The following is a 71,065-nucleotide window of genomic DNA, read 5'->3' as shown; positions in this document are numbered from 1 at the left end:
AAAGAAGAAGAAACTCCACAAATATGTGATCAAAATTTTTTTAGCTTTACCCACAAGTTTATTATTTTCTTTCTTCATTCTTTTTGTATATCAGATCGTTTTTTCCCTGAGATCATTTTATTTCTTCCAGAAGTAGAAGCTTTAAAGAAGCTCCTTTTAGGAAGGTTTGTTGGTAAAAAACTCAATTTTTGATAGTCCAAAAGACTTAGTTTTGATTGAATAAATATGTCAAAATATTCTTTGGAAATGAACACTTGAAATTACTTCTTAAAATTAAATGTTGGGGTGATGAAAATGTTCTGAAATCAGATTTTGGTGATGGTTGCACAACTCTAAATTTTCTAGAAACCACTGAACTGAACATGTAAACCAGTGAACTTTACAGTATGCAATTACAAAAGGTTTTTATTTTGCACTCATTCTTAATGGCTAATTATCCTGGGTTTACAGTTCTAGCTTGACAGCTATTTTCTTTCATCATGTTAAAGGTATTATTCCACTGACTCTTGGCTTCCATTGTTGTGTTGGGGCTGAAAAGTCAGTTTTCAGTCTAATCGCCATTCCTTTGTGGTAGTCTGCCTTTTCTCTTTAAGATCTTCTCTTTTGACTTCAGCGCTTTGAAATTTCTTTGTAATGTACCTGAGCATTGAGTTCTTTGTACATATGCTGCTTGAGGGTAGTTGTGCTTCCTGAATCTGAGGATTTGTGTCTTTCATCAATTCTGGAAAATTCTGAATCTTTTCCCCCAAGTATTGCGTCATCCGCATGTTCTTAACTCTCTCCTGGAATTTCCATTAGACACTTCTTAGGCATTCCCGTTGGCCTTTCACATCTTCTCAATTCTCATTCCCATTTTCCACGTCCACATTTTTCTACATTCTCATTTTCTAGTCTGTATCCAACAGTTCCAATATCTGTGTCTTTGAGGTTTGAATCTGCTGCTTTTTTGTTCTGCTCATTCCATGCTCCTGGTGCCCTTTTCCTAACGGGTTTTGTGATTTTTCTAAAGCCATTTTGATTGTGAACCCATGATCAGTGGTCTTCATCCCCGGGAACTCTTGGAGGCCTGGGTTGACAGTGCTTCCTCCCAGAGAGCATTGGTGTTTGCTTCAGTCTGCCTTCTGCATGAAGCTTTGCTTTAGACAAAACTCTTGCCAAGATGTTTTCTGGACCACAAAGATGAGACAGAATCAGGCCCCAAACCCACATTAGTTCTGGCCTGTTATTATGAATTCCCGGGGAATATTTTTTCTCTCTCTAACCAAGGTCAAGGCCAAGAGGGTCAGATTCTCCATCATTTCCTTAATTAACCTTCCTGTGGAGGATGTGGCAGTATGGGAGGAGGTCCCTGATCTGACCCCTTGGCTGTCCCATCCTTTATGAACAAACCGATCCAGCCAGAGGACAGCTGAGAGGACATTGCAAACCTCGTGGGCAGGGGTCATTGCTGAAATTGGGAAGGGAGCAGAGAGGCCAAGTAGCGTAGTCTGAGGAGAACTGCAGATGTCAACTTTACCTGACGTAACAACAAATAAGAACTCACATCAGCGCCGTTCAGTATTTATTCAATTTTGATTTATGCTTACTGGATGAATTTCTTGCCAATGAGCTTATTAAAAGCTCATTTACGTGCATCTAAAGAGGCCATATTTATCATTTGGGAATGCATTTCCTAAAGGCAAACAGCAAGGGCACACATATGTATGCTGCTCTTAACACTTGAATTTGGGCATCTTTTGGTCAAAAATAAGTCATTTAAAGAAATATAGAACCTTGATTATCTTAGTTCAACTTTGGAAGAAAAGCTGAGGTTGCCTTAGTGAGTTTCTAAGAAGCCACGGAAAACTTTGATAAACTCTATCTACAATAAGATACGCTCTTCTCTTTTCTAATAAAACTGAGCTGAGATGCTTTTTAAAGGTTGAGCTTTTCCTGTCCCTACTCTCTCCCTATCTGACCGAGGTTGGTCTGAGCCCACAACTTCCATGGAGACACCTTCTCCTCCAGTCCTGCCTCTGGCAGGCTCCAGGCTCCACTCTCATTCTTGGCCCTGACCCTTCAGGACCAAGTGGGTTGCAGAAAGGGGGTGCGCCCACCTTCGCTGGTCCCAGTGTGCTTCACAATCTCTGCTTGGTGTCTGTAAGTGTGCCCACAGACCTGTACAGGTCCCTGCTCAGTCACCCTTCTGAGTACAGCATCCACTCCTGCCCCTGCCAGGAGGTGACCCCAGGTAGCCTGTGTTCCCCCTCAATGAGCAGAAGGCTCTCATCCTTGGGGTCCCCACACATGGCACACTGGCGTGTCCATCTCTTCCAAGAGCTCTTCTCCGTGAGGTATCTTGACCAACTGTTGCATCTGGATCCCTTGGGAGGCACGTTGCCAGTAAGTTTTCCAGTGATTCAATTTTTAACTAAATTACAGTGAAGTGAAGACATTCATCATGGCCACATCCTCCTCCCTTGGCTGCATTTCTGGGTGAGTATAGGAGCGGGTCATAGCTGGTGCTGGGAGATTGCTGCATGGTCCGTGGTGCCCCCATCCATCCACAGCGGGAAGGGAGCGAGCCGCCGCTAATGTGCCCTTACAGCTGTGGCAGGTACAAATTATTGTAGTGCCTAGTACATCCTTGGGGAGTGCATTTTGAACACAGACATTATCTGTCTTGTGTTTGGTAGCAGAAAATTGCCTGTGAACCACGTCTCAAGGTACTTATTTCTCAAGGACCAACAGGTAGATAGCGTTTGCAAATTGCCAATTTCTTTAACGTGACTGAGGAAGTTCCCACCTCTCTGGCACTCTTGACGTCATCTTTTGTGCAGTGCGACTATGCTGGCAAGGACTGCTGCAGAGCACTGTCTACTGGGGATGCCCACTGGCTTTTTGACAAGTGCACCTTGCAAGCAGATAATCAACGCACCATCTTTACAGCAGGCAGCCAAGCCATAGGAATGTGGATTCCTGCTTCACACCCAGTCCTTTCCCGTCCCCATGGTCAGGAGAGGGGCTGGCTCTCCCTGGCCAGTCTGTGCAGTGACGGTGGGGCATGGGGAAGAAATCCGTGACGTCCTTCTTCGTGCCTACACCTGGGTCAAGCGGCCCTGGAATGCCAGAGCACTGCTTTGCCAGATGAGGTCCCAGCAGGAGATGGTGGGGGAGGCATGGGCACCCTGCTGCCCACACATCTGCCAGGCCCGTGTGCTGACCCGCCGAGCCAGGTTAAAGGCAAGGTCTCAATTTCCAGCAGTGCAGTTATGACTGGTGAGTCAACATTCTTCATGTCATCGGGCAGTAAAACACGCGTTGATTGATGGCATTACCTTTCCAGGAAATCTGTGCCTGTGCAACTGCTTTGTCTGGTTTCAGGCAAGCTCCACACGCCAAGGATGACCCTGCGGCCCCAGACGAGCTCCAGGCAAGGCAGGTTCTCCGAGGGCAAGTGACTCAGTCTGCCTAACCCAGGCCGGAGACGAAATGACGCCTAATAGCTGAGCAAGCCCTTGGGCAAGGCATGAAACCTCTCTGAGCCTCAGTTTCGTCGTCTGTAAAATGGGTATATTCATACTTTCTGCAGGGCCGTTACCAGGGATCAAAGATAAAAGCAGTCTCTGTCAAACAGTAGATGCTCAGCAAGTATTTACTTCTTATTGCCGTCATTACTATTATTGTTAATACAACCAGTTTGATGTGTCATGTGCATCCGGACCCAGCTGCCTCCCGTGCCCTAGGCTCCTGGTGTCTTATTGCTAAACCTCCACCTTGTATTGAAGTCCTCACTTTGGAGACAGTCTCTTCTTTCCCCTGGGGGTTCCTACCTTGGTTTCCCTCTCTGCCGCAGCACTGTAGTTGCACCTCCTCTCTGGGCCTCCTTCTGCAGGGCCCGCCCACCCCTGCATCTCGCATCCCACCTCAGGGTGGTCTCAGAGGGGCCTGGGTAACAGGACGAGGGGCTGTGTGCCTGGCACCCCGCTTCTTCTTCATCCTCACAGCATTCAGGCTTCCACCCGGCCCCACCCCAGATGCTGACCTTTCATGCCCCAGAGCCCTAAGTGCGCCTCCTGGCCAGGTGAAGTCCCCTGCTTAGGCGTCCAGGCGTCCCACCAGTGACTTTGTGCTGAAGGTGGCTGCCCCCAAGAGCAGCCATGGGGCTGCAGGAAGGAAAGGGGGCTCCTGATCCCCCAGGAAGAATGCAGAGATCATCACCCCTTGAAACTCAGAGGCACGCAGAGCCCGGACAGGCACAGCGGTGACGCCACACAGCCGCGAGCTGACACGAGGGGGCCATCCGGCCCGCTACCTCCCAAAGCACCCTGTCTCCGTGGGAGAAGGGGATCAGGCACCCGCAGATTCAGGGACTAATTGACCCCGAAGTCAAAACAGGTTCTGTCGGACTGTCCACCTGTTCTCCGCCCCCACCGCCTTAATCCACAGAACGCTGGCTTCTCAACGCAAAGCGGAATAGTCCCAAACAACAAAGGTGCCTTGGGCTCTTTGAAACAACCCTTCTCGTTTTCAGTGTCAACCAGCGATGATTTATGTTTCAGCCCAGACCTCCAAGACCTCCATCTGTGTGGGTCTGTATGTGTGGTTCTCTTGGTCTTACAGCTGGGACCTCCAGGGAGGCTGGGCCCCACCCCACCTCTGAGCCAGCTGGCCCAATCCGGGCAGATGGCGGATCCCAGGGCCGTGGCTCAGAGGCCCATCTTCCGGTCTGGCTGTCAGTCGCACCCTGCCTTGGGACTCAGGTACCAATGTTTGGATTCTGGCCTTGCTCCATATTATCAGACTCCCTTCCTTCTATCCCCATTTTAGCAACTGAAACAGAGTCTCTTCCTCTGGCGGAACTTTGTGCTGCGTTTCCTGCCCAAAATACCCTGACTCAGAGTATTTACATTTCTGTAGGGGAGACCCAGGGGATTTCTGAGACCAAAATGGTGACTATCATCTAAGATGGAAACGTGCATAGTGAAACCCTGAATGAGATGTGAAAGGCAAGGAGAGCTTCCTGGAAGGGGCATCTGGCCGAGGACTCGTGAAGGTGTCCTCGCGAGTGTGTGCAAAGCAGGCAGGAGGGGACAAATGCTGGGGAGAGAGAAAGGATGTTTCCACCTGCCTGTCGTTGATCTCTAGGTCATTTAACTTGTTTCTATGTTATCTGGTGAAAAACGGAGGAAAATCGTAAAATCAGAATTAAGGGACATGTCAACAGAGGCCCCACCATGGAAAGAAACCCACCTGTGGCATTTTGGTGGATTTCCTCCCACTCTTTTCCTCTTCTGTTTTATTCTCTGCCTAATGGCCATCCCTATGGGCTGCAGGGACCCAAAACAGCTTCTCTTTTTTTGCAGGGAAATAATTTTATTTGGAAAAAATCGTAAATGTCTGCTATTGTTGAAAAATTAAAAAATATAAACTGCGATGACGCCATCAGAAAAAGTAATTGGAGGAGTGTTTGTCCACAAAGGGTATATGTACAAAGATATGGGTATCGGGGACCTGACAGCAGGGTAGCACCGAGCACACAGCTGCTGAGTGGTCCCCAGAGGCGTAAGGAGAGGGGTCACCATAAAGTCAATGGGACTTCAAGCCGGCCACTTGCACAGGCACCCCCCCCCCCCCCCCCAGGCCCCGGGAGAGGCCCTCTCCATGTGGTCACGGTATCAAATCGTTGGGAACACGTGTAGAAGTAACACATTTGAACCACCACCCGTAAACACATTTCTCTTCCCATTCTGATTTCAGGTTCCCCTTTGGCACGTTTCCCCACGCTGGGGGTTTGGAGGGGCACAGGTGTTTTCGATTCATAATTTTGTCTTCTTTTTCTTAAAGAGGACCACTGAAACTGTGTCAGCTCCAGGCTCCACAACTCCAGGATCCGCCTTTACGGAGAAGGAGATAGAGTTGCCTGGAGTTGCGTGGCTCTGCAAGGCACCCCGTGGTGAGGGTGGGAGAGCAGGGTAACATTCTCCTCCTCTTGTCTGCTGCCGAATCCCACAGAAGCCAGAGTGCCCAGGAGCCCGTGGGTGCATCTACCAGGTCACCATCCCGAGCAGAGTGCAGGTGGAGGAGGGTGGAGCGTGGATCTGAGTGAGGGAGTGGAAGATCTCGACATCCCAAATACCAACACCTAAAGATATTCACTGGTGACATCTGGGCATATTTATACTTGCAGTCCTTTAAAGGGACCTCTGCTTGAGGCGGAGAAGACCAAGACATGGAGAAGCCAATAAAGAGGAGCCAGAACAGTGAGGAAATACATCCCTGAGGTCTGAGTCAGGGAGATGACTAGCTGAGCTGGACAATGACCTGGTTGCTCAGAACAGAAATGCAAGTTCAATAAATTAAGGCACACAGAGAGAGGCACCTGGTTAAAACCTGAGATGGGAAAGGAAACGCCTCATCCCTCAGACATGGTCGAGGGTACTCAGGTGGGCCAGCCCTCGAAACACAGGTCAGAGGCCCGAGGGACCGGCTGTGCACCGTGGGGAAGCCTGCGTTCAGAGCAGCTTTGAAAGGGCCAACACTGGGCTAGTGGAGTGAGGCGGTTTGGTTTGTAAGCATCTGATACCGTAAAGAGCGGGGAATTGTCTCAAAAAAATACAGGCCTCAGAAAAACAACGTGTTTGCTTTGGTGATGTTTTAAGTATTTCATCTCAACTTACTCCAGTCATTCTGGGAAATATGTCCTGTATTGTTATTCCATCTGTGTGGGGCTTCGTTCCCACCTGCTGTCTGCGCCCTCGCTAGCTAGGGTCCAGGACAGAGGCTCACAAGAGTGTCTTCCCATCTGAGAGGCAGGACACAGCGCCCTGAGGAGCAAGGCTGAGCCGCGGCTGGGAGTCTGAGTTGGATTTAAGCTTCGGTGGAACTTAATCTCAAGGAGGACCGTGTCGTTTGGAAAAGTTCCCGGGTGATGCTGATATCTACCCGTCTCCCTTCCTCCATTCTGCGAAGACAGGTGATTAAGACGCATTCCCTTACCCTCGAGAGGTTATTAAGACTTTGTACATTTTACACAAATAACATGAAGGATGAGTACAGCCTACGCTCACAGAGCTACAGAAAATGGCTCTGGATCCGTCGGGGGGAGAGATGAATTCCGAATGGGAGGGAGAGAGAAGGCATCATGGGGAGCAAGGTGTGTGTATCTGTCAGGGCCGAGATGGCAGAAAGAAACCACGCAGTAACGGGAACAGTGAAGGGTGAATGTAAAGACTTGTTAACCATAACAGAGGACCGGAGTAAGGAAGAAGTAAAGAGACCTCTAAAGAAGATGGGTGTGGCACACATAAGGAGCAGCCATGACCCCCAGGCTGAGACCCAGACTTCCCTGAAGAGGGCACGGCCAGGGCTCCGGGGTGGCAGAGATGTTGCTATGGTGATGCACCATCAGGGCTTACCAGAACTCTGTCCTCTAGGGTACCGGGGAAAGCGGTTCACGGGGAAATGTCCCCTCAGAGGTTACTCAGGTTTAGTACAAAAAACCACCCAGGTTTCTGCTACAAAACCACCCAAGGGTGCTTGGGGAAGCTGCTGACAGCTGCTGGCTGTCAGGCACTGGGGGATTAGCACACACAAACCAGGAGGCAAAATACTTCTTCCTGCCACGGTCCGCTGGGCTCTCCCCTGACACAGCCGAGCATCACGCCAACTGGCAAAGTAAACAGACCTAAAGGACTCATGTCCATTTTCATAGAACAAGCAAGAAGGTTATATTTGTAGCTGAGAGGCGATAAATGGATAAACATCACAGAAGGATTTCATTGAATGTCAAGATTGGACGGGACTTTAAAAGTCCTATTGAATCCCAAATCCTCACGTCCCCATCGAGTGGGTGCCAAGCTTATGAGGCATCCACGGCAGGGCAGCTTACAACCACAGTAAGCTCACTGCTACGGCAGTCTCTCCTCATCTGTGGTTTCAGCTACCCACAGTCAGCTGCGGTCTGAAAATATTAAATGGGAAGTTCCAGAAATAAACAATGCACACGTTTCAAATTGCTGCCGTTCTGAGTAGTGTGACGCAATCTCCAGCAATCCTGCTCCATCCCACCCGGAAGGTGAGTCAGCCCTTAGTCCAGGGGATCCACGCTGTAGGTGCCACCTCCCATTAGTCACCTAGCAGCCGCCTCGGTGAGCAGATCAAATGGACTGTCGCGATATCGCAGTGCTTGTGTTTTAGTCACCCTTACTTTACTTCATAATGGCCCCAGAGTGCAAGAGTAGTGATGCTGGCCATTTGGATATGCCAAAGAGAGGCCTAAAGTGCTTCCTTTAAGTGAAGAAGTGAAAGTTCTCGACTCAGTAAGGAAAGAGACAAAATCACATGCTGAGGTTGCTAAGATCTACGATAACTTTTATTACAGTATGTGGTTATAATCGTTCTATTTTGTTATTAGTTATTGTTGTTGGTCTCTTACTGTGCCTAATTTATAAGTTAAACTTTATCATAGTTATGTATGTATAGGAAAGAATGTAGTCTACATAGGGTTCAGTACTAGCTGTGGTTTCAGGCATCCACTGGGGGGCTTGGAGTGCATCCTCCGTGGATAAGGGGTGACCGCCTATCTGAGATGGTTAGACAGTCCCTCTGCACACTGAGCCAATTTCCATCACCAGCTCTGGTTCTGCAGATACCTATCCCGAGTCTGCCACCTGCCAGCTCTTCAAATACGTGAACCCTGTCCTTTTGCTTTGCCTTTTCCCCAACTCTTCTCTCTCTTGTAAACTATAGATCCCATAAGCTCTCTGACAATTCAGAATCATTTCACTCTATCAAGCATGGATTCCAGTGCACTTTCATATGTCCAGGTCTCTTTTTAAGACCCCAAACCTGTTCTGGTGTGCTCTGATAGTGCAAAATGGAGCAGTACCATGTCATCCAGAACTGACCCTGTCTTGGCCACAGGGATTGATCTAAGGAGTGACTCTTGATCTGTGTCAGAAGTGGGACTTTCCAAACTGGTGCTAGGAAAGAGAAGTGTCTCTTTACGCCTGATGATGAAGCTAAGAAGACGGGAGCTCCAAAAGCTGCCTTCCACCCTGATTCCAGCCTGGGAGAATGCATCCAAGACGAGAGAGAAGCAGAGACTGGAAACCAAGAGAAGGCATCCGATGCCGTTGGAGTCCCTGGTTCCTGCCATCCTCGAGGCCAGCTCCAGCCCCTCTTTTGCCTTGGTTTGGTTACATGAACCAATAAATCCTTCTTTTTTGCTTTAACTACTTCAAGTTGGGTCTCCAGCCATCACCAAAGAATACCAACTGCAGCCTTCCTAACTTTAAAGAAAAAAAGAGACAAGAGTACCATCGGCTCGCTTCTGTGATATGAGGCTCCTGTAGAAGCAAATATAACTTTAGAAACTCTGGGAATTTGTTCTTCATGACTTTTAGGGAAAATGTATTTAGAAAACAAGATCTTGCTCCACCTCATTTCTTCCTGAACAATTCAGTCCTAAAGCGACTAGGTGGGGCCTGCGGTGGGACCCACGGAGCCTCAGAATGGGGTAAGGAGGGCATTCTCACAGAGGGACAGTGGGGATGGTGTCAGGGCTCAGGTGGGGTGAGAAGGACATCCACACAAGGAGAAGAGGGGACGACAGGCCCCCAAAGAAGCCCACATCCCCAAAACCTGTGAATGTTACCTCTGTAGCAAATGGGACTTTGCAATGTGATTAAATTAAGGATCTTGAGATGGGGAGAGGATCCTGGATTATCTGTGTGGGCCCAATATAATTCCGAGGTCCTTATAAGACGGAGGCAGGAGATCAGTCAGGAGAGCGAAATTGACGATGGAAGCAGAGGTTGGAGTGATGCGAGGAAGGAACATGAGCCAAGGCATGTGGGCGTCCTCAGGAAGCTGGAAAAGGCAAGAACACGTCTCCAGAAGGAAAGCAGCCCCCCCGGCACATTGATTCTAGACTTATGATATCCAGAATTGTAAGAAAGTACGTTTGTGTTTTTTTAAGCCATCAAGTTTATGGTGATTTGTTATAGTGGCAATAGGAAATGAATACAAAGGGAATGATCAAATAAATAACTATAATGAGGATTATGGAGACCAGGACAGTCACTGCGGAGAAGGGAGTTACAAATATGGAAAGAGAGAACACTTGAATGAAACCTGTCCATTGGATCAGTGGGTTGGAATTAGAGGTGTTGGTTTATATATGTATATTAATGTGCATGTGTGTGTGTGTATGTGTGTGTATATGCAAACATATAGATGTCTTGGCTCTGACCACTGAGAGAGCCTGGGTGTTGCAATATCACTTTAGCCGTAAGCACATTTTGCACCCAAATCTTGGCTTCTAAATACCAGTATCCACTAAGGCTCCTTGGAAGGCTGATTCCAGCCCAGGCTAGAGAAAGTGCAAGACGAGCCTGGACTATCTTCTTGTGCCAGGAAACAAGGAAGCGTTCAAAGAATGATGGGGATACATTACAAGGACACAGAAGCCAGCTCCCACTGGCCATATCAGGGACAATTTGAGCTGCAAAATAAATAGTAAGAGTAATGCACTAGAACTCGCTAAATAAGACAGGAAACCACAAGTTCATACAGCTATAAATAAGTAAGCGAGTAAACAAAGTTTGAGGGAGAATGAGCTATTCGCATAGATTCAAGGTATCTCCCCTCAAAATTACGTAGGAGAAAAGAGTGACTATAGTGGAGAAGACAGACAGCTCTTAATCAAGGGATCAACGGGAACACTGTCAGTAATGGGACAGATGGATATGGTTTACCACCTGATGAGTTGCAATGAGAACACAACCTCACTTTTGTGAGATTCCTACCCAAAACGCATAACCTGAATGTAATTGTAAGGAACCATCAGACAAACCCAAATGGAAGGACAGTCTACAAAATATCCAACCTGTTATTTTCAAACATGTCAAGGTTATGAAAGTCAAGGAAAGACTGAGAAATCCTGCCAGACTGAAGGAAACGAAAGAGACAGAACAACTCAATGCAACACATGGTCCCGGGGATCCTTTCTCTATAAAAGACATTATTTGGATAATTGGAAAAACTTGAATGGGGTCTGTGGATTTGGGGGTAGGAACAGAACCACGTTAACTGTCTGACTTTGGTGGCTGCCTTGGGATAAGAAGGAGAATATTCTCGTTTGTGAAAAATGCACACTTAAGTACAGTCACGTGTGTAAGTTTATAATCATTTAACGATAAAAAGGAAGGAAGAGAGAGTCTCCCTCACTAATTTGACCTCAAATGGTGTTTTAAGTTCCTTAGAGGTATTTTCAGACATAAGTGGAAATGAAAATATATAACTCTATTAGTATATATAAAATCTGTGATCTTAAAACCCATAGCAGCTGAAATAATTTTATTAGATGAACTCAGACATTTCTTCTTTGTCTTCAGGTTTAGATCTTTTTGAGCTGAATCATTTTCAGGCTTCGAAGCTAAAATCTATACATTGAAGTTTGAAGAGTGAAATGACAAAACTTTAGAATGTTGCCAAAGTTTCAGAAAAACGAGACATAGGTTTGACCTGACGTGCTTGGTACTTCATCAGGCCCTCCAGGCTTTGATATATTCTGCGGTAGAAGTTTCCTGGAACCACTCAGAGATCAGAAAACATTCTTTTCTGTGTCAAACTTCACAATGAAGTGAAAGTAGAGAAAGCAATGCTTCACTCAGAACTTTCAAGTTTTTTTTTCTTTTCTTAACATGTGAAAGCTAAGAATGAAAAATTTCAGAAATAGAGAACAGCAAGTAATATAAAGTATACCCATGTGCTCACCAATAAGATCTAACAAATGTGAATATTTTGCTTAAAGAAATAAAAACATTATAGAGACTATGTAGACACTCCCATGCAAACAACTGCAGCCCATTTCTCTCTCTCCCTCCGCAGAGGTAACCACTGTCCTGAAGTTGGTGAATATTCTTTCTTCCATCTTTGTAAGCTTTCTCTATAGTTGCATAAACCATACATACTTTTTCTTGAGGACTTTAAAATTTTACATAAATGGTGTCTTTTTATATGGACGTTCTGCAACTTGCTTTTTTTACTGAGGTAAAATTTAATGAAAAGCACATATCTTAAGTATAGTTTGGTAAGAATTGATAAATTATACACCCATGTAACCACCAGCACAATCAAGATATGGAACATGGTGACGACTCCAGAAAATTCCCTTCAGTCAATCCTCACCACTCTAGACAACAAATATTTGATTTCCACCATGACACAGCAATATAATTTTTCTGACACTTTGGTAATTGCCGTGGTGCCTTTGTTGAACATCAATTGGCTGTATAGGTGTGAATCTACCTTTGGACTCTCTATTTTGTTCCCTTTCTCTATTTGTCTATCATGCCAATACCACACTAGATAGATTACATAGCTTTACAAGTTATGAAATCACAAACAGTGAGTCCTACATGCTTCCATTTCAAGACAGTTTTATCTATTTTTAGGTCTTTTGAATTTCCATAAAAATTTAAAAATCAACTTGCCAATTTCTACAAAAACATCTTCTGGGCTTTTTTATTAGGACTACTTGAATCTATAGATCAATTTGGGAAGAATTGATATATTAACAATCCATAAATACGGTACACCTCTCCATTTATTTTGGTCTTCTTTAATTTCTCTCAGGGCTGTTTTTATTGTGTTCAGTGTAGAGGTCTCACATGGCTTTTGTTAAATTTACTCCTATGTATTTGATGTTTTTGTTGCTATTGTAAAGAAATTTTAAAATTTTATTTTCTAATTATTTGCGGCTGATATAAAGAAATATAATTGACTTTTGTAAACTGACTTTATATTCTTCAGCCTTTCTAAATTCACCTGTTAGTTCTTAAAGTTGTTTTGTAGATCTATTAAGATTTTCTATGTAAATGGTCATGTCAACTGCTAATTAAAGTGGTTTTACATATTTCTTTCCAAGCCATATACCTTTCTTTCTTTCTTTTTTTTTCCATATTAGCACTAGCTAGGACCACCAGTACGATGTTGAAAGGAACTGGTAAAAATAGATATCTTTGCCTTGTTCCCAATTTTAGAAGTAAAGCATTCAATTTTTCACCATTAAGCATAACGTTAGCTCTAAGTATTTACACAGGTCCTATATCAAACAAAGGAGTTAAATCGAAATCATTCTATTTTTAGATTGCTGAAAGTTGTTATCACAAATTAATTTTGAATTTTTTTAAATGCTTTGTTAATTTAGTGAATTATATTGATTTTCCAATGTTAAACTAGCCTTGCATCTCAAAGATAAACCTCATTTCGTCATGATGCATATTCTTGTATTTGATGTGCTTTTTTAAAGGATTTTTATGTCCACCTTCATGAGGCATGTTGGTCTGTAATATTCTTTTCTGCCAATGTTGGGTTACTTCTAGTTTGGGGTTCTTTAAATAGTCCTGTAAAAAACATTCTTGCATATTTTTTGGGTGCAATATTACACCTTTAAGTTGGGTATATACCTTACAACGGAATTGCTGGGTCCTAGGTATGCGTGTAGACAGTTCAAATGCCACACTTGCATGACGAGGCACAAGTGGCAGGAGCTCCACGCTAGTCATGCACAGTGGGACCAGTTTTGGTCTGCAATGCACTGGAAATTCAAAGAGAAAAAAGAACACTGGTCCTTCACCATACATAGTCTGAGTAGCACTGCTGTGTCAGGATTCTGGGGGTTCCACCTCCTTGCTAACATTCAGTAATTTTTTATTTTATCCTTTCCGGTAGGTGTTCAGTTGTACAGCATTGTGATTTTAATTCGCATTTTTCCAATGACTAAGAAAGCTGCACACTTTTCATGTTTCTCCATCATCTGGAGCTCCCTTTGTGTGAAGTCTCTAGTCGAGTCTTTTGCTCATTTTCAAGGTTCACGTTTTAAGTTTTCCTAGAATATTTAACCTGGGCCCTTTCCTAACAGCCCCTGCCCCCTCCATTTCTACGAGGCCGAAAGTGAGTGAAATATAGGGGGGCAAAAACCTGATTCAAAAATGAGAGTCATCCGAGTTTATTCATTCAGTTAGTGTTATGAGTACCTACCGTGTGACAATGGGAATACGGTACTGAACACAATAGCAGCGTAACTGCCCTCAAGAAATTTATATTGTAGTGGGGAGAAGACAGACACTAACCCGATACCTATGGATGGTGAAAGTGCCCTGAAGAAAACAGGACAAGAGAGTAACCTGGATAGGAGGATGCTTCGGCTGGACTGTTAGGGAACATTTTTCTAAAGAAATTGTATTGAAGCCTGCATCAGAATGAGGAGACGGCCATTTAACAATCACTGAGAAGAGCATTGCAGGAGGAGAAAATGGCAGGTGCCAAGGTCCTGAGGTAGAAATAAGTTAGTCTGGGTATTAATGAGAGAGTATTCTCTTATCTGGGTCAAAATTGATATACTAGATGCCATAGATGCCTCGTGCAGTGGACACAGGTGGTGCCGCTCCCAGACCCCCTGAGCCCCTTTCTATTCCTAGGTGTCCCTCCGTCAACTTTAATGTGGGTTTACTGCCCAGGCTTGTGGCCAGAACAGATCTCGGAAAGACTGATCTTTGGATACTCGAGCTGCTCTGCTCACACGGGTTAGGAACAGGAAGTACCTGGACAGTCGCATTCCCCACCCATAACCCAGCAGCCCTGATCCAGCGGATGATGGATGCAGGAGTAAGAAAGCCAGCTCCCTTGCTTGTAGTTGGGGCAAACTCAGGGTGGAATTTGGGCTTCAGAGAGCCACGAGGGGTCAGGCCGCAGTGAGGACTCAGCCAGAAATTGTACCTTTGGTTGATTTCGTCCCTCACCGGTTTCTTCTGGGAGCTCTTCCTTAATAAATCGATTGCCCCTGAATTCCCATTCAAGGGTCTGCTTTTAGGAACTCAACTTCAGATACCCCGATATATGTGTGACAGTGGCTTTTCCTTTTTAAGAGCATGTCTTTCTGTGCTACCAGATAACAGCGTGTGCTGTGAAGTGGGGCAAAGCTGGGTTGCGATCCACTTGTACTCCCTGGCAGTCACCTTTGGGCTGGTTACCCACTCCCGTTGGGCCTCAGTTTCCTCAGTTACAAACCAGGACAAAAAGAGTGCCAGTGTTCATGGTTCCTGGGAAGATTAAATGCAGGAATGTAGGCAAAACACTTCGCAGAGAGATGGGCCAAGAGAAAGTGCTCAGATTTGTTGTTATTATGAAACCTTTCCAAACTTCGGCAAAGAGTTCAGAAGATGTTGCAAGCCTTGGGTTAGACAGCTGTTGCATTCCTTAAAAAATGCTCTGTGGCCTTGGAATTTGGCTGGGCCCACAGTGGCTGGAGGAAGAGAGCCAGCCGTTCTGGGACCTGCGAGATGCCTTTAACACGCACCTTCTCATATAATCCTGAGGGGCACCCAGCAAGAATAGAAGGTTCTATTATCATTAATGTAAAGATAGGAGACTTAGATGCAAAAAGGCTAAGATGCCCAAGGAGACGTGGGGTATAAGTTGGGGCTCCGAATCAGATCTGTCTGGACAGAGCCCAGGCTGGGGAACCCCATCTCCTTGAGGGCAGGGCTCCATTTTACTTCTAGGTCCTTCCCCCACAGAAGGGGATTGGCATCTGTTATTCAGGAGGATGTCCAGTCCTGAGATGACTCAGGCCAGGACAGGCCACTAGCAGATGCAGCTTCTTCTGGGGTCACGACTCCAAGCATCCACAAAGCCCTGTGTGATGTTCTTGAGGTCGGATGGAAGGCCTGATCTTGGGGAAAGTCAGTCTTCAGGCTAACGTGGGGTTGAGAGTCTCTGGGGCCGCATTTGCAGTGGCTAGAAACCAGGCTGTCTCCATCCTAACGGTATCACTACGAGCCCAGACGCTGCCTGCCACAGAGCTGGAGCTCCAGGATCCCAGCACGTTTAAAGCGATGTGGGGTTTCAGACAGGAGACTGATGGCCACTCTGCAGGCACATCAGATCCCGGAGGGGAGAGCCTCCTGTGGAGCCTAAAATCCCAGCGCGGATTATAGACGTGGATGCAGCGGGGAGCTTGGCTGAAAACACCGTCCGGTGCCCTCACACTAAATGCTCAGGGCTAGCAAAACGCACAGAACTGAGTTCTGGCTCAGCTGGGCCAACTCAGGACAGCGGCCCATCCCTGCCTTCTCACAGTTCCCTACTGGGAGTAACCAAACTCATTCCTACCCAGCTAACCGCTATGGATGACCCCTCCCTTACCAACGCAATCCTTCCAAAAGCCGAGGCAGACTTCCAAACGTTCCAAGAGACATTTTAGGTCCCGGGGCGCCGGAATCTTGTTTCCTTACAAAGCATTGCTTACTTACCCTCTCCTCTCCCCCAGGACCAGGCTCTGGGACAGGGGTGGGGGTGGGGAGTCCCAGGCCGAGAGCAGACACCGGGGGCTGGGGCATCTTCCTGGGGCGCACGCAGCCCGGAGCGCCCAGCTCCTCCCGCTGGGTGGGCCCCCCGGGCGGGGTCAGGGGTGGGCGCGCAGCTCCTCCGCCCGCCACCGGCTGCTGCGATGCAGCCCGGCCCCATCTGCCCTGCCTTTCCCAGACCCGGGCGGGCCCCACGGCGTCTGAACCCAAGTGGGTTCTTTTTTTTTTTTTTTACAACTACTTTGCATTTTCCTTCCGCCGCTTTAGCAACTGCATCCTGTCGCAGGTTGCTCGTCAACGCGTGCTTTCTTTGAAAGAGAGCACGCTTAATTCAGAGCGGATCCAAACCCATCTTGGGTTTCGGTCTTGCCCCCAAACCTGCCCAAGGACAAATGCATCCTCTAAAAGAGCAGATTGTCAAATTCATAGAAAGAGAAAGTCCAGCCTGTGCGTCAGTGTCACAGAGACCTGCGCCGGGCCGACCGGCCTGCGGAGACATTTCCCTCAAGCTCAGACACAGGGTCACCCACAAGAAGGCAACAGGACCAAAAAAAGTGTTGAAGGGGTATTCTTACAGCCTCCCCTAAACCCTGGGTGTGTGCAGAGGGAGCTGTCTGCAGTTTACTTTTGCAGCCGCGTCTGCTCTGGGAGCTTGGAGATGGAGCTTCGGGTGGCCAGGTGACACGAAGAATCGTGCCAGTTTTAAGGACAGCGACGGGGTGCTTCAGGGACAGGGTTGGCAAGGCTGACGGCAGCCAGTGGACTCCTGTGGGTCCCCCACCCCCAGCCTTGTGAGAGCAGGTGTGCTCCCACTGGGCAGTGATTTCCACGGTGTGCTGGTGTTCCATGAAGCTTTGATCTGAATAAAATATTTCTTTTGTTAAGGGCTTGCTCCACACCGAGGCCTGCTGGCCACTGGAGAGTTTGACCTCCCAGCCATCCAGACTCAGCATTTGGCTGTCTGCTGTTATTTTTAGTAGACGTATAAAAAGAATCTCCAAAAGTTTTAGCTGGGAGAAAGTGGGAAGAGCCGATGCCCCCACACATGGGACTGGAGCTGGCCTGGCAGAACCGCAGAGGAGCAGAGAGCAAAACAAAAGCCCAAACACAGCACTTGACTCTGGGGAAAAGCTCCTAAGCACGGTTTAAAAGCAAGATTTAGGTCGTTGGTTTATGGCTGATTTTTCTAAATAGGGCATTAGAGGTGAATATCGCATGGAACACATTTTTAGGTTAAATTCCTCCATGGACAGAACTTCACGCTTCTAGAGGAGAATGTGGATTTCAATAATAATAATTAGAAAGTGTTTACTAAACTCATCTTGGAAAGAGACGTTATCAAACGCCATTTATGATACCTTTCATGTACGCCTGGCCCAGGGTAGGCACTTCAGAACACCATTCTGAGTAGATTTTCAAGGACCTTCCCAAATAAAAGTATTCACATAAAATCTATTATAAAGGCTCTTTCCCTCACTTTTGGGGTATATAATATGGTACCCATCAATTGCTCATACCACAACTGTTACTTCTGTTGGGGAGGAATTAACAAGGAAAACTCAGGCTTAATAAATCCACATTGAGGTTCAGAAGTTCAGGGCAATTTGTCTTGGGAAGAAAGTCTTCCCCAGAGCGAAGAGGCATTCAAAGGAACTCTTCGTGTTCATGGAATTATTAAAGATATACCTGAGACCAGATAAATATCTGATGATTTCTCAAAGCACTAGGGTTTCTTTGCAGTTTTTCTTCTGCTGACACATGTTTCCCCCTGGGGTCTGGACCTTCTGGCTTCATTGGACTTTGCAAATGAAGGAAAGCTGGGATTTCCCAAGAGGATGCTTGTGAAGGGGAGCTTTGCTGGAAATGACAGACCGGGGTTTACAAGAGGGGTGTGTGCGCGTGTGTGTGCGTGCGTGCATGCATGTGTGTGCGTGCCCCTGTGATGAGCGGGGTGGTGCAGGGGAGGGAGGGAGGGGGGAAGGGAGGGAGGGAGAAGTGGGTTACAAAGCTGCCACCTAGAGGCGCCTTCCTGCAGTGTATATAATGCAAGTCTGCAGCTGGAGAGCTCACAGTTCTCGGAACTGCTCAGCCCTGAGGCAGCGAGTGCACGAGCCAGGAAGGCGAGCAAGCCCCAAGCCGGAGCCCAGCCGGGAGGTAAGGAGAGTGGGCTCCCTCAGCAGCCCTGCTTAGAAAGGAGGGGAGGACGGAAGGCAGGTTTTCTGCTCTTAAACTAGGTGATCTTTTTGAGAAGACTTCTTTTTCAGCGCTGTGATGGGTGCTGGAGAGCATATGGTTCCTGAGAGCATAGGCTGCCTGCTGCATGGCTGCATTGCAGAGTGGGTTTGCTAACTTGGGGGCTCCGCTTCTCCCTGCAGAAAGCAAAGGGCACTTTCCTTAAGTCCGTTGTGGAGGGAACTCTCCGAGTGTCCAGTACTTGTTGGATTTAGAAAGCTGGTGTTCATTTGCTGCTGTGGGTATTTAAGCTTGAGTAAGCAGAGAACTTGCAAGAATGCAGACTGCTGATCCTGTCTGCTCAGAGCTGGCATAGCGAGCAGCCTGGCACCACTGCTTACCTGCCTCACTTCTGGTCTCTCGGTTGGGAAATAGAAATAATGGGCAGCAAATCTGTATTTCCAGAAAGATGAACACTTTATTAAGACACATCTCTAAGGGAAGCAGAAAGCTGTGCTAAGAAGCTTTGTGGATCCAGAATGTATTTGAATGCAATGCTTCTGGGATTACCAGATCCTGTAAGTCCGGAAGCTATAAGGATGAATGTTAAATGCTGCTCAGTCTTCTTGTCTCTTGATTGCATCCTTGATAATCTAATTTGAATATTTATTGTTCTCTCAGAAGGTATTAAGTCCAGGTTCAATTGGGAAAAAAGGGCACACACATAAGTCTAGGATTTTGTCATTTAAATATACCCTTCATATAAAACATGAATTTTGTTAGCATGCAAAAACCTTCAAGGGGTGGCTGAGAGTAACAACTTTGCAGTGAGGTCAGGGGTGGGGGTTGGCCAAGACTTGTAACTTGCAGAGAGAATGAGAAGTTGTAAAAGTCAGACTGGCTGTCTCCCTTTTTTCTTTCTCTCTCTTTCTTTTTTCTTTTTCTTTCTTTCTCTCAATTCATTTGCTCACAACAGGATAATTACGTTTTTCAGAAGTGGGAGAGGGCCCCCTGAAATGGTTTACAGCTCTTTGAAGGTATTGGGCCCGCTGACATCCCCTGAAACTTCATTCTGCAAAGCCTCAATGTGGTAACTTTTTCTTTTCTTTTAAACGCAGATGCTGCTTTTGTGCCCCTTTATTTATTCCAGGAAAACGCAGAGATCAAATAGGCTTGCTTAGAAAAGAGAGTGAAGGCTGCCGGTGTCTGTGCTTAACTTTCTATAGATTTTAAATGGATAAACTGCTGGCCCCTCTTTCATCAGCACGGGAGCTTCCACAGATGCAAAGCCTTTCTGGAAAGCCAAGTTGCACAGGGGAGCTCCAGCTTGGAAACAATTTGCTCTTCTCCCCCGCCCCCGGACTCTGCCACAACCCTGGACTGTGCAGGCAGCTCCTGAGCCTCCTGTGCAAGCTCCAGGAGAGGGAGTGGGGGAGCTGCAGGGCTGGGGCAGGGCTGGGGGTGGCAAAGCAAAAGAAAATGGGGAAATGCCTGTGTTTTGCTGGCCATCTGATTTTGTAAAGGGGCATGCATTGCAATGATACTTTTAAAAAAGTTCTAGAAAGTACAGCTAAGGCAGCAGACCTGTGTTTACCTGAGTCAGGACTTTGCAGGTGAGCTGATCCCCTATTAACAGTGAGTCCTGAGAGAGTTGAGTTGGTATTATGGTTTCTAATCAGGCCCAGAACAGGCAAAGTATAGGCTTGCCGGATAGGAAAAAAAAAAAAAAAAAAAAAACCCAAACAGAAAAACCTACTTAATCAGGAACAGTGGCTTTTTGTGCGATCATTCTAGGCAGAGAGGCTCCTGTGTTCGAGGAGACAGGAGGAAAGTTGGTTGAAGTTACTCCATCTGAGACTGAAGGACAGTCACTCAATAAACCTTAAGACTAACCGAGGAGAAGGAAAAGATGTTGACGATCTTAGGACTTGAGATTTTTCTCAGTGATTTTGCAGAACACCAATGGAATTTGGGGCTGGGAATTATTTGCTCTTTTAAACTGAACAATCAAGGAACTTAGTTTTCCTTTTAACAAAAATAGTATTAGAATGCCTTCCAGTGGAATTGTGTACCTGTAGGGGCAATTTAGAAAGAAACCAAAGGCTGTGTCATGTCAGGTGTTTTTAAAGTCCAGAAAATTCTAGCTCTGGGACACATTTTCTATTAAGCTAAAAAATAAAACCAAAAAAAAAGGGGAGGGAAGGAAAGGAAGGGGGAGTGTTCTCTGATTTTGAATATTTGATGGTTTTCTGCAGGGGATATTTGATGCTTTTGTTACATAAGAATCTACTAATTTAGAATTGCGGAAAAAAGCCATTACTACTTCGTTATAAAGCGATGAGGGAATTGCATATTTTAGGGTGAAAATTTTCCCGAGCCACATGTGTCTTTGGAAGCTGGCCCCGTGTTTTTTTTCCCAGCGCTCAGAGGGTGGAGGGGCTGAGCCTGTCTCAGGTGGCCTTGAACTGCTGTCAGCTAAGGGACAGATAAAGGAGCAGTGGGCAGCATGGGGACTGTGCACATGGACGGCTGTCAGCCAGCTAGCTAGCTAGCATCCTGGAATTTTCTCATTGTAACAGATACCTTTGTGGGGATCTTGCCTGAATTTTATGAGAAGGGTCTGAGATTGAAAGCGTTCTCCTGGGAACCCCATTGTGTCTAGCCTAGAGCCTGACTGACCTCCTGCTGCCTCGTCCTGTTCCTAAGCTGGGTGGGAATTGGGGCTCCGATTACACCAGCCAGCCTTTGTGACGTGGGCGTCTCTGGATCTGCCCTTCTGGGTCCAGCACTGCTTTGCTCTTGGGCTATTGAGCACAATAGACCAGATCGGGTTTCTGGATGTGGGGTCCATTTTCTCCCCTAAATGCTTAGAGTGGATGAAGATGCTCCGTGTGTTTATAGGGAAGTGTGTCTGAGGACCCCGAGAATAGGTGGCCTCTATCTGAAGCAGAGTAGGGGTTTTTCCTTCTGTTTCTCTCTCTCTCTCTCTCTTAGTTGTTGACTTCTCAAATGATTCAGAGCAGTTCCTTGTGTGAAATAAGATCATTCAGGGCTGCTACTGAATGTGCGGTCAAGACAGCATTGTTCTCTGTTTGCTCGGCTCTGGGCGACAGGCCGCTCCCCATTCTGCTGTCAGCCCTCGCAGACGGCCACAGGGAGCCTGCCTGGGCCGAAGCTGTCCTGCCCTTCCCCACTGATTTCATGCAGGATTGGTAAAAACAAAAAACAAAAAGCAAACAAATAAAAACCAAACCCCAATGATGTGCCGTTGCCTACTGAGTCTTTAGAAGTCGTGTGGATTCTCTTATCTAAACTGCGTGCCTGCCAAGGAGAGGGGTGGGGCTTTCATAAGGAGACCAGAGCATGATTCTCCCAGATAAAGTCTCTGGAAAAGTTAGGAGAACAGAGAGAACTGTTATTAGCCACAAACCCCAGATCAGCCTGTCTCTTCACCTGTCCTGGCCTCAGTTTCCAGGTTGCGCAGCATTGAGAGAGGCTGAACAAGATGGACTTGTCTGGGGACAATCCTGAATTCTTCCATGAAATTCCATCCTAGGGGGACATGGGTCCCAGTAGCAGAAAGCCAATAAAGAAGGTCCCCTGTTGCACCAGCCAGTGGCATAGTGGTTGAGTTCCCACGCTCCGCTTTGGCAGCTCAGGGTTCATGGGTTTGGATCCTGGGCACAGATTTACATACCACTCATCAAGCCATGCTGTGGAGGTGTCTCACATAGAAAATAGAGGAAAATTGGCAGAGATGTTAGCTCAGGGCCAATCTTCCTCACCAAAAATGGTCCCCTGTAGGAAGAGGTCCCGAAGAGCCCAGAGGGCCCCTCAGTGTCAGAGCTGGAGCCTGGGGCCCCAGCCTGGCCTGCCTTATCTTATCTACACCACTGGAGACTGGGAGGGCCTTCCTCCCTCGAGGGGGCCTCCAGCCTGCTCTGCACGCGGCACCTCATTGCAAGCCTCCTATGTGGTTTTTGTCACCTTAACCCTCAAAAGCCTTTTCTGCCCCAAAGCCACCCTCTTGTTCAAGACCTGTGTGGCTCCTGCATGGACAGGCCCAGCCTGACTCCCCACTGCCCCCACCTTTAAGGCCCAACTCTTGCAGCCCGCTCTCCTTTGTGGGGACCTTGGCCTCAGCCAGATTCAATAAGTCCAGACTCTCTGTGGCACATCACTGGTCACCTCCCTCCCACCCCTGTTCTCCTTGAAGGCCCCATAAGCCACTTGAGTGGAAATCCCTCACCCGTCTACTCTCTGGGCATCCACCGCCCACCTCCTGCCTTCCTGACCTTGTGTGTTAGTTGTCGAGTTCTTGGGGAGGGATGTGATGATTCTGGTCTGTTAGGCCCCAGAGCAGCGCCCCTCCCAGAAGAGGCTTCACAAACACTTGGGGCGTGGAAAGGAGTGATGTTCATCTCAGCTCAGTGAGGACTTCAGAAGAATCTCTTCCGGACTCCCATTCTGGTGATGGCCTCGGATCCTTGGTCTCAGTGGAGCTCGATTAACTGTTGACTCATTGATTATTGATTCATTGAACACCTGCTTTGTGGTTTTGCTGGCTGGGGCATATAGAGATGAATAGGACATGGTGGGGTTGGGAGCCTGAGGAAGACGGAGAAATGTTAACGACGCAATGATGCAGAATGGAGGTGCGCGGCCTGGGTCCCGGGAGAAGCGGGAGAAGAAGAGGGGATATGTTGTTAGGGATGATGGGAGGGGCTAAGGGGTTTGTCCAGAAGGGTCTTCCTGATCTGTGCTCAGAAACTGTGAACGCATTGAAGGCAGTTTGGGTGAACGCTGGCCAGGTACCTGAGCGCTTGGCAGTCTCTGTCATGGAGGAAGGGACTTCTGGCCAGTGAAGGGACATGTTTATTGCAGGCCAAACCACCACCCCAAGGAGACTCTAAACTTGGAGACTTCTGATTCTGGCTCTACCCCCAGCTCACTGGACGAGCTCGGGGAAGCTATTTGAAGACAGCTAAACACCCTAAATACCTTGGGCCGCTTGCTGCCGCTCAATCATTGTCAAGGATACTTGGTTGATGACTAATAAGCCTGAGAAATGAGCAGTGCTTCTCCCAGAAGAGTCCTCGATTGACAAAGAGGAGCCCTTCCACCACTGGGGAGTGGGAGATGTGTCCCTTTACAGACCCCGGGCCAGCGGGGAGGGCCGGACTGACCCTGGGTCCTCCGAAGGCTGTCGGAAGATTCACTTCCTGTCATGGCGGTCACGTGATGCTCTCCTGGTGCAGGTGTCAGACGAGGCATCTGTAGAAAGTGGTCCCTAAGGGAGGACTCGGTGAGATAAAACACAGCAACTGCTGGGGAAAAGGGACTGAAAAGTGGCGATTACTGCTTTTTGTTCTCAGTTGGGTCTCTGTGGTCGAGAAAAATGGACTGTGAACATTTATTAGTTTGTGGAACATTCCTCCCTCTATTAAAATTTACGTAATTCTTGATGCCAAATTTCAAATAATACAGAAGTTTATAGTGTTAAAACGACAATTCACCCTTTGTCGCCTCCTCCCACTCTCTCGGCCCAGAGTTTTATACCGATTGCAGAACTTTTTCCATACCTTTGTGCACATATATTTACATAGAGAGGTGCACGTACTTTTTGTTCTTTTTTACATAAATGAGATCATGCCGTGTGTGTGTATCTGCACATTGCCTTTCGCTGCACAGTATGTTATACCTTTCCATGTTCATAAGAGTAGGTCTCCGTCCTTCATTTTACAGCTGTATCATGTTCAGAACAGTGGATCCGCCATACTTGATCGAACCATTTCCCCGTTACTGGACATTTATGTTGTCTTTGACTTTTTGCTAGTATATAAATAGCGCTCCAGTAAACATTCCTATATGTACATTTGGGGACAAGTGAATCTTTCGAGAGAAGTGTGTAAACTCATAAAATCACAGAACTGGAAAAATCTTTTATTGCAAGCCCCATTTTTTCTTTCCATCAAGAATCCTTTATGCAGATGCCTTACAACCTAAGAGTCCAAGTGCGTCTCTCATTCTTGTGCCTGCCTGGTGTGGGCTCTGAGCCCGCAGCGTGGCAGGCAATCGGCAGGTTTGACTAACTTCCAGAAGTTTCTCTGAAGCTCTGGCCCCAAGCTGGCGGGAACAGAATTGCTGGTTCGTTCCAGCAGAGGGTGACTGGTCTGAGTGGGATGAGGGACTCTCCTCCAGGTCCTGGTGGTCGTCAGCCTCCCAGCACGGACAGACCAGCCACCCCAGCGGAGGGGCCTCACCGTGTATGCAGGAGTGTGCAGGAGCACGCAGGTGTGGGTCACTCCTTCCCGATTTGCACAGAATGCACTCAGCTCTCTGTACTGGATCCACTGCCTTTGCTGGAGGGGAGCTGAAATTCCAGTGCAGGGCGCTCAAGGAGTTTAAGTGGCCCCAGGGAGTTCGTGAGAAGCCTCCCTCACTCCCTCCACCCTCAGATGTTGCTCGGAGCTTTGTGGCCAGGCCTTTGGAAACCAGGGGCCAGGGCAGACATTTCTTAGGATGCGTCTGTTCACATCAGGGGCTCTGAGCGTGTCACTTGTGACAATCCAAGCAGGTGATTTAGGAAAACTCTTCTCTCCAGCGGTGGCCACGCACTGTCTGTGTGGTGGTCTGAAATGGGCCTGCCCTGCCCATCCTGGACCTGCTGGACACGCACGGGTGGCTGGGCCTTCATCGCCGACCGCCTTCCACCTAATGTGGCAGACTGTGTTTGTCAAATAATATTCTCTTTTCTGGAAACAGCCCTTGTTTGTTTCCAAAATCTAATGCATGACAAATACCGACATTGACAAAAACTTAAGCTCCTGTGTGCCACGTTTTTTCCTCTTTAGTTCTCCGTTTCAGTTTGCAGAGGGTTTGATCACTGCCCTGTTGGTTGAAGCTTTTCTCTGTGCTTCTCTTCCTTCTCTGGACCACCAGAGTCTTCAGCAGTGGGAGGGGAGGGGCTGCCGTGGTCCCCCAGAGGAAGGCGGGTGGTCAAGGTGTGGGCCTCTGGCTTCGTCTCTTGGGCTAATTGGTGATCGGAGATTGATGGTCAGTGGGCCAGCTGACTTCCATGCTCCATTGAGCAGCCTCGCAGCCTTTGCCCTCCCATTCAGCTCCTGCTGGAAGATTCCCACTGTGCTGCCGGGGTCGTGGGGTGGGGAGAGGCAGCCGAAGAGGGAGGTGTGCCTGGCTCATAAATGATCTTTCTGCCCCAGAGGACCAGTGATCTGTAAATCAGGTTTTCATCACCTGGACAGCAGAGACAGATGCCAAAGGACTGGAGTGGGGTCCCTCAGCGCTTCCCCACCCGGGCTCGGGCTCTGGGCAAACCGAAGGCCGGCAGCCGCCCAGAGGTGCGAGTACAGTCAGTCTGTTGTGCAGAAGTGGAGGGGCCTTGAAGGGCACATTCACCTGGTGATTTCCCAGAGGGCTAGGGCATGAGAGGCGGGTGTCCTCTCACAGTGTACTCCTGCTCCCCGCATGGGCCCGTCTGTCCACGATGAACAGCACCCCGCCCCCTGTACACTTGAGGGCACGGAGGCCTGAGCGAGGGGAATGTCGCCTTGGGGTGAAGAAAGAAGTGGGGCACTTGGGATCCAAGTCAGGTCAACGAAGGCTAGGGGTGGTTCCATCTTAACGGGCCATGTGAACGGCCCAAACCCCAGGATTTACGGTGGTTTCTGTCAAGACCTTGTAGGGCTGTGCCATTGCGGGCTGAAGAGGGGTCCCAGCCAGGCGCCAGCCAAGCAGTTCTCTGGTCCCCGGCTCTGGCCCACCTCTGCCCAGCTGTGGAGCTGTGGCTTGTCCTCCAGCCGAGCTTCTCCAAGCCACAGGGACTCTGGGGTCACATGAGGTCATGGGGCAAACGCTTTATAAACTAAGGCACACTGAAACACCTGCCAATGTGTTTCATTTTAAGGAAATGGGAAAAAAGAGTCACCGCCTTAGAACCTTGCAGGAGAGCAAAGCCAAAATCTTTGCTTTGCTCCCTTCTGGGATGGGGGATGCAGAGTGGGGGGTCAGCTCCAGGCAAGTTAGCGGCCCAGGGGGAGGCGGCAATAGTAGTTTCAAGGCCAGGCCAGTGGGTCGGGGTCTCTGGCTCCTCAAAGTGTCCTCTGCTGCACAGTGTGTTGATGTCCTTTTCGGGGTCCTAGAGCTGCATCTTAGGAGAGGGCATTCCAAAGTCTCTCAACGTGAGGAGTTTGTTTGTCCTAAACTTGATCTTGCTGAGCGCCCCCCGGACGCCCTCCTGTGCTTGGGTGTGGGGTCTTGCAACAAGTCAGTGGGCATGGGGCATGAGCATCCTCCTGGTGGAATGCCAGGCCCCCTGGCTGTGAGGCCAAAGACTCCCACCTCCTCGTGGGAGGTCCAGCCCTCTCCATCAGCAGCAGGGGACACTGAGGCCCAGTGAAGTCACCGGGATGGTAACCAACAGCCACTTACAACCCACAGGGAGCCGCCTGGAGGCCTGCAGGGGGTCTCCCTTAACTGGGAGTCCAGAGTCAGTCGTCTTTGTGTTAGCTCCTGCATCTGCCTCCATGGCGGGGACATTGATTACTTCGTCAGTAAGAGTCGGTTTCAAATGTGGAGCAGAATTAAGTGAGGGCAGGCTTTTTGCTAAAGGGAGGGGATGGAGGGGAGGAGTGTACTGAGCATCTGCTTTGTGTAAGACTCTGTACGAGGCCCTTTAATACTTAGATAGCTCTGTGAGATAGGAGCTGGTGTCCCGCGACAGCAGCGGCAGACGGGTTAACTAGTCTCGGGTTAAACGCTAATGAGTACGAGTCGGGATTCCAGCCCAGGAGGGTCTGATCTTGGGATGGGGGTTCTCCCAGCTTTGTTTGTTCATACCGTTAACGTAGCCACCTGGGCACTGACCCAGGGGCCGCTGCCCTCCATCCTCCAGGGGCTTCTCATCTTGGACCTGGAGTCCACTTTAAATGAACTTGGCAAATTAGCTTGACTCGGATCAGTCATTACCGGAGACAGGTGAGACGAAGAACAAACATCTTACTATATGAGGTAACTCTCAGCCGGGCACCCTGGGCCCACCGTTTCCACTTTACATACCCCCCTTCCCGTTGTCACGCAGCAGGGCTGCCGACCCAGGGCCACATCGTGGAGCGGTTTCAGGGCCCTCACGTGGACATGTCAACCAAGAAAGGCAGCTGCCGGCAGCTCTCCCGGCTGGTGTGTTTGTGGAGAAATCATTGCCAGGCCCAGGGGTACCTTGGGGCTGGATTCTCCCCAGGTGTTAAGATAGTGACAATTCAGAGTGTTGACCTGCTCACGTCAGGTGAGCAGGGAAGATGGTTGAGAAGATGGCAAGCCCCTCCAGAAAAGCAGCAGGTGGTGATCTGTGTTTGGGTCTTTGCACAAGTTGCTCTGAAAGCGGTTGGACAAATAAAGGATGGAAAAGAGGCGATGGCCCACAGCGTCAGACGGCCAGTCGGTCGCCCTTAGTTGAAAATCGCATGGCAAACGCTGAGTCTGCGGGTTTGGGATGCAGTCAAGCTGCAGGGCATTCCGCATGCTGACCACGTTTCCCGTGGTGTTCATGACTGCAAACTGGGGGCGGCCTGAGACCCAGATTTACATGCAGATTTTGCAGAAAGATGAAAAGCACGGCGTCCCATTTCTGATGCAAATTTGGAAGAGAATCTGAGACAGTCATTAAGGAACCAGAGCAGGACGCTTGTCATACAGCAGTGCCAGGAACAGAGCCAGTCCGCCCGTCTTCGGGGACGTAGGTAAAATGGCTCTGTGGTCCCCACTGAGAAGCAGCCAGCCATCTGTGTCCCTGTGGCCGCAGCTCAGCTGCCTGACACTTCTCTGGCAAACCCTGTTTCTCTATTTGAGCACCACATGGATTTGGACGCTTGATGTGTTTTATTTGGTTTTGCAGAGTTCTCGTATGGTGGTTTTTGTTTCTCCCTTCTTTGCAAAGACACTGCAGAGCTAAAGCGAAACAGCTGAGCATCTTCGGGGGGCTGGAAAAGCACTTTGACCGAAACTCCAATGTTTTCTAACGAAACCGTTTTCCTCTTCCATCTTTTTTGTTTGATTTTCCTGTAGGTCGTTTGATCACCGTCCTCAACACCATGGATTTGCATCTGTTTGACTACCCGGAACCAGCGAACTTCTCCGACATGAGCTGGCCATGCAACAGCAGCGACTGCATCGGCGTCGACATGGTGCTGTGTCCCAACATGCCCAACAAAAGCATTCTGCTGTACACGCTGTCCTTTATCTACATTTTCATTTTTGTGATTGGCATGATCGCCAACTCCGTGGTGGTCTGGGTGAACATCCAGGCCAAAACCACAGGCTACGACACACACTGTTACATCTTAAACCTGGCCATCGCCGACCTGTGGGTGGTGGTCACCATCCCGGTCTGGGTGGTCAGCCTCGTGCAGCATAACCAGTGGCCCATGGGAGAGCTCACGTGCAAGGTCACTCACCTCATCTTCTCCATCAACCTCTTCGGCAGCATCTTCTTCCTCACGTGCATGAGCGTGGACCGCTACCTCTCTATCACCTACTTCAACAACACCTCGAGCCGCAAGAAGAAGATAGCTCGCCGAGCGGTCTGCGTCCTGGTGTGGCTGCTGGCCTTCTGCGTGTCGCTGCCTGACACCTACTACCTGAAGACCGTCACGTCGGCCTCCAACAACGAGACCTACTGCCGGTCCTTCTACCCCGAGCACAGCGTCAAGGAGTGGCTGATCAGCATGGAGCTGGTCTCTGTCGTCTTGGGCTTCGCCATTCCTTTCTCCGTCATCGCCGTCTTCTACTTCCTGCTCGCCCGGGCCATCTCCGCGTCCAGCGACCAGGAGAAACACAGCAGCCGGAAAATCATCTTCTCCTATGTGGTGGTCTTCCTCGTTTGCTGGCTCCCTTACCACATCGTGGTGCTCCTGGACATCTTCTCCATCCTCCACTATATCCCCTTCACCTGCCAGCTGGAGAACTTCCTCTTCACGGCCCTGCACGTCACTCAGTGCCTGTCTCTCGTGCACTGCTGCGTCAACCCCGTGCTTTATAGCTTCATCAACCGTAACTACAGGTACGAGCTGATGAAGGCCTTCATTTTCAAGTACTCGGCCAAGACAGGTCTCACCAAGCTCATCGATGCCTCCAGAGTGTCGGAAACAGAGTACTCCGCTTTGGAGCAGAGCACCAAATGATACGCTCTGCAGAGTCTCCAGGACACGTGGGCCTGTTTTCAACAGAGCACTGGGCTGCATCCTTTTCAAGAGTAAAGCCGAGTGGGTTTGGGGCTTGATGCCTGAGTAGCCTGGAGAGGGGAACGGGCGTCACTGTGCATCCTTTCTCTCTCGTGCCAATGTGGCTGTCGCGTGGCTGTGCCTTCTAATGCGTTTGCATCACCACAGGACTATTTGTCAAAGCCAGCTGTGGGATAGGATTGCCTGTACTTCTGTAAAATAGGACTTTCTGTGTTTCCTGAAGGTTTTATATGGTGATTTGTATTTAAATTTTAAGACTTTATTTTCTCACTCTTGGTGTACCTTATAAATGTATTTGAAAGTTTAAATATATTTTAAATATCGTATGGGAGGTATAATGCTGACATATATTCAGAGTCTTGTAGTTTTAAGATTAGTTGGACGTCAGTGTTGACTAAGGATGACATTAATTGTTAGCTGTTTTGAAATTATATATATATATATATATATATAAATATATAAATATATAAATATATGCCAGTCTTGGCCGAAATGTTTTATTGACGATAGTTTTATATCTGCGTGGTGCTTTGTGCCAGCCTGAGGGATGGACCGAAACTGCTCTGTCATGCAGTTGGTGACATTAGTAGTGTCGTAAAGTTGCATTTAAAAAAACGAAACAAAGCAAAACTGTTCCAGGCTGCAAGGCCAGGCAACACGAACAGTTGTATTTCAGAGAGTCCTCTCGATTTGTAAGTTATTTTTTTTAATAAAGATCTTTCTTTTCCTAAAAAGGCGTTTGATTCTCAGTTTTTTTTCTGTTTTATTTTGTTTGTTCTGAGGAAGATTAGCCTTGAGCTAACATCTGCCGCCAATCCCCCTCTTTTTGCTGAGGAAGACTGGCCCTGAGGTAACATCCGTGCCCATCTTCCTCTGCTTTATATGTGGGATGCCTGCCACAGCATGGCTTGATAAGTGGTGCATATGTCTGCACCCGGGATCCGAACCTGTGAACCCCGGGCCATTGAAGCATAACGTGCGAACTTAACCACTGTGCCACCAGCCTGGCCTCTTTAGTCTTGGTTTTAATTTCATGTCTGGCATTTTGTGGCATGGATGACAATAATGTACAAATATATACAGGTCAACCTAATAAACATGTTCAAAGAGAGAGATTACTGTCATCAACGCAAAACCAAAGGGGTTAACCTGGACGAAGTGATATGAAAGGAAATACATTTGGGTGCATTGAGTATTTCGGTTTTTTTAAAAAAAAATTTCACACGATATATTTGAGCGGGGAGAAGATGGTTGGTAGGGTAGCTGTCAAGACCAGGTTGGTGCAGGAAGTTTCCTTTCCTCCTGCTGGCAACCCGGAGGGCTCAGGGCCTGGGGCTCATGTCATCGTTCGTGCTCCCCATGTGCCCCCAGGACCACACGTCCCAGCTTAAGCGTCCCCTGCTAAGGTTCTGGGGTTGAAGTCCTACTTTCCCTTTCTCTGTACAGGACAAACTCTTCATTTAGAAGGTAACCCACCAATGACCCTTTTCCTGAGGCCACGCAATGAGTGAGTTCCGGGCCCGTGCGTTGCCAAACAAACATCCTTTACGGGTGGTTTGATAGACCACGCTCAGGATGGCCAACGCCCCATGCCCTCACCAGCTCTACATGGAGTCACAAGGATGGCGGAGACGTCCACAGGCAGGTCCCTCCAGGAAGGAGCTCAGAGAAGGGCCTGGCTTCCGTCATCGCTGTTTCTGAAGGGACCAATGTGCACATAGGGCTGTTTGCCAACACAAAGGTGGACCCAGGCCAAGAGCGCCAGACTCACTTGTGAGTTTGGGGGCTGCTATCGTATAGGGAAGCACCCAGTACATGTCGGCTCACCCATCAATTCACAGAGAGCAGCCCCCAGCGGCTCCCAGTGGCCATAGACTGAGCCTGCTGCAGGAGCGCTCCTACAACCTGCAAAGGACTTTAGGGCCAAGAGCTTTGAAACCGGAGTTATAAATTGTTCTAAATATCTACATATACATTCTCAGGTGCACAGTTGCCTTGCCTTGTTCCAAATAGGACTCAGGTTGGATAACAAGAGTGTCGATAGTGGCATGACAGCATAACCATAGTCGAAGATGCCAAGGTCAAGGGCAAATAAGAGTAGAATGGCAAAGTGAAGGCGGGAAATTATGACCCAAATATGCGTTCCTGAAAGTGGGAAAGGACTGCCAGTTTGCTCTGAGCTTTCCAGTGGTCTACGTTAAGACAGAAGCACGCTCGCCAAGCAGTCAATTCAGGGTTGGGGCATACCGTCCATCCACAAGCTCAGCCGCCAATAGGTGTAGCATAAAAAATACTTCAACTTACTTTCTATTTTGAGGCCCCATCTCAATCAATTGAGAGACTCCCCCCCTGCCGCTGGCCTCTGCTGAGATGTCCACTGCCTGTCCTCCTGGTCCTCGTCAGGTCTTCTTCTGTCACGCCTATTCAAGGGTCTCTTTCTGCTGTTCCGTACCACGGTGGACTGTGGGTACTCGGGTACTGGGTGGGCTGCTCTGGTCCTTTGCTGCAGCCCGTGAGAATCACTCAGTTGCTTCCTCCTGCACTGAGGTGTGGAGAAGGGAGGGTGGACGCTGAACTGGATCCAGACTCACCATTCAGATTTCCTATGTCCCTGCAGGGCCCAGGACACAGTGCCCTCAGACCTTTGTGGGGTGTCCGGGGTGCAGGCTCCATCTTGGGGGCGCTCCAGTGACTAAGCTCTCTCTGCTCCATCTAGAAATCCCCTTCTTTGCCCTGCCCAGGACTTGCTTTGATTCATGCCTGGTTATCCAGACTCAAAAGCCTTTCCTTTGATCTCTGGCTGTAACAGCCTTCCTGGGAACGATGGTGCTGGACCGTGGAGCTACAGGTGGGATGACAGAGGCACAGGTCAAGGGTACAGCACATCCATGGGGCGGCCATCAGTTAATATTAAAAAAAAAAAATCTATCCCACCCCTGCGGATTTGGACATGGAGCGGGCAGAAGGAGCTGGGTTTGGGATACGAGGTGGGCATTGCGGGGGAGAAGGGCTGGGCAGAAATCCCCATCCCTCCTCCAATGCAGAGGCCAGAGGGCCTGAAATTCTGCCATTCGAAGCTCATTCTTTGGTCATCCTTTTTGGTGGAAAGATCTTTGAAAATGCCAGCCTCGTGAGATGGTGATAAGGCTGTTAGTGATCCAGCAAACTATGCCATTTGGGCCCCAGGGAGGATGTCGGGAGCTCCAGCAAAGGGTGGGACCTGGAATGGGGAGAAAAGCGGCCATCTCTTCTTTGATGGCCTTGCCTGGAGCCCCCAGCCCACCCCAGGGAGAGGGGAAAGCTTTTCTGCTCTACTCCGTCCCCTCTAACACTGCTCCAAAGGCGCGGTGGGCAGTGGCAGGCCACCACCAGAGGTCCCAGTGGCAGCCTGTTGTCAGTCAGTGAGTCAGTATGAAATGCTTCCCATTTGGTTCAACGTGTAAATAACTTACATTGTTCATACCCCTACAAGTGAAGAAGAAAGATAATGCCGCTGAAAATGCCAGATGGAAAATTCTTTGGGCATCTGCAAAGGAGCAATCTATCCTCCGGATAATGGACATTTGTGTTCACATCTCTGACCGAGCAGCGAGAAATTTTAAATCACCCACAGCTGCTTGTTTCTCGGGGTCTCCCCAGGAGGCTGCTGCCCAGAGGGGATGTGGCCCCTTTTATCGGGAACGTGGAAATTCTGCCTTTGTTGGGCTTCTCCTCCGGGGACACTGACTATGAATCATGGGTCCAGGAGATGCCCCGTCTAAGTTGAGCCGGGTATCTCAGAACTAGGGGACCATGGGGAGCTCTGAATCTGCACCAAATGGGAGGAGTGCGATGACTGATAAGCGTGGGAAGTTCTGCAAAGTTCCCTCCTGGAGGTACAGGCTTCGCTTCTGAAGCCCAGAGGTGCCTCTGCATACGGACATGCTGCCCAATTACCAGTCCTTCCAGGGTGATGGTTTCGGTGGGCTGAATGCTTAAAAAGATCAACCCAGTGTTACAAGACACTTCACTCCCCTTTCCCCCTCGTCCTGGACCTCCGAGGAAAGCTCTTTACATCCTTTGGTGCTCATACGTGAAGTGCCTGCTAGGATCCCAAAATCTTGATACCATGACATTTAATATGGAATGATGCTAGTTTGGATAAGGTAAGATAGGAAACTCAATTATTCATTACTGGCAGTTTGTATTTGTGGCAATGTTTTTTTTTGCTTTCCAGGTGGCTGATGATGGCCTGACTCTTCTGTAAAATTCTAGCAGTGTGCACTTACCCAGTGCAGGTTCTTCTGCACTCACAGACACACGCACACGTGGATTCATTACCGTCCGTGGTAACTAACATATGTGTCATGGACACAGTTTCCCTGGTCACGTCTAGGATGGTGTTAGCCAGTGTGTGGGCCACAGTGCTGAGGTCCCCCTTCTAGAATGCGGAGGCCTCTGCCAGAGGGGGGCAACCCAGTGTACGGCCCAAAGAGCCGTCACTATTAATGTCCTGGGGAAGCTTCGAGAAACTTTAGTCTCCTCCTTTATAAAGTTGGATGGTAATAGTATCTGTTACCCAGGGTTCCTGTGCTCATCCAGTTCCACAGTCCCGGCAAAGTGCTCCTCAGGGTGCCTGGGGCACACACAGTGTGTATCAGGTACAGCAGCCCCTGGGCACGGTCTGCATTTTTCTTTGCAAGAAACAATGCATTCCAGAGAAATATGGTGAAACAATATCTGTTTGTGGGCAGTGACTAACGAGTGAGGCGCAGCTGCCTCAGACAGCGGTTCTCAACTGTGGGGGCGGTTTTGTCCTCCAGGGGACCTTTGGCAATGTCTGGAGACATTTTTGGGTGCCTCAAGTGTGAGTAACGGGGCTACTGGCAGCTGGTGGTAGAGGCAGGGATGCTGTTGAACATCCTGCAGGGCACAGGACAGCCCCACGACAAAGAATTACTTGGCCCCAAATGTCAACAGAGCTGGGGTTGAGACACCCCAGTCTAGGAGAAGCCGACCATTTAGACGCCAGAATTCTGGATACTGCTCACTGCCTTCCTGTGATCTGCTCTGAGCAGGGGTCTTCCACAATCCCAGCACTGGGGTACATCTTAGGGGGTCCGTAGAGCCCTTGGTTTCCCCTTTCTTGTCCTTCAACTCTACAGAAGGACTTGAGCTGACCGACAAGGTGAGACCTACCATCGGTGCTCGTGCAAGATTTCACTCGTATTCTCATCGTGCCTGAATATATTCCATTTACACGAATTTGTTTCGTTAACAGTTTACATAAAAGAAGTGCTCGTGAAAAAGGTAGACACACAAATTAAACTTCCATCAGCATTTTAAGTACACTTGGGAGGTTTTAACTTTCAACTTAGTGTTTACAATATTGAGTTTAAAAGGCCCCAGAAAGAACGTGATTCGTGGCCAGGACTGCAGATCAGACCAGGGCGACAGGTTCCATTCTGCTTCTCAATAGCTCGATGACGTGAGCAGTATTTTTTCTGTAAACTTCAGTTCTCCTGTCCTTCCAATTTCTTCTCCACCTCCACTGCAGGGTTATTGCAGAGGTCAAAAGGAGCATGTATGCCAATAAATACTGTTGAATGAATGGATAAAGGGATGAGCGAGCTTCGAAACCTGCGGAGGGTCACACAAATGTCCCTAAAAATTTTCCAATCTTTTTGCATGATTCATTTCGTGCTGCCCAATGCTTAACTAATATCCTGTTTGGTAGGTCATCGTATCAAAATATATCACACGTCTGGTGCACACTCATCCTCTTCAATTTGTTTGAAATCTACAAATGGGTTGATGTTCACCTGAACATTGCTGAGGTCACCATGCTTGTGAGCTCTGTCTAGATTTCCCAGGATTGAGATAAATGGCCATTGGGGGACGACTCTTAATGAAGGAGGGCACGGTTATCTGTATGGTATGTGAAGAATGATGGGCAATTTTTGCGTTTTTCTTATTTTCAAAAGCTTCATTTTTGTTGGCTTTTCATATGCTTATGCCCGGAGACCTTTCCATGTGGGATTCAGAATGACTGCCAATCATGTCATTTCTCCCGACGGGTCGGGGGGGGTGGGGAAATACAAGCAGTGGCTTCATCAGCCATTTGTCACAATATAATGTTCAGAAGCAACAGAATGGAAAAATCTGAATTTCCATAGTTATTTCCGGAACTAAACTGATTAAAATCATTTCCTAGGTAGGTCGGCATCTTCCCTTTCACAATTTTTTTTAGAAGAAAAGGCAAAGAGAGAGTCATTGTGGGGATGGCATTAAATCTGCTTGGGTGACTCAGAATGTATGTTGGCACGGCAACATGTCGTGGGGCGAGCCGCGAGCATGTCACGTCAGTGACGGTGGTATGTCTGAAAGAGCCCTGGGCTTCACTACCCCATGCCGCATTTGCTTCCTTTTAGCCTTTCACATGAAAGTGTTTGAAGCTAATCTTTTCATTCCACTTTGCAGAGCCGTAATCAATAGGAGGAACACATTAAAGCTTTCCCCACCGTTGAATTTCTCAGGGTCGTTGTTAAAAGTGTGGATTGTGTTTTATGCCATACTGTAATGAGAATTTGAATTTCGTGTGCGGAGCCTGAAGTGTAAATGAAAAATCGTCGGTTGCCCAGCTGTGCAACCCACGAATGTCTTTCTCTGCGATTTATTCCGCACTTGTTCCCGTTAATTTATTCAGCCGTCCCCGCGTTTGTTCATTCAATCACCGATCTGACAAGCTTTATGGAGCACCCACAGTGTGCCGAGAACTGTGCTTGTCGTTAAAATGACAGAGACGGCTGGGGCTTCGACTTTTCTTTTGATTTGCTCCCAGCTGGAAGGCGAGATGGACAACGAGATGTAGAGAAATTGTTACGGGGCAGCGTGGGGAGAAGGATCCTGGTGCCCTGTTCTAGAAATGCTCAGAGTCCGGAGGAGGAAGTGGTCCTTCTGAGGAGACATCAGGAAGGCTTACAAAGAAGGGTCTTCCCATCTCAGCCTGGGGAGAGCCAGGACTCCGGTGAGCAGGTGAGCAGGCCCAGGGAGCCAGGTGCAGGGTGGCAGGCCTCAGCACAGTTTCTCAATGCTGTTGTTGTTAAAAATAAACACTTTAAGGAAGAGCAAAAGCATCCAGAAGTTAATAAATACTGATGCCATTAATCATTGTGTGATAGGAGCACATTTCTAGATGGGAACAAAGGTCATAATGGCCACCCCCACCCTGAGGACAGAAAATAAGGCTTCAGGACAAGGAAGTTGGGGGGGGAGCGGACAGAGAGGCTGCAGGGAATTGGTACCCAGCTCTCACCCCAGCTGTAGAATGTGTTACTGGACTCGTGTTCCCAAAAGGAATGGGCAGTGCTGCCCAAGTCTGAACTCCCCTCCTGGTCCTGCTCGGCGGCCCGTGCTGCAGGTTGACCGTGGCCTGGCGGGTTGCCGTGGTGGTTCAAGGAGCAGGTGGAAGAGACCACCCTTTAAGTGCTGGGCTCTCCTGGTCTCACCTAGCCCGCTGAGATCAGTGTTTCCACCGCATTCTCTCCTCCCTCCACACACGGCGTCTTCACGCTAAGGAGTTTCTCATCATCTACTACATGCAAATCACAATCCTGGTCCTGGCAGAGGACCACAGCACTGGGGCTCCCAGCTGCCCGCACCTGCCCTCTGCCCCCTGATCAACTTCTCTGCAGGATACACTTAGCCTTCTGTCTGCAGAGGGGAGGTGGCCTCCTGACTGTGACATAGGGGTGGGATATGGGGGCCTAAGATCATAACGTGTTTAGTTTCATCCAGCAGTCACTTGATAAATGTTTAACAGCTGGCTTTCTGGAGAGAAAAAAAAGGCTCTGATCTGAAGTGTCTGTTGATCCCTGTGATGTAAATATCCCCACCATGGCCGATGCCGGGCTACCCAGGTGATGTCACTGACCGCAGAGCCCAGAAGAGCTGCCCAGCAGCACATCGTTACGTGGCATCTCCACCAGACAGACACCGGAGACGTGAGTCACCTCGGGACATAGATAACAGTGAAACGTAATGGAAGATTTGGGAACGGTGTGTTCTGAGTATTTATTACCTTCATTTCTAATATCATGCATTTAATTCTAAGTTTATATAGTTTAAGGTTTGATAATGGCCATGTTCAGTAACTGGCTTTCAAAAATCCTGAAAACGTAACATTTGGCTCTTTAGAACCGATATGAGCTGGTTCTAGCACACCTCACCTGGGCCACGCCCGCCCTCTCAGGGGTACCCAGGAGCTGAAATTTCTAAGGCTTTTTGGGGTTTGGGGCGTAAATAGGTTTGTTTCTTATTGGTTTCTCCCTCTACGGGCCTTCTGATTTCATTACAGTTTTAGAAGATGGAAAGTGAAAGAGGAATCGTAAAGGTGAATATATATATATTCACGTATACACACACACACACATGCATACATATATACACATACATGTATACACATGCATGCATATGTGCACACATATACACATATATATGTAGTTATATTTATTCCTTTCTGTTTTCTCTACTGCCATTATAGTCGGGTTCTGGGAAGGTGTGTCAGCTATCCCTCGTTAGAGTTTTTGATTCTTTCTCTTCACCTTTCCCTGTTCAGATTTCCTCTCCTGGTTGGACCCTGACAGATATGGGGGAGTCAGTGCAGTTGGCCTGCTGTGCCGCACGGGAGGTTCCGGCGGGCTGGCATATGGATTTGTCTTCCAACCTAGTCTGCAGCTACCACTGTCCTTCTCCCACCAGGGCCGTCACCTTCGTTTAACCCCTTTCTAGGTTTCATTTGTCAGTTGGTCCCCTACCTCCCTGTGTCCCTCCAACTCATCCTTCACACAAGGTCAGAGTCGTTCCCCCGAATGCCCTGCTCTGGAGGGGAGACTCCTGCAGACTGCACTTGGAGGACCCCGGGTCACTGGCTTCTGGCCGCTCTGGGTTGGAGGATGGCCCCAGTGGGAGAGTGGGCAGAAGGGAGAAGCCGGGGTATTCCTTCCTCCCTGTCTCTGCTTCGGCCAGTGTCTCTGGCAGGGGTCACATCTTCTCTAGGATCCCGCTGGTTCCCACTGCGGGTGCCTGGCCATGCGGCCTCTGCTGCCAGGTAGGCTTAGCCTCTGGCCTCAAACCACAAACCTCCTCCTGAGTCCCACAGATGCTGGAGGTGGCTGCTCCCTCCCCGATGCTGATCCCTGGGTTGCCTCATTGTCCTCGAATGCCTTTTTAGCACCTTTCGCCAAGGTCCCCGTACTGCATCCTCTCCACTGAACGACTGGCAAGGCTTCTTGCTTCTGGCTGGACTCTGAGTGAATCAATGAATCCTTTCCTCGAACTTGACAAGGTCTCTCACCGAGGGTTGAGCAGACATGTGGGCATTCTCGATTCCCACCTGTCACTCCCACTCCTCCACACTTGATACTTTTTTCTTTTTAGTAAATGCCACTCCTTGTCACTGGCATGGTTAAAAATCTATATTATTTCTAATACTGCCCATGTAGAATCCTGAGACCCAAAATATCTCCTCTTTAGCTCTCAGGGGATAATGTCCTGCTTGATGGTGACCAAAGTCAGTGGCATTAACAGGAGGCAGTCTGGAGAAGGCTAACAGGCTCCAGAAGGAACCACACCCCAGAATTGTAAGGAGGGTGAGTAACTCACAGATGTGGAATTCAACCGATCAGGCCAGGAGCAGTCAGTGAGTAATTAGGTGCGGTCACTGGTATCCTGCCTTGAGACTGACTTGATCAAGTCATCATCGCTGGATGCTTGGTCTCAGCTTACTGTGTGGACACTGCACATTTGTCTCCCAGGTTCCATCTGCATTGGATAAAACAAATCCTGAGCAAGACCAGCCTCGTCATCGCCCTCCTTTATGACCAAACCCCAAAGCCCAGGGCTCGTCGCTTGCACGTTGCAGCCTCTGCCTTCTCAAATGTTCGACTCTGGTGTTCAAGCCAGCACTTGTTTTACAGGGAAGAAACAGACACAAGGAGGGTAAGCATCTTGATCGAAGTCAGCCAGCAAGAGTGCTGGGAGGGTTCTTGAGGTGACGGATTTCAGCCAAGTTAAGCTCTGAGCAGCAATGGCTGGCTCCAGAACACAGATACCAATGCTGAGGATGAAGGGGACGCCCACCCTCTGTGTCCTGGCAGCATTTCTCCAGGGGTGCCCGGCCCAGCCGTAGTCCCAGGAGTGTTTCTTGAGAAAGGGAATTCTGTGGTCCCACAGGTTTAAGATGCGCTGCCTTGCATCGTGGGAACTTCACATGCATCCCGGGCGTCTGCGAGGCTTGAGAAGTCCTGGAGTAAAGAAATCCTCTTCGCTTGGTGGGCTCTGGAGCCCATTCCTTACAGAACATGCTTTTCTGCCCCGCAGAGCTGGCGTAGCCTGCAGTGCTAATATTGAACATGGCAAGGTTTCCACACTTGGCAAGAAGGAGACTCACTGGGAAGATTTTAAAACAAAAGCAGTTCCTGGGGTCCATCCATGGATGTTTTGGTTTAGGATCTCCAGGATGGATCCCCAAATCCACACTTCTCAAAACTTCCCAGGTGATTCTGACTCTCCCTCAGGTTGGAATGTGGACTCACGTGCCCAGGGAAGCATGTTTAGTGGCCACAGAACCCAATAGTTGAGTTTTTTTGGTGGTTGTTCGTTTTGTTTTGTTTTGTTTTGAGTCTGAGCATCCCAGAGGCAAACAGAATATGGAGGTTAGTGGGGGGCACAAATCCCACTTCCGCCCTCCCTGTGAGTGAGCATCTTGGAAAACACTCTCTCAGGAGAGACCCAGAGAGAGTCGTCGTGTCTTTCCAGGGCCGGAAAAGATGGCTGGAGGGAGTCACATTACATTAGTGGCTTGCACTGAGATCTTGAATGGGAAGGAAAATGGGTCCCCCAGAGGCCCTTACCTGTCTGCTAAATAAGTAATTCTCTCTTTGGGAAGCAGGGGGCGAAATGGTTTCCTCATAACTGTCTATTCTTCGCTGGCTTGCATGCTCTCCGGGCAAATGCTTATAGCACATTTCCACCCATCCTGGGAAATGTCTTCAACAGCACATGGAAAGATCAAGTCATGGGAGACATCTGAGAGTTTGTGGACCCATTTACTTATTTATTTTTATTTATGTTTTTAAGGAAGATTAGCCCTGAGCTAACATATGCTAACCTCCTCTTTTTTGCTGAGGAAGACTGGCCCTGAGCTAACATCTGTGCCCATCTTCCTCTACTTTGTATGTGGGACGCCTGCCACAGCATGGCCTGACAAATGATGTGTAGGTCAGCGGCTGGGATCTGAACCGCCAACGCCAGGATTTCAAAGCGGAACGTGCAAACTTAACCGCTGCGCCACCATGCTGGTGCCTGTGGGCCCATTTAAAAGTGCTTTAGGAAGAGCTCAAGGTCATGGATTAGAAGTGATCCACAATGCACCTCTTAGTAACTGGAGAGGCAATTAGACCTGGGCAGATGCTTCGGGGGCAGCTTGAGCAGACGGGAACATGTGGGGAGCGAGGGAGCCTGACCGATAAATCTGATCTCATGTGATGAAACCATCGTGTAGGACAGTGGGACCCCCAAAAATGGGGCTGTTGGGATCTCACGGAACCGACTCCCGACCAGTGGTGATTACAGTAGAACCAGAGAGCCATCGCCGACAGTGTCCTTGGAGAAGGTTCCATGACAAGCCCCCTGGCCTGGGTGGACCCCGCAGAGAGTGGGAGACATTTGCCAGGGCTCTTTGTGCTCTTACAAGCCTCACGTGGGTGAGCTTGGCTCCCCAAAAGACTCCGAAAATCAGTTGACTAAGTTATGTTTAAGTGACCCTATCTTATCCTCAGATTAAGTGAGAGGGTGGTTAAAATGCATCAGAATCTTGCTTAGCTCCCTGAGTACTTCCTCGTCTAGAAAACGCAGGAGTGTACTAATACTGCTTTGCATATGTATTATTTTTACTCCACCCCCAGTATCACGGTGCCTGAGGGATTTTAAGCAGCAGACAACCGAGATGGGGGTGTGGGTAGCAACTCTGAGGTTGCCGGTGAAACAAACAACATGCAAAAGGATTGTCAAGAACTCGAGCTTTGGGTTCTGGCAGATCTGGGTTTTATCCCCATTCACCTCTGCGTCACTTTGGGAAAGTTACACAATGTCTCAGAGCTTCAGTTTTCATGACTATAGTATAGGGAGACTGATGGACTCTTCTTCACGGGCTCGTTTTGAGGACTAGAACAGCGAGTGTACAAACCGTGCAGCATAATGCCCGATGAATGCAAGCACTCAACATAGGGTAGGGATGGCCAGCAGAAGCTGTCTGTCCTTCTGGGCTCCTGTAGCTCTCTGACCTGCCTCCCTTCACCTCCTGTCTCTCCGTCTAGAGCCTGAACACCCTGAACCAGGAACCCAATCGTCTCTGCACACCCACCCAGCACTGAGCCTGGCTCTGCGCCAGTCGCATTCGTTTTGAATAAACAAAAGAACGAATGGATCAACAAGAGTGAGAGCTTTTAGCTCTAAGCCCCAAGCTCTTTGCACTACATTCCGTCGCCTTTCAAGGGGATGTAGTGATAACAAACGCAGTGAAAACAAGAACACGATTGGCTTAAAGTGATTAAGCCATGGTCTCATGGGCGATGGCCTGTAGATCCATTCCGAAACGCTAACAGATGCGGCACGGGAGCCTACGGATGCTCGTCTTAGCAGGAGGCATCCTTGGACTCGATCTCCCCACAAGGTCAAGTGGTTTCCTGCTCCGAGACCTGCAAACTAAGATTCTGAAGAGTATACGGGTTTTATCTTCTTTGTGCAAAAGAAAAAGAACCATCTCTGCGTGCTTTGACTTATAAAGTAATATCAGGCTCACACGATTAAAAGAAAAAACGGAAAAGCCCCTGTGTTCTTGGTGCAGGAAAGCAGGCGCTCCTGGCAGTTTTGTTCAAGTTTTGGGTGTTTTTGCAGCTCCAGCAAGGAATGCCACGGGAGCAGCCCACCGCAGATGGTGGACCGGGTGGGGACCGGAACCCCCAAGCGGAGCCCAGCTGCAGCCTGAGGTTTGAGCTCCTGGCAGCGAGTGGGAGGGAGAAGACTCCAGTCCAGGTGCTCAGTGTGGGCCAAGCCCATCACGAAGATCATCTCATTTAATCCTGCGCTGGGCTTTTGAGGGATGTGTTATATATCACTCCCGCTTCTTGCATAAAGGAACCCGCACTGCAGTGTAAGGAGAGGAGGCCCGAATTTGAACCTAAGGCCGTCGGTTTTGAGGCCACTCTCCTAGGCTGCCCCAGAAAAGGAATCAGTCCAGGCAGACTACATCAGAGAGCCAGTGGGCGTTCTGAGACAGTCAGCCCAGCTGCCCAGGGCGGGGCCCAGCACTCCCGGAAAGCCAAATCCACTTTGCAAAACAATTTTCTTTTTTCTTCTCTGTTGGCTGAGCCATGGGTTTGGGCATAAGTCCTTGAGTCTTTGGTTTCAAGAGCAGATACACTTGATGAAACATAGATTTATTTTACAGAATTTGCCAAAGTCAGGAGTTATCCAAAGGCCAAACAGGATTGCAGGCCAGGAGTATTATCTGGAATTAGAATATTGGACCTCTGGGGTTCCACGCAAAAGGAAGGAAAGATGAAAGGTACGTTAAAATTGGGCAAAGTACACCAGTCTTTACTTCAATGTTCGTTTTCCCCCTGCTTTCTTCTTGATAGCTAGATTTGATCTTCTAAGATTACTTTAAGATTGTTAAACTGAGGATTCATTCTTTTTCCTGACAGTGCATAAAAATAATATTGATCAGGGTCCAGCCCCGTGGCGTAGTGGTTAAGTTTGCACACTCTGCTTCAGTGGCCTGGGGTTCACAGGTTTGGATCCCAGGTGTGGACCTACACACTACTCATCAAGCCATGCTGTGGAGGCGTCCCACATACAAAAAATAGAGGAAGATGGGCACAGGTGTTAGCTCAGGGTGAATATTCCTCAAGTGAAAAGAGCAAGATTGGGAACAGATGTTAGCTTAGGGCCAATCTTCCTCACCAAAAAATAACAAAAAAAAAATATTGATCACCATATGGGCAGAAAACTTATTCCTAGATGCTGGATCCCTGCTGTAAAGATATAGTAGCCTATGAGTGCTGGAACCCCAAACCATGTGGCTTATTTTGGGTGTAAAATCCTGAAATGTCTAAATGTCTGAAACTGGATTTTGTTTTCAGAGGAGGCCCATCGGAGGCTGTGTTACTTTGTGAAGATCCTTTCTTGAGAGAGGCCACGCTTTTTGCTGTCTTTCTGATCACGGAACATGGCTCCACTTTAACAAACGATCGTTTTTGTAAAGAGCTATTCACTCATGTGTGGTGCCTACTTCTGGATCTATGATCTAGAAAATGCCCATGGATTTGAATGCTCAGCATTCAGAGTGTTTCTCTTGTTTGTTGCCGTGTGGTTAGCTTCCCATTCTATCATATTCCAAGAGAAGGGCTCCTGGGGGAGGTGCCTTCTACATCCCTGTATCCCCAGGGTCTCACACGATGCTGGCAACATAGTCAGCCAAACAGAGGCTCATAGATGCTAAGAAGCAATTGGATGAATACAGGACATGATTGCTCTTTTTGACAACACTTCCCTCAGTTAGGGAACATGCAGACAGAATGGATCCATTTGGATTCTAATTCAGCGCCAAGAAATTGGCCAAGGCTGAGAAGATAGTGACCGCTGGGGTCCGTGTGGCTTTGGGCTGGACAAAGTGTTCTTCATTCCACCTTGGGCTGTTTTTCTCCAAACATCCCTGGCTTCAGGGTGGGCCCAATGGCACCAATGGACCCGTCCTCACTGGATCCTGCCAACTCCAATCAGTGAGCCAGACTTTCATCCTGGATTTCCCTGGGATGGACCACGAAGCTCAGAGCCTGGACCTGGAAGCGAGTACGGCTGTCTCCCAAAGCTGGCTTCCTCTGCCAGCCCACCATCTGCTTCTCTCTGTGGCACATTCTGGCGCAGAGACGGCAACAGGGCTTCATCTAGATTTCTAATCCTCACTGTGGACAAGCAACTTAGCCTCTCTGACCCTTGATTCTTCTCTAGAATATGGACTTCACACTAGTGTCCAGCTCCAAGTGTGTGGTGAGAGTTAATTAAGACAGTTCCATGACAGCCCCACCACACAGCCGAGCACGGGACGCTTGCCCATCAGTGCTGGCTCTCTTTCCCCTCGCCTGTCTGCCTTCTTTTTCCAACCTTCCTCTGATGTTTGACATGATTGTGAAACGACAGATGTGTGCTCCAGCCTGTGGTACCCAGGCTTGGACAATGTTGGGAGCCCACCCGCAGGAGGGGCTCGGAGGATGGTTATCAAAATGAATCACCGACTAGCTCAATTTCACCATCAGCAAACTTGGCAGATTTAACTTGGTCTGGATGCAGCCGATTGCACTGTAGTTTTCTTGTTCTTCTTGAAGAAAAATTCTTTCCACGTCATCACTCCTTTTATACGGATTTACCAGAAGTCATTTACTCTTACTTTTCTAATGTGAAGTTCTTTTCCATTTTAATAGTCCTCCCTGATTAGTGTCTAAACCCCACCCTGGGGTTATGTACATAATATCTGAGGAATTTGCATGTTTTGAAAAATTGGTGACAGTGGGGAAAATAAAAAACAAATTCTCGGCCCCACCTATGGTGACTCAACTCACGTAACCCTTTGTCTTAGCCAGGGTCTGAGTAAGCAAGGAGCAGGCAGCATTTCCCAAAGTCAGTTAACTCCATTTGTTGGAGCAATACCTAGGCCAAGGAATGGAGCTCCAGCTTGCCTTATGGGCCCCTGAGGGCTTCCTGGAGGAGGTGGAATTCCTCAAGGGACCTAATCAGAATCTATTCCACATGCTCCACTGGGGCAACTGTCCACTCTATTTGTCCCTGAGTGTCCACACTGAGTTGGTCCCAGCCCTCTGGATGTTCCCCTGCTGGTTGGGCAATCTCAGGTGTGGCAGAAAAGGGACAGCAAAAATTCGGAATGAAGCCCACCTGTGAGCACCTTGACATATACGAGAACGGGTCTGAGTTTTATTTCCCATGTATGTTCTCCAACTTCCACTGCAGTTTTCACCTAAAAGGAGTTGGGAGGAGGGCAGCAAAACCATTAAACAGAAGACGGTCCTGCTCATCTCAGTGTCTCCAGGTCCTCATACGTGCCCAGAACACAGGAGGAGCCACACACACTTGCTGAATGAAGGAATGAATGAATGAGACACGTGGCCTTTGAGGGAACAAAGAAACTTCACTCGTTCAGACCGAGCTGATTGATTTGTGCCCTTTCACGAAACTCTCATAAATCGGGCCAAGATTTACCACATCTACCCTCAGGGCAGCCTGGGGTTTTGAAAGCAACTATCTGCGGGCTCCTTAATGAAAACCAAACAAGGTAAATCGTGCCAAGACTCGCCAGCGACAGCCCCGGGGAGCAGGCTCCTCTCTCGTTTCCTGTAGCGTTTCTGTGGGGAGCTGCCCTGGCTGGTGGGGAGCTGAGTATTGCATGGATCTGTAAATAGCATCCGTCATCACAACAAAACCCGGATTGTCGATTCCGTGCCTTCCCACATCCTGGGAGCGTGGCACGATGGGGACATTTCTCCAGATGCACAATGCGGAGGCTCCCAATCCAACCTCGGGCTGGTCTCCCCACTCCCACCTGCACCCCGGCACCTGGCATGTAGCTTTCAGAAGAAGAGATAAACATGAAATATTATTTTGAATGGTTTCTTTGTCCTACTGAGTACAAAACTCGCGAGCCAGAGTTACTTACCTTTGTCTAGCTCCACAGCTCATGAAAGACTTGGGCTCTCCTACCAAATACTCTCTATAGAACGACTCCATTAATCATGAAACTCTGCTCTCTCCACGCTGGTCCTAGAATTGATTCTTACCAGCAGGAGCCAAAGGCGAGCCTGCGATGTTGCTTTAGTAAGAGAAACCTCACAGGCTGTTTGCCTAGAGAGAAATATTGCTGTTTCTGTCGCCGGCGTCCGGGTTGACCAGCCGGTCCCCCCTGAAACCTCGCTTGGGGATATTCATTTTACTGAGATAACACCCAGACTTCAAGAGGTAAGGCCAGCTTTGCAGATTTTGAAAAAAAGTTGTTTTTCAAAATCCCCAAATGACATCATAACCATTACATTAATATAAACACTCTTACTTCTGAAATGACAGTATTTAATAAGGTGTTCTGAATGACGTTTTCGCCAATGAGATTTGAATAAATGGAAAAAAAAAAAAAAGCCAGAGCACTAAGGGACTATGTATGAAATAGCCACAGACCACAAAGGGGTCCTTTTCTCCCAAGCCACAGCTGCCCGGGCTGGGCTGGGAAGGGCGCAGGACCATGTGGCCCCGAGGTGGGTAACACAGAGCCAGCACTGGCAGAGACCACAAAAGGCTTAAACAAAGGATTAGCATGTATTTTTTTTTTTTTAATCAATCTAGGAAAAATACTGTATAAGGTAAATTTTCATTAATCCTGTAAATTTCATCATTCGGACACACATGGCAGGCTCCCTGGCCTCCTTATAATCGGAGATTTATATCGACCAGTTGTCAGCATCTGGGAAGCAGAGCATCCCAGAGCACGCACACGTGTGTGTGTGTGTGTGTGTGTGTGAGCGGCGGTGCCCAGGCCCTGTGGCCACATTTCCTACTCTCTTAAAGGGACCATTTGTCAGTCTTTGTAATTGGTTTCTGTGTGCGTATCTTTCCATTGCTGGCTTGAGTACCAGTTTCTCAACATTCCTTGTTCTTCTAGACTTAGAATCCTTTTGTGTGGCTGTTTACAAGACAATTTTTTTTCTTGCACCTAAACATACGCCATGGTGGAAATTTTACAGAACTTTGAGAAGAGAGGTGAATTTTAAACATTTTTGCTTTATTCTGGGTCGACGGTATCTAAGAGGTGTCGTGACGTGGTGGGAGCAGACTGAATTAAAGAGTTTGGAGTTCTGGGTGGGGCCCCTCTCTGCCCAGAGACCACGTCCCAGCTTGCCCTCTATCACATGCTTGGGAGCATGACTCCCCCATTTAAGGGTCTCAAGAATTTATTGGGGGGAGGTATGGACATGGAGGGAAAGTGCCAAGTTTCCGAAAATGCATTTTATTGTCAAGAAGCCCAGCAAGAAATTTAGTGGGTAACCCAAGGGTGATTAAATATTTTTCTCTAGACACTGCAGTTCCTTCGGGGGCTCCTTTATGGAGTATCTGTAGCTTACTCAGCCCCAGGAGAGGGCAAATGGCTGGTTTCTGAGTTTAATTAATCAACAGGCATCTTATCCCCCCTAAGGGACTTCTTTAAGACCTTGGAAGAAGGATCCAATGAACGATAAAGCGCCATGAAAATACCATGCCTGCAACTTCTCTAGGACACATCTCTTCAGCACATCTGGGAAGCTTTTAAAAATTTCAGAAAGCTGTTCACTTATAATAGTCACACAAGATACTTGGAGGGCACGGTGACCTCTGTCAATTGAGAAAAGAGCGACAATGTTAGAGAATAACCATAATTTCCAGGGTTCACACCTCGACACAACTTTCACTCCCAAAGACGCCCAGAGCATTACCCAGTGACTCCTAGGAGAATGGCCAATTTCCCTTTTGCGTAGTTTAGTAAAGAGAGAATCTAACGATTCCAGACTGTTCCTTTGCCCAGATGAGCCTCCAACGTGGGCCCCCCGCCTTGTGGTCCCAGCTGCCCGAGTGCCCTCCACGGCTCAAACTGCCCCTGCCTTCCCTCACCATCTCTATTGCACGCCATGGCCAATATGGCAGCCGAGAGCTACCTATGTCATTAAAATTTAAATTAAAATGAGACAAATTCAGTTCATCAGTTGCACCAGTCTCTTTTAAAGTGCTCGGTGGCCCCGTGCCGATTCAGAGAACACTTCCTCCATCCCAGAAAGTCCTATCGGGCAGTGCTGTTCCGCGGCATCTACACTGCAAGTCCCCAGCCCGGGATCGATACAAACAGCCTGCATCCTATCCTGGACAGGCTAGTTGCCACTGGAGAAAAATCACAGGGCTGTGTAAACTGGTGCCAATCAAATAGGATGGCTTTTAATCTAGGTGGGGCCCCTGGGCACTGGCAGCTGACCTTCTTCAGAAACCTCCCTCTCCCTTTCCTGCCAGATATCCTCGGCTCTCCCTGGCTCCTCGAACTCCTGTTCCAGCCCCTCTCTCCTCACTCACCAGACGACCTTCTCTGTTATACCCTGGAGAAAGCCCTAGTGGAAGGAAGGGCACACTCTTAATTTCCTTCCCAGTATCCACAACCACACCCCCACACACACTTTCTTCTTCCCCGGAAGACTCACTTCTTGCCTCTTGCTCCTGACGCTTTAGCCTAATCTGAGATTTTGTCCATTGCTGTTCTTTCTAAATGCGCCCATGAGCCTGTTTATCCTCTCTGTTAGTTTCCTCAGGCTGCTGTAACAAAGTGCCACAAACTGGTACTTGAAAACAACAGAAATTTATTGTCTCAAAGGCCTGGAGGCTAGAAGTCCGAAATCAAGGTGCCAGCAGGGCCATGCTCTCCCTGGAGGCTCCAGGGGAGAACCTGTCCCATGTCTTTCTCTTAGCTTCCATCCTTGGCATTCCTTGGCTTGTAGGTGCATCAATCTGATCCTTTGTCCTGACCCAGTGTCCTCCCTGCATGTCTGGCTTCACACACCTGTCTTCTTATAAGGACACCTGTCGTTCAGCCTGCTGCACTCCAGAATGACCTCATCTTAATTAATTACATCTGCAGTGACCCCATTTCTAGAAAATGTCACATTCTGAGGTTCTAGGGGTTAGGACTTCAACATATCTTTTTTGGGAAGACATAATTCACCCAAAACATCCCCCGAATCCATGATCCCTCTGCTCTGTACCCCAGGACATGACCCCTACGGCCTGGCCCCGCCTTGGTGTGCTCTTGCCCTCAGTCCTTGGTTGACTACTCTGTCCCCAGGAGCCTCCAGGAGGAGAGCAGGTGGTGAAAGGAGAAAGGAGGCTTCAGGCCTTTCCTCCCGTCCCTCCCTGTGTCGATGCTATGGTTCTGGCAGCATCACATCCCTTAACACACAACTTCTGTTGGGCGTTTTCACATCCGTGGTTCCCATTCTTACCTGGGGTGGGTATCACTGTTTCTTTCCATCTCCATTCAGGTCTGGGTGTTTAATGACTTTTTCCTTGGGTGTCTCTGCCTCCGTTTTGGTTCTCTTAATGCTGCCCACAGTTCTTTCAATAAATTCCCTCCACAATCCCGGGGGGAGCATGCGTGTGGTTTTGGTTGGATCTCGTATGTGCATCCTACTCCAGCCATGTGCCATTTCCCCTCTTCCACAAAAGCAGTCCCAGGTCCCTCATATACCACACATGCTCTTCACTGAAAAGAAAAGAAAACAAAACTTGACAATCTTCCCTGGATGCTTGGCTCCCCCACACCACCACTCCTGTTGTTTCTGCCCTTTGCCCCAAACCTCTTGAAGGGCTGTTGACTCTTGCTGCGTCCAAGATCTGCGTTCCCATTGGCTCCTTTCAGCCAGCCGCACGGCCTACTTTGTCCTATTGCTTTCCACTCCAGAAGGGCCACACCAAGACGGCCTCCCCAGGAAGCGGGACCTCGATGTGGTGCTTCATGCGAGGTCGCCCAGGGCCCCTGTGCTTCTCCACACTTCGGTCTCTCCACCGCCTTTGTTTGCTCTTCTTGTCCTCTCCGCCTCACGTGCCTCTTGTTTCCCTGGAGAGTTCCTTGGTCATCCTTGGGTGACATTCTACTCTGCTAGGGCTGCCATAACAAAGTACCACAGACTAGGGGCTTAAACAACACACATGTATTTCCCCACAGTTCTGGAGGCTGGAAGGCCAGATCAAAAGGCTGGCAGGGTTGGCTTCTGCTGACGCCTCTCTTTGACTTCTCGCTGCGTTCTCATGTGGTCTTTCCTCTGTGCACGTGCATCCCTGGTGTCCCTCTGTGTGTCTACGTTCCCTCTTCTTATAAGGACGCCAGGCACATTGGATTAGGATCCACTCTAATGGCCTTATTTTAACTTGATCACATCTTTGAATGTCCCATCTCTGAATACAGTTACATTCTGATGTACTTGGGGTTAGGGCTTTCAACACATGAATTTGGGGGGCACAATTTACCTGTAACAGAGGATCTTCTCATATGTGGGCTCCAAATGCTGTCTGTGGGTCAGTGGACTCCTCCATCCATGCGTCCAGCCTAGACTTCTCACAGAGACCCGAATCTGTGTTCCCACCCGCTCTCTGGGCAGCACTGAGGTGACTTCTCAGGGACTCAAGCAAGTCAGCCTGCCCATGCTGACCTCCTCTCCCGCACCGTCCCCACTTGTCCTCCTATGCGCCCACTTTACTAACGGCTGCATCACGCTCCAGTTGCCCAAGCCAGGAACCTGGCGTTCTGGAAGTCCTCTCCTCATCTCGCACGTCTGGTCCTCACCAGATCCTCAAAGACAGCTGTTTCTCTCTCTCCACAGTCTCCACCTTGGTTCAAGGGACCGCTTTTTGGACCATCGTAGCAACCTTCCCACTGGCCTTGTTCCCTCCAGGCTTTCTCTTTTTCAGAGTGTCACCAGAGTGACCTTTCTGAAACGCAGGTTTGAGCATTTCAAGCTTCATTTAAAATCCTCAAGGCCGCCCCTTCACTTCCTTGTTTAGTTCCTTCTGCATCGTCCTTAGCAGATACCACATGCTTTCTTATTGCTCTCTGCTAAGGTGCCCACATTTCAGCTGTGTGGTTGGCTGGCACCTCCAAGTGAGCCCCTGAGCCCCTAGGAGACCCCACCACAGCTTGAACCTGTTCCCTCAGTGTTTCCAGCAGTCCCATGGTCCTTGCACAGTCAGTCCTCAGCAGACATGTCATAATTACACCAGCTTGCTTTGCCCTCACAGATAGGACGGTCCATCCTCATCCTAGGTCCGCTGGTCCTCAGCCTCACTGTGGACCACCAGTGCTGTCCCCACCTGCCTCCAGCCCTCAGAGTTGAGATGCTCCTCCTGGGCTCCCTCCGGGCACTGCTTGGCAGAAGAGGGACAACAACTCTGCTACCGAGGGCACCTTTTCTGGGCCTGACTGTCCAAGGAAGGCCCCAGGGCATGAGCTCTGCCCTTGTCTCTGGGTCCCTTCTAGGATTGCCTCTGACCTAGCAGGGCTGGCCAGGCTCAGCAGTGTGTCCCCACGTAACCCCCAGAGCTGTAGCTCGCCCCTTCCTTGGGCAGGAGTGGGGCCCATTGCCTCCCACCTTGGCTGGGCCTCCTTAAAAGTATCCTGGGGTCTTTCAATGGACTCGGCCCCCAGATTGGGATGCCAAGCTCAGGTTTCACTTATTCATCTGCTTTCAGGCCCCATAGCAGGCACCTCCACAGAGCGGTGGACGTCACAGACTGTCCCTGCCTCTGGTGCTCATGGCACGGACTTCTTGTCTAGAAAAAGGCCCCCCGCCCTGGCCTCCTGCACTCTTTCCTTTGGCCCTCTAAGATCTTAAACTCAGACGCCCTGGCTTTGGGTTACAGTGCTGTCTGAGCTTGAGCTGCTGTAAGAAAGTATGTGGACCAGGTGGCTGAAACAGCAGACAATTATTTTCTCACAGTGCTGGAGGCCAGGAGTCCAAGATCAAGGTGATGGCAAATTTGGTTTCTGGTGAGGACCTGCTTCCTGGCTTGTAGACGACCACCTTTCTCTGTGGCCTCAGGTGGCCTTTCTCTCATGCACATGGGGAGAGAGAGAAAGAAAGAGAGAGAGAGAGCTCTCTGGTATATCTTCTTCTTCTTACGAGGCAATAGTTCTGTCAGAATAGGGCCCCAGCCTTACGACCTCATTTAACCTTAATTACCTCCCTAAAGACCCTGTCTCCCAATAGAGTCACATTGGGGTTAGGGCTTCAACATGCAAAATCTACGAGGACACAATTCAGGCCATAGCAGAAGCATCCAGGCACTCAGGGATGTGGAGGGGGTACCCAGGATGGAGCACTGGGCCGGGAGCCCAAGGAATCGCTCTCTAGAATGAGCTCTGCCACCTCTCCGTTGGGTGACCTCAGCCAAATCCATCGACCTGTCTGACCTGCTGAAATGCGCCCTCTTTACCCCACGGGGCTGGGTTAATGACAAAGGAGACAGGGCTTATGGTGAGAGGTAAAGTGCTCGACCCACGGGAAAAATTGCTACACTTCCCACATCATTTTTGACAGTGAAGTTTGGTGACAACAATGTGGAAACAGGGTGAAATCACCAGGAAAACAGACTTGTTGCTGCAATAACATTTCTTTCAAGAAAACTTCGTCCCCAGAGGTAGGGCTTGGTTGCTGACATTTGAATACCTTTCATTTCCAGTGAAAACGGTTCTTTTTTTCCATCTGACTAGAAGCTTAATAATATTACCATCTAATGAATTCCAGATGAGAGATCTGAAATACCAGGGCTGCGAGCCTGTTCTGGACATTCCTTGGGCTTGCGAGTCTCACATGGTACATGTCCTGACATTTCTGAAAGCTAAACAAGAGATAAAAACCCAGGTTTTAGCCATTTTTTTTTTTTTAAATTGTAAGTTCCAGGAACAGATGTCACTGACATTTTTGGTTCTCAACATTACTTAGCGAGTCTTCCAGGAGAAATGAAAGGCCTCTGAACATCTATCCTACCCCCAGGGCTAGGCTCTATCCTTAAGCTTGTTTTGCATTTTGCTTTCTGGAATAATCTCAAATGATGTAATATCTCCATTTCTCATCAAGTCCTATGAGAAAAATGCCAGGTCGGCCTGCATGGTGTGATTCTGCCATGTCACAATACAATTTTATATTTTGTTATAATAAAAGCACCCGGTCACCCAGGGGTATGATGACGGCTGAGCATAGGCGGATCCAGTCTATATTGGTTACAGAAGCGCAGTTCTGATGCATGGTGGCTGCCCACGTTTGAGCGAGGATCCCAGGGAAGGGTGTGGAGTCTGAGTCTTGGCTGGCCTTGGCTTTGAGGTAGGCATGGGTCTCCAGGCAGGTCCCATGGGGTCCAGCCTCAGTTTCCTTTCCTGTAAGCAAGGTCGATTGCGTTAACTCAATGTTGCTGCCACATTTTTAAGGTACATAAACTTTTGCTCAGGTGAAATGAAACACAGACAAATATAGAAAAATCCAAGCTGCTCTGGTTAAAGTGGAAGCCAGGAGAATGAGGCTTCCCTTTTCCCCATGCCTACCAGGGAACCCCGGGCACTGCTATAGAACACGGTGCCAAAACCACCAAAGCAGCTCATGTCTAAGACCCAGGCAGGCTATCAGCTTCTACACTGTGCTTTTGAATGTTCAGTGATGCTACGTTTCATCATGAAAAATCACCCAGTGACTACCCATTAATTTTATTTCAACGAATGATAAATGATTACATCTCCCTATCACTTATTTGTGCTAGCTCATTAATTGACATAACAATGCAGGCCATGGTAAAATAATCAATAGTATGATGGCAGATTGCATTTTCCATAGATATCTGCAATAACGTATTGCGACCTGTGCTCGTTTGCAGTGTGACTTTGTCTCTCCCCCATGACAAGTGGAGCCCACGTCCCGTCAGTGACACATCTATGGCAAGTCCTTGTTATTTATTACCAATGGTGACACCAACATTCTTTTCCAGCTCAGCTATGGAATTTCTCTCCTATTTTGAAAGAGAATCCAGTGGGCCTTTTTAAGAGTGGAGGAGGACGAAGTTCATGGACTGAAATGGACATTTTTAAATGCAAGACTCCGAACCAAGTTTTCACCAATCCCAGTGACTTTCTTAGCTCACTTGACTTATTTACTTTCTCACTTTTGCTTGGTATTTGAAAAAAATCAAGTTACTGTGTATATTTGTAACCTACTTGGAGTTTATTGTAGAAAGAAATGGGGAAATAAGCAAAATAATGAGTAACTCAATCAACATTGTCCCTCCTTTGTTTGTGTTGGATTTTCAAAATAAAACGAAACTTTTAGACCATAGCTCCTTAAAGAGATCTCACTAAACAAGAGACAAGCCTGGGACATGGGTGGGCAAGACCTACGCTTCCAGGCCATGGAGATAGAACTTTGAGACGTGGGAGAAGGTGCTGTTCCTTTGTGCCACCAGGTCCTCTGTGACTCTTCAGACTCCTACAGTGTGACAAGGCTTGTCATTCATCACTCATGCTTTAAAGGTCACCTTGTAAGCCGGCATCCTTGTGATCTCTCACACCGACACGCCTGGGGAGATACCACTGGCGTTGGAGCATGATCTGCTTAATGCCAAGGCCTTCTTTTCCGTAGGGTATAGCAGGATGCGTTTTCTTTTTGATGTGATCTGGAATGAATGAGAACGAGACGGCTTGTGGCTGGCTCATGGAGGTAAAGACACACAGAGACCTTATTCATAGCCAGGTACTCTTCTCTGCACTTTGTGTACTAACACAAGCAATATCACAAAAGAACGGGAAACTAGGATGGTGCCCCAAGCACCCATGGCTTAAATGAGAGGCACAGAGTGACGCGTGTCCACGGCTGCTCAGGAATTTGGAGGTTAGCTCTATACCTTATACACTTACTTTAGAAATTAGTGCCCTGCGCCAGGTTTCACCTTCTTGCAGACAGAACATGGCCAAAGGGTACAGGAGTCGAATCCACCGACCACCCATGGTATTACAGGGGGCAGATTTAGGAAGACCAGGTCCACGGGCTTTCTTCAGGTCCCCGTGATAAAAGCTACCGGCAGCTGTAACAGCACACGAAAAGTAAAGCTCCACTGTGTGTCAGTCACGACAGTAAAGAAATGAGGAGGAAAGCCATGCTTTGGGCAGAGAGCGACAGCGACGGCTGCTACCAGAGCACCTCCCTGGGAGAGAGGACGGGGGCAGCCAGCCAGGGCTGATGTGCCACCCAAGGGCCAGCGCTCTGGGCCCTGGAGTGGCCACTGGGGTTTTTCAACAAAGAAATCCTCCTGTGTTTTGGCTCCACCAGTGTTTTATTAAAACAACGTCAAATTGATAGTGAGCTTTGGCTCTGGACTTGGTTCAAAGGCAAGTGGAGAGAACGTGGAAGCTTAGTCATACCTACGAGCCCTTTGAAATAATCCCTGCTAATGCCTCAGGCTTGTGATGTCAGCTCAGTGGAATTATAGCTCGACTGCTCAGAATTATATAGCTAATCACCTTCGGCTTCAGTAACAATTCTTCATCCACCCAAAACTCCTAGCTCCTTCTTGGTGGTAGGCCGTCTGAGGGAACCAATTGGATCCAAATTTATTTTGCTAACCATCTCAGGGCAGCTGCACCCTGGGGCCAGGCAGGCCTCCTATGGCACACTCAGGCCCAGCGGTGAGTGGGGACAGATGGAAGCTGCACTGGGAAGCTATGACGGTCACCGGGAGACTGAGTTAGAGGAACTCTTAAGAAGGTAGGTCGTTCACTTGGCTCAAGCTGGGGGAATGAGGCCAGTTGAGCAGAAGTATCGTCAGGTCAGGAATGGATGTGTGGCATCACTATTACCTTTGATGTCGGTGGCTGGCATGGTTTATCCGTCCTGGTTCTCTCTCCCACTGAATCTAGCAAGCCTGGCTCAAAATCCTTTTAACACACGGCTCACGGAAGCCACTGCCAATCAGCTGAGGTTGACCCCAAAGGGGAAACTTATTGGCCATCTTGGCTCTAGGGGACCAGCACTAAGGAAGCCTGAGGTTGGGGGGTCTCCCATTGCGTCAAATGTGGGGTGGGGGCTGGGGACCAGACATCGTGGCCATTGCCTGCTAAGCATGTTTGAGTTTGGTCTCAGGGTACATGGGGTTGAAGCTTATTGCTACTCAAGCACGTGTCTGACCATGAAGACCACGTGCCTGGTCCTCCTGATTTAGACTGCAAGTTCCCCAAGGGTAGGGGTGGTGCCCTATTCACCTCTCCACCGGCCTCGGCACCTACCCATGGCGCGGGGTTCTCAGGACACGTGAACTGAGGGAACTGGAACGGGATGCCCGGAAGAGATGACGTGAGCAGTTTACTCAGTGGAAAGCAGCAAATGACTGATCTTTACTTACTCAAGTTCAAATTTTCTTTTATATCCTTTGGAAAGATAGTTTGGGGATAATGGTAGGTTTCCGCTGAGTGGTATTATGCACAGAACCTGAGGTACTGCTCCCCTGCCCCCTTTCTGAAGCCACCTTCCTGCAAAGGGCCTAACCCAGCACGGGGAAAGCCTGCAGCTAAGCTTTGTGTGAGTCCTGGAAACATCCAGATCTCCTAAAGCGTCTCCAGAGGCCTCCAGGCACTTGGATCAGTTACACAGCCTGACGAGCACCCTAACGGCTTCCTCTCTGGTCCTCCACTTCTCCCCAAGAGAGGTTTTGGGCTGAGTCCACATTGCGGCTCACCCAGGAGGTCCTAGGATGGCTTGAGTCCTTGGGTCCTGCCCCCTCGTCTCCTACTTGACCTTCAGGTGGGGTTTGTGAGCACGACTTAAGAAGCTCAGCTGCCTAGGTTTGCCCTCCTCCCTGCTCTCGGCTCCCCCGGCACCTGGCTCTGAAGACCGGGCCTCATGACGCACAGCTGCTCCACACCCCAGGCTACCAAACAACCAGGCCGACCCTCCAGGCTTACCCTCCCCTCTGTGTTGCAGGGCAGGAAGCAGCCCATTTTGCCTGATGGACTTCTGTTCTGGCTCTCTGAGGGGGCAGCTCTTCTTGGCATTGTGGTCCACATGGGAAGGCCACAGGACATTGAACCTGGGGTTGCTTGTCCACGCTGACGGAGCACCAGGCAGCTTCGCCTCACTTGGAAGCAGACCTGCCCAGTCCTTGCTCATTGGTGTCCTTTGGCGGCTCCAGTGGGTGAGCTCACTCTCCACCATCTTTGCTGGCACCCATGGAGCAACGGGCTTTAAGGAAAGACAGCCAGACCTATAGTCATGTTTTCCAGCCAGTCAAGGCTCCCCCCTAGTCTTCAGTTGAGCTCTAGTGATGAAGACCCAGAGGGCTGCGGCACCTCCCCATGGGTTCCTGTGCAGGAGTCAGATGACCCTGAGCTGAGATGTCCCCACGAACAGCTTTTATTGCCATGTTGCCTTCTCCCAAGGGACCCAAACCTCCTCTGTATTGAGGGGTGTGTGCAGGTGCGTGTGTAGGGGGCGGGAGAGTTGAGCTGTGTGGAGGAGGGCAGTGATGTCTTAGAGGACATGTTTCCAGCACTGGGCTGGGTCCTTGGTGTTTACTCACTGAGCTCTTCTCACCGTTATGGTTCCCGTGTACAGATGCTGAGGCTGGGCACGCTCGCAGGTGCACAGCTGGTCCGGGTGGGCTGGGAGGCAGCCTAGACTGTCTGGCTGCGGGTGCCGGCTGCCCTTGCCCTGCGTCTCGCTCAGCCCACCTGGAGCTCTTCAAGCCATTCAGGAGCCACTAGATGTGCTACAGGGACAGGTCTCCTGTTCCTGACGGTGGCGGCTCCTCCGCTTCTCCACGCTCGACTGCAAGATCTGAGTCCATTGCACCATCTGCCGGGTTTGTTTTTTCCAACAATCCTCGGCGTTTGCCAAGGCCGCCAAAGGAACATCTCCTTGCCAAGGGCACATTTTACATGGCCGAAACAAGCAACTCTGTTAGAAACCTACTTTTATCTCAACTAAAACAAAAACATCATCCTTTTAAAGAAGAGAATATTATTTTGACTACATTAAAACCATTAATTTTACTTAAAGTAATTTTTTTGTGTACGGGGGTAGTGCGTGTGTCCAGGCGTCTATTCAGACTTTGGGAACAGTGACGGGGAGGGGCATTCATTGTCTACAGGTGGTGTCCCTGAGTGCCCGCCAACTCCTTTCACACTTACACAATGGTCACTTGTGCGTCTAGATCTCGTCTCCACCAACAGAGTGGAATATCGGGGGCCAGTGGGGCCAGTGACTCCCATGAAAGTCCTTCCAAAAGTCCCCCTAGGTCCTCAAGGCTTAGGATGTAAGCACTGGGTCCGGTCGAAACGCATCACCACCTTTTGTGCTAAACCACTCATCCTCCATCCCACAGTCACCTTTACATGATGCCCTCAATTTTCACACAAAGCAGCATTTTATGAAACGGCCTGATGTGGAGCATCTGTCCGTTTTTTGTAAAACTGCTAACCCCATATTCTAGAAGAATACTCCGTCATGCCGTCCTGTGTCCATCCCTTGAAGACGCAGGCAGCACATTCTTTCCACAGCCCTGCCTTAGGAAAAACCTTCTTTCTCTTGGAGCTCTTCCTGTTTTTTAGAGAACAAGGTCTGAGTAATTATCACTTGTTCTCTTTGTCACAGCTGCCAGAAAGCTGGAGCTAAGTTTTGTGCTGCAATGGAGGTCGTTTATCTCAGCTCAGGTTTTCTGGTGAGGATATTTGCCTCCTTCACCGTATTTTTGACTCCTGTCTTTTCATTCTTGCTTCAGTGGTTTGTGGATTGATTGCATCCTTCTTAGTGTAAATTGCCCCAAACCTGCTCTGGAAATAGGCCACTTTCCTCTCCATCAGGGATGTGGGCCAGGTGGTGGCTGCGACTTGACTGTCAGAGGGAGCTGAATGTTCTCGGAAAGACGATGCCAGTGTTCCGAGGTAAGAGCTTATCTACCTCTCTGAGCCTCAGCTTTCTCATCTGCCAATAAAGGATAATCTCACCATCCACCTTTCCAGTGCCTGCTGGAAATGGGAGATAAGGTTTTTAAACTGCTGAGCTTGGACGCATAATAGTCTCAAATCTTTATGTCCTTCTTCTGAGTGACCTTGGGTTGGTCTGATCAGGGCTGGCTTCCTGGGTGTGTGATCAGCCCAGTCGCAGAGCCTGTGCTCAAAAAGGCCCTGCACTTGAGGTTAAATGCTCTGTGGTGGCCATCTTGAAATCCTTAACGGTTTTATCTTAGAATTCGCGTTTTGTCAGCTGACGTCTGATGGGACGATGGAGCGTGCGCCCCCTGCTGGTTCCCTGCGGCCCCTTCCTCTCCCACTCACCGCTGCTCTGCAACCTCCGCTGCCCCCGACCCCCAGCGGAGACCTGGGTGGGTGCGGGGAGGGTCAAGGAACCGCCTGGGAAGATGCGCGAGGGCTTCCGTAGAGGAGCCCATGGAGCCGGGTGTGGAGGAAGGCGAGGCTGGTCTGGCGGGTGGCTAAGAGGCCGTGCGGAGGGCGTCCAGCGAGGCCACTGCGTGGGCCATGTCAAGGTGCTGGGAACCTCAGCCTGTGCGCAGGCTATGGCATGTGGTTCCTTTTGCTGATCGTGGATGGACGGTGGGAGCTGACTCAGGGAAAGGAACTGGGGAGGCCAAACTCAACAAATGATGACAGAGGAGGCAGCTTAACAAACACTTCAGGGATGCACTATTAGTAACAGAAAATAGCTGGAAACGCCCAAATGTTCACCGTGAAAGGAATGGTGAGACAACCGGAGGCGTGTCCCCACAGCCAAGTGCTCTGCTGCGTGAAAAAGAGCAAAGCGAGTTTATGTATGCAAACACGGAAGGAAATCCAACCCAGACTGTCGACTGGAAAAAGCACATTGCAAAAGAATGCATAATCTGGGAGATATACGTATGCAAAGAAAAAACCCAAATGTATATTTCAAAGGCTCTCACATGTGTCCATAATGGCTTCACATTTGCACGTGCTCAGGAAAAGATCTGGAAAGATAAAACACAAATTGTTATTGGTGGTTATTTCGGGGCAGTGGGAGGATGGTAGCAGGAATGACCGTGGGAACCTACCCTGTTTTTTACATAAAGGTTGTATTCATCCCTCTGTTCCTGGGCTGTGACCAGGGTGTGAGCAAAGGGTAGCACCAGCCCACAGCCTGAGAATGCACTTTACTGGGGGCTTGGGAAGAAGGCACCGAAGGCTATCGCCCCAATTATATTTTGATTCTTCTCTTCCAGTCCTCCCAAGCTCAGCTTTCCACTTACACTACTCATGGTCTCTAATAAATGGCGTGCCCCTCATTACTGATATCTGTTTTCTGCTGGCAGGATTAGCGCGTTCTTTGGGCGACCGGCTGTGGTTCTCAAGACTGATAAGGGAGCCTGCACCAATCTCTGTTGGAGGCCAGCGTCCTGATAAGCGTGCTCTCTGTCTCCATGCATCTTCCGTGGAATCCCTCTGGGAGGGTTTTGCCTGGTACCCTAATGCTTGTGGAATGAACACACCGGAGGCCTGCTGTCTGGGTCTGCAGATAGATGAGGGTGAGAGGCTGCATGAACCACTTCTTGCTTTGTAAGAAGCAGGCGCTGCCCTGAGAGGTCAAATGACGAGGGTGGTGGCAGGCATTCCGTTGCAAGACATTTGGATGTGTGTCCAACAGCCCTTAGCAGGGCAGGCCTGGGAATCAGGAGACGTGGGCTAGAGTGATCTGCATAGAGTTATGTTGAAGTTTTTACTTTGGCAAAAAAAAAAAAGAAGAAGAAATATTTTTCTGATGACATATAGCTGAGAAGTCTATAAATGTTTTAGGATGACATAGTCGGGGGGAATCCTGGATCATATCTAAAAAGATGGAGTTTCATAAGAAAAATTGACTTGGCTTCAGGAAAACCAATTGCATAGATATAAGGAAGATGTGTCTGAATGATGGCAGGTGTGTGAGGGGCTGCGGATCCAGAGGATGAGGTAACGCATTCAAGGGGTGAGAGACTCAGCCGCAGGCTGCATTCACAACAGTGTAGAATGTGGAACGAAGGCACAGAGGACAATCCTGGATCCTCTGGGAAGCTCACTTTCTCAGAACTGGTTGGAAGAAGTAATTTCCCAGGAGTCCCATTCTAGTCAAAGAAGGAACTTTCTAAGAGTGAGAGCTGTCCGAGGATACATAGGTTTCCTTGGATCAGAGTGAGCTCCCTGTCGCTGGATGTATGCAAGCAGCCACAGGGCAGGGAGGCTGCAAAGGGCCAGGTACCAGGGCTGTTCTCATTGTCATCTTCATTCCCAGCAGTGGCACCATGCATGGCTCAGACACAAGCCATAATAATTTCCCAATTAGTGAATTGATGAATATCACAAATCTGGAGAAAATCGATGGGCTGCGGTGTTCCTTCCAGGTCTGGATGCTATGGTGCCATGAAATCCCCACGAGAGAAGAGGCATCTACTAGTTTCTTACTTCTGCTGTAACAAATCACCACTAACTTAGTGGGCTAAAACAACACACATTTATTCTCCTGAAGTTCTGGAGGTCAGAAGTCCAAAATCAGGTCCCCTGGGCTGAAGTCAAGGTGTTGGCAGGGCTGGCTCCTTACAGAAGCTTTCAGGGTAGATTCCGTCTCCTGCCTTTTCAGTTTCTAGAGGCCACCTGGATTCCTCGGCTCGTGGCCCCTTCCTCCATCCTCAAAGCTCTCAGCTCCAAGCTCTTCCTACGTCGTCACTTTCCCTTCTCTCTTCTGTGGTCGCATCTCCCTCTGCCTCCTGCATATAAGAACATTTGTGATTCCACTTATGACGCACCCAGATAATCCAGGGTAACCTCTCCATGTCGAGAGAGATGTCTCCATCTTCATCACATCTGCAAAGTCCCTTTTGCCACATAAGGAAAATTCTCAAGTGCCAGGGACTAGGGCATGGCCACTTTCGTGGTGGGGGAGGGGGGGAGCATGCATTATGTAAATTACCACCGGGTGGAAGAGAATAAAACCAGGAGTGGGTTATTGGAGGCACCTCCCTGTCTGGGGAAGGGAAGAAAGTGGAGCTAGGGAAGGAGGCAGAAGAAAGAAGCTACAAAGTTCAGAGGACCCATGACCACGTGGTGACCAGCAACCTGGGGAGAAGGATACGGGGGAGTCGGACAGAGAAGGTGGTGGTCAGGGTGGAGAAAGATCAGGGTTTGGCCTGACTCTTTCACTGTAGCATCCTCAGTTCCTGGAGCTGTGCCTGACATATAGTAGCTTCTCAATAAGGGTGCGTTGAATGAATGAATAACTGGGGATGTTGCTACTGGCTGAAGAAACAGCTGTGCTGGTGGGCCTGGGTCAGCATCTTCCCAAGGCCGGGCTCTGTAAATCCCCGTGGGAAGCTGAGATACGGGCTGGGCATGACCTGTGCCAGAATGAGAACTGGGCCCTGACGAGGCTAGCCTCTCCACCTGCTCTGTTTCAGAGGCTCGGCGGCCGCCTTCAGAGCACGAGCTTTGTGTAAGGTTGCATTGAACCCAGAGAAAAGGTGAAGGCATGCGGCCCGGAATACTGATGGGGATTTGGCATGCAGAAGTGAGAGCTCTGCGCAGTTTAAGGCCTTGGGTTTTGTCCCACTTTCTGAAGTAGAAGATGTGAGACTTAGCAAGCACCGAGCGTCCACGTGTACACGCCAAGGAACAGATTCCGTGCCAATGAGCAAACTGTGATTCAGAAAACCTTCTCCCTCTTCCAATCTTTCCTGCTTCGGAGACAGAACGCAAATGTCCCTGCGTTCCAGCTGTAACGCAAGCCTTGCCGCTGATTAAAGGGCAGACCTGGAAACTCTCCGGTGAGCTATGCTCCTAACTATGTCTCCTGCTCACTCCATCCAGCAGACAGAGGACAGCTTTTCCTTGCTGTTTATTCACTGGAGCTGCTGGGGCCCTTCACATTTAATTATGTGTGCTTGCAAAATAAATGTGGAATGAAATGTTCGCATTCCCTGAAGTTGATGCTGTGGCAGGCCGGGATGAGTGAGGATGCTGTCTCTGTGCCGAGCATAGCGGGGGCTTTGAGCCTTGCGCAGACGGATGGATGCTGCGAAAGCCAGAGCGCCTTACATTCCTCTGCTGGGTCGGTACCAGGCGTGCACATGTCAGCCTCCTGTTAAGGGCTTTGATATTGGATTTCTTAGAATTCGGAGACAGTTATTCATTTTTCAAAGCCTACAAGTTAGTGCAGAATAAACTCTCTGTAAGGCGCTATGTTGACTCTTAGCAGAGGAGGCTCCGGGCTGTAGGTTCATTCATTGAATCGATCCTTCATTCGTTCATCCAGTACCCACGGGTGTCTACCTTGTACCAGGCACTGCAAACACAAGGTGAAAAGGACTGGCCTCTGTTGGCTGGAGTTGGTGGGTGACAAGCATGCAATCAGCCTCCCTCGGGCTCCATGTGGGAGACAGGGTCTGTATAACGCCCTCCGGGTGCACAGAGGATGGAGTGACCATCAACCTGGGGAATGTGCAGGAAGCCTCCAGTGGAGGGGCATTGGTGGGATCTTGAAGGGGGAGGAGCGATTTGATTTTCCAGGTAACCAAGTAAGGGGTGGGTAGAGCGTGGGTCCCAGGGAGAGGGGAAGAGCAGCCTCTGACACCTGCCCAGAAGTTTGTTCATGTGTCAGTTCAGGGCGTCTGGTGGGCAGGGCAGAGGGTGAGGGGAGAAACAGCCAGGACAGATGGTGAAGATCCGCGAGTCTTTTTTTTCCCTGCAAGTAATAGGATTACAGTGAAGATATTTAAACAAAGGAGCAGCATGGCGGATGGGGGGCAGCATGACAGGTGAATCCGGGAGATGAGAGCCTGGAGGCTGGGAGGTGGGGGTATGTTCCAGCTGCTGGACAGTACTGTGAGGACCATAGATAAGCAGAGGGGATGGAGAGAGAGGACGGTCTCTTGAAGTGCTTATTGAGGGGGTGTGTTCTGGGCTGAATTGTGTCCCCCCCATAATTCATATATTGAAGCCCTGACCCCCAGCACCTCAGTGTGACTGTATTTGGAGACAGAGCCCTGAAACAGGTAACTAAGGTGAGTCATTAAAGCAAGGGGAGATGGCCAAGTGAGAGCAGTGGGAGCATCCTCGTTTCTGGAAGGAAGAGAAAGGGAGGGACCAGCACTTTGGAGGATACAGGGTTGAGGGGAGAGTTAGCCCAAGAGGTTTGCCTCTGCCCGTTTGAAGATGGTGCTTCTGCCTCCTGTGCAGCGAAATAAAGATGCTCAGCCTGCTGGTCCCCAGCCTCCCGCCTTTGCAAATGCTCTTCCGTCTTCCACCACCACCCGGCCTCTCTTCTACCCAACACGTGAGGCTAGTGGAGTTGATGACTCTCTTGCATCCCTTCTCTCTCTTCAACCAATCACAGTTCATTTGTCGCAGATCTCCGGCCCTTACACTTTAGCTCTTGATTACGTGGCCATCTTGCTTCCCCCATCCCTTATCACAGCTTCTCCAGGAGGAGGCTCTGCGCATCTCTAGTCTTCTCACTACCCTCCACAGAGGCCTGCACGCAGAGTAGACCCACAGAGAATGGAATCACATCTCTGGCTGGGAGGAGGGATGAAGGTGACGCATTTTCCCAGGCATTTGTCCACTGTCTGTGTTCTTCTCCCATGACGTCAGGGGTCACCCAGTGGAGTTACCACTCCAGCGATGGCAGAGTTCCTCCTCTGGAAGCAGCCTGGTTTGTATTCTTAATCATAACAATAGACCCCACCACTTACATCTGATACATGACGGGAGGGACTTATGCCAGGATGGTCACAAGTGGGATTGCACCCTGGACAGTGAGTGTGAATGGACTGCTCCACCACCTCCATTCCACAGATGTGCAAGAAGGGCGCAGAGAGGGCTAGTGAGCGTCCCCGAGAGAATACGGGTGGGAAAGGTGAAGAGTTGCTATGGGAATCCAAACTCCAACTCTGTGCTCTTCCCACCATGGGGTGCAGCCTCATAAGATTCTGATATTTAGCACCTATGGGTGCTCACAACACGTGGACGAGATTGGCTGATCTAGTTGGGTGACAGGACAGATTCTGGCGGAATGAGCTGCTGGCAGCAAAGTGGCCAGAGGCTTTGACGAGGACAGACCAGTTTGCAACGTGTGGGTGATGCCCCGTGAGCACATAGGCAGAGACTGGATTTAATTTGGTTCCTTCTTAGAGACCAAATGGCTCAAGATCAGGGAAGGGGGAGCACCTCTGTCCCAGCAGGACCACGTGCTACCATCTAGCAGCATCATCTCTAGTCCACAAGAGCACTTCATCTCGTGAGGATTCACCATGGAAGGTGCTGGAAGCTTTATCCTGGGAGGCAGGGGGATGGAAGGGCTGTCCAGGGGCCACCTGGAAAGAAGAAGTACCAAGGGTAGAAAGTTCCTTCATCCTGCTTCCTGCTTACCTTATTTTTAAACTAAGAATAAAAACAACAAAAATAAGTAGAAAATAATACTCAGAAAAGCAAAAAGGAAAAATGAACTAGAAAGGAAAACCATGATGGAGGCAGGTTGAAAGCTGGGGAGAAAGGATTAAAAAGGATAAATTCAATAATCTAACATGATCTGAGGGCAACGTTTAGCTCTGGACCCTGAAGCCTCAGTCTGGGGACTCAGAGTGGGTGTTCCAGGCACCGGGATGCAAAGCCAGCCCAGGGCTGCGCGCTCAGCCACTGCTCCATGGTTCCCAGTGAGTGTGGAACAGCCTTGTGGGCCTTGGCCTCTGCTCTCGGTCCCTTGTGGCCCCTCTCTCCCCCTGGCGGCTTGTCCTTCACCAGGGCATGCTTTATTCTTGGTTGCAGAGTTGCTGGTCCATCTCTGGCTGGGATGCAAAGCACATCTTCTGGTCAAAGTCCTGCAGGGTGGTGCCTTCTGACTCTGCCCTATTCTTGTCTGCTCAACCCTGTTATCAGTGTCATCAGATGCAAACTTGGACCACCTGTGGATAAAACTTGCAAATGACACAAGGCTGTGCAGGACATTAAGTTTGCTGGAAATAATTCTGGATCCAAAAAGACTCTGTGGGCTGGATTTTGCAATGAACAGAATGTGCTGGAATGTGGTCAAGATGGCGCTGCCTCGGCATCCTGGTGTGAGCACCAGAGAGCTTATCCTCTCCATGTCCGATTATGAGAAATGCCAATCGAAGAACCCTACTGTGGCCAATTTGTCTTATCGTGTTACTTAATGGCACTTACATTAGAGAATATGTGACTCGTGTTTCTTTTTGAATTCCTGCCAGGAAAAAGTTGGTTCTGACTCAAGGCCCACCATCCTCCTTTTATCTGTCAGTGGAAATCTGTCATGCTTCCCTTTTTTGCATCGTCTTCCAGGAAGCTCTGTGTGAAAGCCTGTGCCAATGTCATAACCATCAAATTTCAAGGGCCTGGGGGAACTAGCTGTGTCTTCTTTTCATATACTTGCAGCTTCTCCATTTTGCCTGTACTGCGTGCTGTGTCATATGTATGTTTATTATAAGGCACTTGGATATCTTTATAGACAGACTGGTGAGGACAGTTGGATGGAATGTGTTAGTTTCACGACAAGACATCTGAAAATGACACTTGAAGAGTCAGTCGGCTGTAAATATAGATGCGTCAGGACCATGCTGTGGCTGCCCAAGCATCCCTGGACTCTGGGACTGAAATAGCCCACCACGTCAAGGCTAGAGAAGGTTCTGGTTCCCCTGAGCTGTGCCCCATCAGATCATGTTTGCAGCGTGGCCCTGAGTCCCAGGCTGGACTTTAAGAGGGGTGGGGGCAGGCAAGGTGTGTCTGAGCTGATGGGCACCTTGGTCAGGGAATGAGAAAGACTGACTCAAGGTGGTCTTTCTAAACACTTCCAGATGAGGGGGTCCAGGGCGAGGAGCTGGAAGCTGGCTCAGCACAAAGATTTCCCAGATCATTAGGTCCTATGTGAATTAGTGGTGATGAGGTCCCAGTCAAGAGAGGTAACCAAGAAGAGGCATTTGGCTCCTTTCCTAGGATAGCGTAGAGGAGTTTTGTGCACGAAGTGGAGTTGAGCTTCCATCTGAGAATCGATTACTTCACATCCTATTGACAGACTGATGTGGGAAAGCTTCTCAGCAGGTCAACCCAGCCACACAGAGACTCCTGGAGGCATAAGGACCTTCCCAGCATCTGAGCGCATCCTCTTCTCCATTTTTCAGGAATCAACATTTTGCCCTGCAGCCTGCTCTTCGTCTGGTCCCTCGCATGTGTCCCAGGATTCCATTGTGACATCCGACAATTCAACTTCGCAGACATCAATTGAGATCCTAGGGTCCAAAGCCAAGGCAGCCACAGCCCCTTTTCCTCTGGGAGGTCCCACGGCCTCAGGAGAGGCAGCCGTGGGACGGAGGATCACAACAGACTGTGACAAGGAGTTCCATGATGGAAATGTTGGGAGGGGGTGGGGAGTCCAAGACAAGCCCCGCCCAGCTTGCATGTGTGCCAAGCCCAGGGAAGTATCTGGTTACAAAGTTGGGTAAGACTCGACCCCTGTGCTTAAGGAGCCCAGGTGGAGGGACTGGGCGTGATGGGGAGGCAAACCCACACCCAGGTAACCACGCGTCAAGTGCAACTCAAGGCATTATGGATGCCTGGAGCTGTGCCACCCGGAAGTCACACTGGACAAGGATGAGAGTGTGTGGCATACAGAGGTAAGGGACAGTGAGGCGCAGTGAGCCTGAGTAGGGCGGGACACAGCGAATAGGCGACCCTTGTGTCCATCAGGTGGGAACAAGGCCATCCAGGGAGATGGGGCCTGGGCACAGGCGTCCACTGCGTCTTTTTGTTGTATTGCCTCCCTAACTCTGGGGCTGTCAATGGCATCCTGCTCCTTGATGATAATGGGGAAACCAATCACACAAGGGACCGGGCTTTCTGATGCTGATTTCCCTTCAACAATTTCCAGCTTTTTAATAGGATTCATCCGCCATTCTAGAGAGAGCACTTAATGCCGTCCAGGAAAGGAGCTGGCAGTGATACTAAAAGCCAAAGGAAGGAGAGAGGAGAAGGAGGCAGAGAGAAGCCAACACGAGGACTGAGAGACGTTTAAGCAAACCCGGGAATGAACAGAGCGGGTGGGGAGAGCCCTGGGAGAGGCTGGGCCTCTTCCTGGCTATGAGCAACTTCGGGGAAGGAAGGCTGAGCTCCGGGGTGCTCCCCCCAATGGCTTGCACCCCTTATTTCAGTATTCTACTCCACACTCAGCCTGCACTAACAAGGAATCAAAGACGTCTCTGAAGTCCCCAGTGAATCCACTGTCCACTGCTCATTGCCCCTTGACTGGATCCGTCTTCACTGTGGAAAGAGCATGCATATGTGAATAGAGGCCCGGGGAGGCAGCCTGGGCAGCCCGCTTTTCTCAGGACCCCACTAATGTGGCATGGCCTGGGTGCTCACCACTGTGGACATCTGAGCCTTTTAGACAAGAGGGCCATTTGTCACCGTCATTGGTTTCCAGGAAAGCGCCCTTGAGGCGGCTCCCGTCCTTCCTGGAGGTGCCAGGTTCTCAGCGTCTCCCTCTCAGTATGGAAGCATCGTGGAGAGGGCTGAAAGGTGGGGGCACAGCCCCTGGGTGTCACTTAAGAGGGCCCTGTGTGTCGGCGGGTCTCCCAGTCTCCCAGTGCAGCCTGGCTGGGCTCTCAGTGGGCAGCTCATGTCCAGGCCAGGCCGGTGGAATAGCACAAAACTACCGAGCTGAGGCAAGAGTCCAGACATCCTCGGGACCAGGGTCCTGGCGAGCAGATTCAGTTTCCCTCGGGGGTCCATGGAGCCCAATATTCCCCAGACAGGCCTCAAGGGCTGGGGGTGAGGGATGGGCTGGGCTCCAAGCACGGGACACTGAGAGGATCCTCCCTGCTTCCATCCCAACCAGAGACAGCCCCTTGGGTCAGCGCTGCCGACTGCAATTCAATGCAAGACTTTGGGATCCAGGAAAGGTTTCCTTTTGCTCAAGACCTTCAGTGAGCAGACAGGTATTTTTGCCCTGGCCCGCATGTGCCGCCCCTGCCCTGTGCTTCCTTACCTCCGCCTCACCTGCCCCTGCGGGATTATTTGGTACCTTCCTCCCACCGGGATGTGAGCTTTCAAGGCAGGAGCGTCTGGCCCTTCTCACTGTTGCATCCCCACACCTCAACGTGTGCCTGGCTCATGTCGGCACCCCATAAACATCAGTCTCATGAACGAGTGAAGTGCTGGGGTAGGAGTCAGGACGCCCGGTTTAAGGCCGGCCCCACTGCGTGACCCCGATAAAATGAGTTAACGTCTTTGAGCTGCAGCTTTCTTATTGCAAAACGGCCTGATAGTGGAGTCCACCCTCTGCACTTGCGGGGAATATGTCCCCACGGCTCTGGAGTCCCCGAGGCACAGATGTGATTTCTCCCTGAAGTTCAGTCCGATGTCATAGAAAAGGACCCAGTGAACCAATTAATCAACAGGGGAGAAACATCACAGGCGAGGCCAGTAAGCAGGTTTCTCCTCTGCCCCTGGTGTTTCTCAGGAGCATCCTCGGGGCCAAGCCTGTCCTAGCAGGGTCACCGCCTGGTGAGCCAGGAGAGAGCTAAGCCACACCAGGGCCACGGTCACCTGAGGTCAGATCAGTCACCAGCCAAGTGAGGCCCGCAGCTGCCAGCTCCCCCTGCCAGGGTCAGATGGCTGCCTCAGCAAAGTGGCAAATTCCTTCTTGTGTGGAATAGTTGAAACCTAGACTTTGGAATTCACAGATGCCTGGGAATCCTAGGATACTGTTCAGCGAGCTGGCGTCTTTGAAAGCAGAGTGGCTGGGCCACGTGGTGTGAACTTTACCCATTGATTTGCATTTTATTTTTCCACCTGTAGATCATACGCCTTTCCCCGGACATACTTGCTCCATCCCCACACAGACTTCCCCATGCTTAAGGATGGCCTGGGAGTCTCAGAGAGGGTGGTCCCAAGGCAATGAGGCCTCCCTGAGCCTCACGTGAGGTCCCGCTGTCAGATCCTAAAAGCCACTTTAGGACCCACTAACAGTGCTTCTCCAGAAACACGGGGACCTCGGAGGATGGCTCCAAGGGAAACTGCTCCATCTACTGGGGTCTGGGGAGCAAGGTGGCTGCCAGTGTCCGTGCTTGCTGAGGACACTTGGGAGGCCCAGGGGTAGGCTGAGGGTGAGGACTGCATCTCTGTAGGGTCCCAGGCAGCAAACGTTTACTCTGAGAGTAGGTAGATGGGGGTAATGTGAGGCTTAGAGTGTAGTCATGCTCCTTGGGGGAGATGAAATCAGGTGTACAGTGAGACTTGGGGTGAGCCGCCCTGGGGACCAGCTTACGAGGCTGGGATCAGAGGAGACGGACGACTCAGGCCTGCCTGGCCTCTGCTCCCTCCTGGCGTGGCTTCCACATCCTCCAACCGCTGCACCTCCCCATACAAAGGGCTCCCTCCTCAGACAGCCTGGGGATGTGCGCTCGCCGTGTATTTGCTTTCTAGGGCTGCCGACAAAGTCCTGGGTGGCTTCAAACAACAGACTGTGAAGTCAGGGTGCTGGCAGGGCCACACTCCCTCCAAAGGCTCCAGGGGAGGATCCCTCCTGGTCTTTTCCAGCTTCTGCTGGCTCCAGGTGTCCCTTGGCTTGTGGCTGC

The 71,065-nt window shown here is 49.5% G+C and overlaps 1 protein-coding gene across 3 annotated transcripts; it reads left to right on the top strand.

The window, feature by feature from the left end:
• Window positions 1–18,422: 18,422 nt before the first annotated feature.
• Window positions 18,423–30,519, top strand: ACKR3 (atypical chemokine receptor 3). 3 transcript variants are annotated; one of them, XM_046644218.1, is made up of 3 exons: window positions 18,423–18,509; window positions 18,993–19,105; window positions 28,611–30,519. In XM_046644218.1, exon 3 carries the CDS (start codon window positions 28,637–28,639, stop codon window positions 29,723–29,725), a length of 1,089 nt encoding a protein of 362 aa, XP_046500174.1. In that variant the 5' UTR covers window positions 18,423–18,509; window positions 18,993–19,105; window positions 28,611–28,636; the 3' UTR covers window positions 29,726–30,519. The 3 variants fall into 3 exon arrangements, with proteins under 3 accessions (XP_046500174.1, XP_046500172.1, XP_046500173.1); XM_046644217.1 differs by lacking the exon at window positions 18,993–19,105 and adding an exon at window positions 19,522–19,617 and having other exon boundaries at window positions 18,491–18,509; XM_046644216.1 differs by lacking the exon at window positions 18,993–19,105 and having other exon boundaries at window positions 18,424–18,509.
• Window positions 30,520–71,065: the final 40,546 nt, after the last annotated feature.

Source organism: Equus quagga, chromosome 17 (genome assembly GCF_021613505.1).
Source record: "Equus quagga isolate Etosha38 chromosome 17, UCLA_HA_Equagga_1.0, whole genome shotgun sequence".
NCBI lineage: Eukaryota > Metazoa > Chordata > Mammalia > Perissodactyla > Equidae > Equus > Equus quagga.
The sequence above is the reverse complement of the archived record's forward strand: the minus strand, read 5'-3'. Positions and strand labels throughout refer to the sequence as shown.

What these genes read in the sequence shown, in the direction of transcription:
- ACKR3 (XM_046644218.1), top strand. Translation starts at nt 28,637, where the DNA reads ATGGATTTGCATCTGTTTGACTACCCGGAACCAGCGAACTTCTCCGAC.